The 72,089-nt window shown below is 35.2% G+C and overlaps 5 protein-coding genes across 6 annotated transcripts in view; 4 read left to right on the forward strand and 1 right to left on the reverse strand.

Moving 5' to 3' along the window:
• Positions 1-10,098: 10,098 nt before the first annotated feature.
• LOC18436222 (L-type lectin-domain containing receptor kinase SIT2) lies at positions 10,099-13,150 on the forward strand. Its single transcript, XM_006846244.4, has 2 exons — positions 10,099-11,784; positions 12,268-13,150. Exons 1-2 carry the CDS (start codon positions 10,379-10,381, stop codon positions 12,935-12,937), a joined length of 2,076 nt encoding a protein of 691 aa, XP_006846307.2. The 5' UTR covers positions 10,099-10,378; the 3' UTR covers positions 12,938-13,150.
• A 2,182-nt stretch (positions 13,151-15,332) lies between these two features.
• LOC18436221 (L-type lectin-domain containing receptor kinase S.4) lies at positions 15,333-17,958 on the forward strand. The gene is made up of 2 exons (XM_088845624.1): positions 15,333-17,627; positions 17,744-17,958. The coding sequence occupies exons 1-2, from the start codon at positions 15,769-15,771 to the stop codon at positions 17,826-17,828; spliced, it is 1,944 nt and encodes a 647-aa protein (XP_088701750.1). The 5' UTR covers positions 15,333-15,768; the 3' UTR covers positions 17,829-17,958.
• Positions 17,959-31,516: 13,558 nt separating this feature from the next.
• Positions 31,517-42,135, forward strand: LOC18436219 (glucose-induced degradation-like protein). Of its 2 annotated transcripts, none has more exons than XR_016039745.1 (8): positions 31,517-31,761; positions 34,603-34,655; positions 34,830-34,973; positions 36,118-36,191; positions 36,502-36,564; positions 36,878-36,940; positions 37,033-37,160; positions 41,917-42,135. XR_016039745.1 is itself a non-coding variant. In XM_020668488.2 (8 exons), the coding sequence occupies exons 1-8, from the start codon at positions 31,716-31,718 to the stop codon at positions 41,993-41,995; spliced, it is 642 nt and encodes a 213-aa protein (XP_020524147.1). In that variant the 5' UTR covers positions 31,517-31,715; the 3' UTR covers positions 41,996-42,135. The 2 variants fall into 2 exon arrangements, 1 of the variants encoding a protein (XP_020524147.1); XM_020668488.2 differs by having other exon boundaries at positions 36,502-36,556.
• Positions 42,136-64,172: 22,037 nt separating this feature from the next.
• Positions 64,173-69,056, forward strand: CYCD7;1 (CYCLIN D7;1). The gene is made up of 7 exons (XM_020668454.2): positions 64,173-64,508; positions 65,047-65,367; positions 65,567-65,653; positions 65,741-65,839; positions 67,811-68,018; positions 68,138-68,271; positions 68,409-69,056. Exons 2-7 carry the CDS (start codon positions 65,104-65,106, stop codon positions 68,778-68,780), a joined length of 1,164 nt encoding a protein of 387 aa, XP_020524113.1. The 5' UTR covers positions 64,173-64,508; positions 65,047-65,103; the 3' UTR covers positions 68,781-69,056.
• A 9-nt stretch (positions 69,057-69,065) lies between these two features.
• The window catches only part of LOC18436216 (low-temperature-induced protein), a 7,865-nt gene continuing 4,841 nt past the window's right edge, over positions 69,066-72,089 (reverse strand). Inside the window, exon 4 of the mRNA XM_020668317.2 lies at positions 69,066-69,400. Within this exon, the coding sequence (XP_020523976.1) occupies positions 69,288-69,400 (113 nt within the window). The 3' untranslated portion in view covers positions 69,066-69,287. The remainder of the gene's footprint in view (positions 69,401-72,089) is intronic.

A 72,089-nucleotide genomic window follows, 5' to 3' on the forward strand; every position in this document is an offset into this window, starting at 1 on the left:
TGCAGATCAAACTTCTCTTTGTCTGGTTGGTCTCAAATTCACATGCATACAGGCATACGAAATACTAGTTATCCCATGGTGTTGGAAGGATATAGTTATATAAGTTGGAGTACTGAACTCAAAGAGTCACTATCTACGTCCGAATGGAAATTTACCTTAGGTGGTGGAGCAGTATCATGGGGTGAAAGAAACAAACATGCATTTCTCGATCCACTATGGAGTTGGAGTTCATTGCACTAGCTTTTGCTTGTGAAGAAGTTGAATGGTTAAGGAATTTACTGCATAGAATTCTATATTAGCCCAAACTGATACGGCATCGCAATTAATTGTGATAACTATGCAACAACTACTCGAGTGAACAATGATGTGTATAATGTCAAATATGGACATATTGGGTGCAGACATGGCTCCATCCAAATTCTAATTAATATGGAGTGGTAGTTTAGAATTTCTAAGGTCAAAAGACAATTTGCGAGATCCCTTGACAAAAAGACTTACATGGGATGACTGTCAGTCGGATCTCAAGTAGAATGGGGCTAGACTCCATAGAGAAACCATCAATAATAGGAACCCAATCTAGGCTTTTTGTTACCTCAAGAGGTCGAGCTTCAATTTTAGTAAAACAAGTCATTTACATGGTTAGTTGGATCACTACATAATGAATAATTTATCTATAAACACCCATTCTCAAAGGATCCATATGGCAAATGAGTCTAGTGATGACCTGCGTGCTAAGGAAGGTTGAGTTATACTCTTAACGATGTCTATATGACTGGTATCAATTGGGGTGTCTTATATGCAGGAGCACCCGTGATAGACTCACGTATAAGAGTGTGGAAGTGAGGCCGATTCCTATGGGATCAAACTTGTACCTAGAGTACTCATTCAATCGGGATATAAGCTTAAGGCTCATGACGAGCCAGTAGTATAAAGAGTCATCAGAGAGCGTATATCATTTGTATGTTGTGCTACTAGTATGTTGGATAAGATCATTGGTTCAAAACTACATACTATCATGGAGCTTGATGTACATTTTAATGCATACATTAAGTGGAAATCCAAAGCAAAAGATATCTTCATGGTATGTAAATAATGTATGTTTCCTAATGTTTTTATATTAGTTTGAAATAGATTGTATTTAGCTGTGAAAACTACGATACGGTATTTCAAAATAATAACCATCTTGTTCCATAGTATTTTGGAAAAGGAATATATTGGAAAAGCTATTTTTGAAAGAAGTGATGGGTGATTTATCCCATATTGAAGATGTGGATGAGGGAAGCTTGCTAAAATATATGGATATCATCTTTATTTGTATTCTAAGGACCAAAGAAAGATAAGGCCTATGCAAAATACACATAATATGTAAATGCAATTGTGTATGTGCATGTGTGTGCGCGGGCGAGGGTGCAAGGGTGCTTGATGCACCACTTTGCACTTTGTTCACATTGATGTATGAGGTAACCTTTGCACGTGTGTTGGACGAGCTCTTGGTTTGTCTATCTTTTTGCCGTTATACACAATGCTTCTGGTAGAATGAACCTCTAGTGGATTATTCCTTCCGGTGTTTGACTAGTCTCCGATGGACTATCATAGAGACCATCCAGTGATTTGTGCCCTACCTGTACATGGGGCTCCAACGGACGGTGCACTTCAATGAACTGTGGCTCATCTCACGTTTCCGGTGGATGGAGCATTTCGATGATTGTGCCCCTCTGGTAATGATGTGTGGCTCTGGTGGATCGAAGCACTCCAATACTTGTGTTCCACCAATGAAGACGCATATATAACACGTGGTGATTGGTCTTCTAGAATTCGAAGAGGCACAATGCGGCAGTTACTTTTGCAGTTCACATGTACTCAGTGCAACAGTTACTTTTTGGAATTTGATTGCGCTGCAATGACGATGGAGATTTCAAGAGATGCCACTATAGTCGTGAAAGCGGAAGGCACTATTTCTCTATAAATAGGTATTCATTTTCTCCTGTTTTGATATATAGAAGCAATATAAGTATTCTCTACGAGAACTTTCTATCTCTTGAAAGAAGGCAACTCTAAACACTCTATATCTGATAATACTTGTGTATTTGTATTAACAAGCTAGTTTCCCCAATCCTCTACTCCTATATATCCCGAGGACAAAATGGACTAGATGCACACTGATTCATAACCAATAAGGGACAAATATTGTTCTTAAGAAAATGTACATCGTGCCAAAACCAAAGAGATTGAAACACTCCTTATTTTTCTACATTCCTTATTTTGCCACTTTTCACCCCCCCTACTTTTGTGCCTACTTGTTTGCAACGACGGAATAAGGCCCCACTCACTTTCAGCATAACTCTCCTTAGATGCTGAGTTTTTAGTCGGGTAATGGGAATGGGCGGGCCCTACCGGTACTTGAGATATGGGTCAGTTGGGTTGCACACAGGCATTGTCTTGCATTTCTTTTCTCACTTAACCAATTTTAACAATATCACTAAACTATTTAATCATAAAGGTGCAAGATGGCTTATCCATAGGTGACATGAGAGTGTTGAACTTCTAGTTAAATTATCTTGGGGTAAAACTAGCTTTCTTGGCTCTCATTTGTCTAAAAAATTTAAGATTTATTTTCTCATTTCACATCAAGTAAAGCTTATATCTATAGGAATTGTATACAATGAGACCATTTAGATCACAATTACTTACAATCATCCGATGTGAAATCGGATAGCTTAGGTGTGTCACAAAGTTCGAGAAAATATCTTTTGAAGTTTGAGCTTGATCGATGGAATAAATGCAACCATCTAATTTTACATACATGATCAAAATTAATTGTGATCACCTTGTATCAAAGATAAATAGTCTCATTTTATATTTTTCCATCTCGAAATTATAAAAAATCTCTAAATAAGACTTCAAGATACTCGAAAAGAACGGCGGAACTTGGAGTTCCATATGGGTAAGATGAAACTGTCACGCGCAAAATATATTTTATGGAGGAGGTTTTCTTGTGTCAGCTTCCACGCTTTTTTTAAATGAAAACTCCATCATAGTGATAGATTTGGACACAAAATTTTTATAAGTTGACACAGTCGACCATCACTATTATGAATCTGAAAATAAAATGATTTTGAACCTTAATAATAAAATTTAAATATTTTTTATCTGATTTATTTTAATTCTACGCAGCGTCATTCAGCACTATTTTTTTTAGATGCAAAATTATAGTTTAAAGCAGAACTAAGACATGCTCCATATTATCCTAAATCCATGTCTTCGATGAACCTTTAGAAAAGAAATATATCGGTAAAAGATCTTATTAAAACATTTTCCCTTCTTATATTTTTATCCCTGTGATGGTGAAATGGCATCATACATGTGACGTTTTAACTATGATGTTCTCCATGAAATTCTCTCTCTAAGTGATTGAAGGAATATCCTTCTCTCACTAACATTATTCAGACGTGCACTTTGGAGTCAGTGTTATCCTTATCTTTTTAAGTTTTGGCCCCACACTAAGCCATTTTCACTAAAAAAAACTGAATAAGTTTTATAAAGTTGTATATTATGAAAAAATAATAATTAAAAGGACCCTCTTTTCAATCGCGAAAGTTTAGTGGGGTTCTTGCACAAAAAAATAAAAAAAAATTATAACTTTTTTAAAAAAGAAGATGTTTAGTGGACTCTTCCTCCCATGAGTAAATATTATTTGATTCCAATTGTGTTTGAATGAATTTCCTCAATCGCCACTATTCACGAACAGTAGTTTCTTTACACAGAGGGGTGTAAGAGGTATGGACAGGGTCTCGGAAGACCAAGGCCGGGTCGGTCAGCTGACTGGCCTTTCGGGCATGGCCAGCCCTTCCCAGCTCTATGAAGGGGCTGACCTTGGCCATGTCTGGCTGGCCTTCGGGAACCACTGGATAGGCTCAGCCATTTGCACCCTATTCAACTGAAAAGTTAGATTAAATATGACCCCTTCGGGCCTCAAATATTTAGGTCCAAGCCCAGCCCATTAATTAATGAGCCCAAAATTTAGGTCCAGCACGGTGAGATAGGCCAAAGAAAGGGCTCAAACCAGCACATCGAGTTTGTATTGTCTCTTGATAATAAAATAAGGAAAAAGTTTGTATAAGGATGCTACCTTATAATGTAGAACTACGGATGCCTCTCAAAAATCCATCGGAAAAGGTAGTTTTAATGTTGAAAAACCATTTGATTGATCATCTCGACATCGAGATGTATGACTATCAAAAAAAAAAAAGATTTTAAGTCTCAGAAATAGTGCATTTTACAACATATTATCTACGCCGTCTATTTTCAAAATTTTCATATGGTTATAGATCTACTTGATTTTAACCATTTTTTAAATTTAAAATTTTATAATTAGATATAAAAATAGATTTTGAGATAATCCTAAGAATATTTTCCATCAAAATTATATACCATGATAAAATTCGAAGTTGCACCTTAACTCTACACCTACAGATGTATCTGTATGTACACAGTAGTATCTTGAAAAATCATCAATAAAAGTGACAAAATATTTATGTTTATCACGAATCTGTGCGGCTTTTAAATCACAAACATATATACTAATTCTCGTAATATAAAACCTATTTCAGCTATAGGAAATGGTTTTCCTTTCTTTTTCAAAAAAATAGTTTAAAAAATATTATATTCGTGATCTTGGATTATACACACACCACACAAAGTATTTTCAAAATTTTCACACTTGGGGCTAAGGTCCAAATTATTTATTTTTCTCAAAGCATAAAACTTCATGTGACGTAATCTACTATGTCACAAAGAAAAGGCGTCCAACATATAGATAGAAGAAGACACAGACCTGTCTCAATATCTATATTTACCTTGTTAATTTATTAACTGAAAATGTCAACCCTAACAAATCCATTATTTCCAAGTTGATCCTAGTGATCAGAATCGCAGATCTTTTTGTGCGTCTTTCTCCTTTCCCATTGGCCCAGCCCCGGCGTGTCAGAGAGACTACGACTCTCAATACTCTCAACCAATGTTTAAAAAAATGCCGACTCGTCCGGTTCGACTCAAGAATTGCCATAGACGGATCGAATAGGCGAAAAAAACGAGAATCGTCCGGTTCTAGAGACAACCAGACGATTCTGAACAGTGACTCGCCGATTCACTGTACGGAATCGGCGAGTCCCGTACAGTGAATCGGCGAGATCCCGTACCGAATTTATTTATTTATTTTATTTTATTTTATTTTATTTTATTTTATTTATTTATTTATTTATTTTTTTGGTAATCCATGATAGATTTTTTTATAATACTTGATCGGTTTTTTTGTAATCCATGATCGAATTTTTTTTTTTTTTTTTTTGTAATCCATGATCGAATTTTTTGTTTTTTTTTTTTTTTTGTAACCCATGATAGAAATTTTTGTAATCCATGATCGAATTTTTTGTAATCCATGATCGAAATGTTTGTTTTTTTTTCTTGTAATCCATGATCGAATTTTTTGTTTTGTTTTTTTTTTTTGTAACCCATGATAGAATTTTTTGTAATCCATGATCGAATGTTTTGTAATCCATGATCGAAATGTTTGTTTTTTTTTTGTAATCCATGATCGAAATGTTTGTTTTTTTTTTTTGTAATCCATGATCGATTTTTTTTTTTTTTGCAACCCATGATAGAGTTTTTTGTAATCCATGATTGAATTTTTTTTTAATCCATGATCGAATTGTTTTTTTCTTTTTTTGTAATCCACGATCGAATTTTTTGTTTTTTTTTGTTTGTTTTTTTTTGTAATCCATGATCGAATTTTATGTAATCCATGATCGAATTTTATGTAATCCATGATCGAATTTTTTGTAATCCATGATAGAATTTTTTGTAATCCATGATCGAATTTTTTGTAATCCATGATCGAAATGTTTGTTTTTTTTTCTTGTAATCCATGATCGAATTTTTTGTTTTTTTTTTTTTTTGTAACCCATGATAGAATTTTTTGTAATCCATGATTGAATTTTTTGTAATCCATGATCGAATTGTTTTTTTCTTTTTTTGTAATCCACGATGGAATTTTTTGTTTTTTTATGTTTTTTTTTTTTTGTAAGCCATGATCGAATTTTATGTAATCCATGATCGAATTTTATGTAATCCATGATCTAATTTTTTGTAATCCATAATCGAATTTTATGTAATCCATGATCGAATTTTTTGTAATCCATGATCGAATTTTTTGTAATCCATGATCGAATTTTTTGTAATCCATGATTGAATTTTTTGAAAATTTGTGATTTTTTTTTTTTAATCCATGATCGAATTTTTTTTTGTAATCCATGATAGAATTTTTTGAAAATTTGTGATTTTTTTGTTTTAATCCATGATCGAATTTTTTTTTGTAATCCATGATAGAATTTTTTGAAAATTTGTGATTTTTTTTTTTTAATCCATGAACGATTTTTTTGAAAATTTGTTAATTTTTATTTTTAATCCATATTATTCAAAGAGAAAATGAGATAGATGATGATTCTGAGGCCACCCTATCCCAGCCATATTATTCACATATCGAGTCCCAACAGCAACAGTGTAGGGATGAGCACGACAGTGCAGGTGAGCATGAAGGATGGACAAGCTTCGGGGATTTTAGATTGGGAACACAACAAAACACTAACACTCAGGGATTTGGGAATAGTCAGACGCCTGCTAATATCGATGATTCGTTTTTAGATCGAATCAATGAATTGTTAAACGAATTCAATCAATGGCACCAGCGTGACCAAAAAGAACAATAACGTCGTATATCATTTTATTTTTAGATCATATATTACTAATTTTATGCTTTATTGTAGTCCATGTATATTGATATACTTATTCCATGATAATTCTATGTTTATCCTTTTGTGTGGTGTAAATTAAATGCTGAATGGCGATTCATGCAGGGAAAGAACATATCAATATTCACATATTTATTCAAAAACATGAAAATTCTTAATGGAGTACCCTCATTTCTTATTGAATTCCTAAAAAACAATATTTATAATGAATTTTAATAATTTTTTCGGATTTTTTTTAAGCTTTATTCTGACAGATTCACCCTATTCCCGATCCGGATCGCCGATTTGTCGATCCGGATCGGTTTTTTGGGTGCCCGATCCTGGTCACCGATCCATTTTTTAAACCATTGCTTTCAACCATAATATGGGTAGACCAAAATATCGGTAATAAATCGGTTTTATTTCAAATAATCTGAGGAAAATATTCGTTCATCAAAAAATAAGATAAGTTTATAACAATATGAATATTTTAGTTTTGGTTCAAAAAAACAAAGTAAAAAAATTGAATATGTAAATATAACATAATATAGGATTATGATTTGTATTTATTGTATAGATATATTATCCATTAAACATTAATTTTATAGTGTCATTAGATTAATACTATACAATTTTTTGTTGAAACTTTTAATAAATCCAGCAACAATGCTTACTTTATTATCACAATACAAAACATATTGTAATTTATTGGCAGTATAAAATGAAACAACAACAACAATGCTAAACACAAGAACTAATTAGCAAATAACAAGAACTGTGAACCAAGGTATAGGATTGTATATCAAAGAAAAAAAAAAAACACCCTTAATATAGGATAATAGTTAATTAAAAGAAAAAGCAAAGACCTAAATATGTAAAATAGTAATCCATCTAACATGTTATGTTGTATACGCCAATGAAATAAAAAATAAAAAATAAAATTAATCAAACTTATCTATGCATAAAATAAAATAAAATAAAAAAGCTTAAGCAAAATGGAATCCCGCATTGAATTCCTAGCTACCTAAATATTTAGTACCACTGAATCTCCCTCTTGCTCTTTATAAGGACATTATGGGTTTCAAGGAAAAAAAAAAAAAATTTCATTGGATTACTCTTCTTCTAATTCAACCTATTATTTTGACATATATGATTGTTTTGATTACTTTTTTTAGGGAATGTATTGCTTGTATTTTTTTCGTACATTTTTTTAAAGAAAACTCATTGGTAAAAAATTTATAGAATTTTTTGTTAAATCAAGATTCTTGATTTAATCTCATTGTTAATGTACTTATCTTTAAACCAAAATTCAATACTATTAAGTTAATAAAGAAATAAAGTCAGGGGGAAGAAGGTTTTTTTAAAAGTTTTTATTAAAAATATAAGTTTTGAAGATCTTTTGATGAACTCCGAGTTCTTATCGGATTTCAAAAAATCGAAAAGTCATATTAAATATAGAAACTACTAACTATGATCACAACAACATTGAAAAGTCATATTAAATATGGAAACTGCTAACTATGATCACAACAATATTATATGGCATGATTTACTACATATTATAGTAAATCATGCCATGATTTACTACATATTTAAAAGTCATATTTTAAATCGAAAAGTCATATTTTAAATGAAAATCTTCTTTAACTGCTGCATGGTAGGGCAAAACGAAAACAATTTGGGGGGATCCATTTTTAATTCAAATGATATTTTTCATGATGTTGGCAAGTTTTTGGAAAAACCAAGAGAGACATTTTGATAATGTAGACACAAGAAGGTGAAAACAAGAATATTTTCGCAAAAGAATCTCTTGATTCTCTCCCAATTGGTTGGATCATAGTTGTAATGATTTGTTTAATGGGTGAGTTCTTTGGCTCAAGTCCAATATGGGTTATTAGAACCATGGAATACTGAAGCATCTAATTCGTTCTTGAATGCTCCATTAGCCGGAGAGATATAAGCTCAATTGGTAGAGCTCCGCTCTTGTAATTTTGTCGTTGTGATTACATGTTGGATGTCTAATTGTTCAAGTGGCAGTGATAGTATTTTGTACATAAAATGGAGAATCATTTTTTTTAAAAGGATGTGGTTTCTATAAAGTTACAACCTTAAACAATTGCAACCTTAAAAAATGGCTAAAATCCAGTAGATCTATAAACATATGAAAATCTTGAAAATGAACTGTCTAAATAACGTATCGTAAGATGTACTATTTCTTAGACTCAAAATCTCTTTTTGTTTTCATATTCATGCATTTCGAAGTCGAGATGATCAATTAAAAGGTTTTTCAATATTAAAACAATTTTTTTCTAAAAGATTTTTGAGATGCACCTTTAATTCTACATTTTAAAGTTTCAATCTTATATAAACATTTTTTTTTTTTTTACATAATAATGGGAAAGAGGGCCAAAAACATGTGGATCTCAAGAACATAGAGGAAGTATTCGTACCCGATAATTTTTCGTTTCAAACGTTTTAACTCATCTTGAAAGCAACGGAGAAATTACGTCATACGACGCTCAAGGGAACAAGAGTGATGTTGAATCTGTAAACCACCAGGAAGAAAAGCTGTGCGCTGACTCATACTTAACCATTGCCTTAACTTCCATGCACCTATTCTTAGAACCTTTGAATAAGTGTGGGCTGTGATGCAAGGCGTATCCCAAAATTGTAGGTTTCCTCTCTCACCATAAAAAAAAGTCTGAAAAAGTTTTAATATTATAAAAATAAAAAATAATTTAAAGGGCTTCCCTTTGGGCTGGGCGGCGCCACTCAGCCCGACTTAAAAAAGTAGGACTTTGGCCGCAAACTATAGCTTGAGAGCTAGGCTAGGGCCAAGCCTGGTTCGGCGAGGCCATCTTTTTCCTTGTTTTACGGTTTATTTTTTTTTTCAATTTTTATTGGCCCCTACTAGCCCAGCCCTACGGGGATAAGGCAGACCGGGGCCACGGCTGGCCTGGTCCATTGGCAGCTGCCCCGGTCCATGACCACCCTCACATAGGGCGCAATGGGCCAACGACCTAACTTCTGTGGCCTGAGAGCCAGTGCAGGCCAGCCTGGCCCTACCATAACAGAGCTAGGGCTGGCTTAGAGACAGGACGGTCTAAGGCCGGGCTGGCCCAGCCGAAGGCCGGCCACTTGCCTCCTATACTATTACCGTTTTCGTCCCAAATTTGCTTTTATATTAAAAAATCAATATTAAGAAAGAGAGTCAATGGACCGCAGATCAAAGTCCAAGAAAATGGGCCTTCACATGGGGTACGATTCCTCCAAACAATCACGGCATTACACAATAGTTGATTTCTTTTAGTTACGCAGGTTAGGGTATGGGGTTTTTTTAAATTTAATAATTTGAAAGTTTGCTCCTTTCTGGTTTTCTTTTTCCCTCTATTCATCACCTCCTTCTTTTCACCCAAGTATCCATGGAAGCTTCTCTTCCACTCTTTGCTTCCTTCTCTCTCTAAGAACAAAAAGAACCTTGAAAAGTTTTGGCAACCTTTTATTATTTCAGGAGTCTTAGCTTCCTTCTCTCTCTAAGACGGGGGGAAAAAAAAAAAAAACAGAGAGAAAGAACCTGTTGTCCACCAGGACTAATGCTGTCTTCTGTCGCTCTAAAAACTAAAAACACCAGGAATAACCTCTGTAACTGTGACCCCATGAAACCATCCATGTCACTGCAAGCCTTGTTTCTCTCTCTTCTTGTAATCGACCTCAATTTCTCTGTCTCCAATGCTTTCAATTACTCAAACTTCAATGGAGCCAACATGACTCTATCAGGCTCTGAGATCACCTCAAGTGGAGCCCTGCAACTAACCAACAACTCTCTGAGAGTAATTGGCCATGCCTTCCATCCCATTCCTTTACAATTCAAAAACTCCTCAGAAGGCTCTGTATTCTCTTTCTCCACATCCTTTGTTTTCGCAATAAGCCTACCGAACCCCGAACCAGCTAGTGGATTTGCCTTCGTAATCTCTCGTTCAACCCAACTTCAAGGAGCTATGTTTGCCCAATTTCTTGGTTTGTTCAATGCAACGAGCAATGGAGACCCCAATAACCATATATTTGCAGTGGAATTCGACACCATCCAAAACATCGAGTTCCTGGACATCAACAATAACCATGTCGGTATCGATCTCAATAGCTTGCGGTCTAATGCATCGGCCCCTGCCGGTTATTACACACCAGATGGCCAAAACACCAACAGGCAAAATTTAAGCCTCAAGAGTGGAGACCCAATTCAAGTGTGGATAGATTACAATGGTACAGAGCAGCTGCTCAATGTGACTCTCTCTCCTCTTGGAGTATCAGGACGAAACAGCCGGCCTTTGCTCTCTTACAGGGTCGATCTTTCCTCTATTTTTCAGGAGTTTATGTACGTGGGATTTTCAGGGAGTACGGGCATGCTCGCAAGTTGCCATTTCATTCTGGGTTGGAGCTTTGAAGTGAACAACAGAGCTCAAGATTTAGATCTCTCTCGTCTTCCTTGGTATCCAAGAGTTATATCTTCATCAAGTAGTCGATTATCCATGGGTGCTAAGATTGGTATATCCCTGGCAGCCGTGTTCCTTGCACTATCTGCCATTGCATTCACTGTATACATTGTTCGATATCGAACAGAGAAGAAGAAGGTGGAAGAGTGGGAGTTGGAGTATGGGCCCCAAAAATTCACTTACAAAGAGCTCTATACAGCAACCAAAGGCTTCAAGGCCGAAAGACTAATTGGCTGTGGAGGATTTGGAGAGGTTTACAGAGGAGTTTTGCCCAACTCAGATTTGGAAGTTGCAGTGAAAAGAGTACAACATGAATCAGAGCAAAGGCTAAGAGAGTTTTTATCAGAGATACAAAGCATAGGGAGACTCAGGCACAGGAACCTGGTCCAGCTCTATGGTTGGTGTAGGAAAAACTGTCAGCTCCTCTTGGTCTACGATTACATGCGCAATGGTAGCCTCGACAAGTATCTGTTTGATAAGAAAGCGCCAGTTTTGAGCTGGGAGCAAAGGTATTGTAAGCATTAGATCTTCAACTTAGCGAAAACCACCTAATTTGTTAGCAAAAACCACCTAATTTATCTTACTGCCATCAATTGCGAAATAGAGTATATAAACATAAGCTCCTATAAATTTAGAGATAGATTTAAAGATGGAACAGAGCTTTAGTTTCTTGATACAAACACTGAAAAATTACAGAATATACTGATAATACAAGAGAATTTGACCCAGCCGTTTTCTCTTAGGTTGCACTTATATGAAATGTGAAATAATTTTAGCTAATAATCGTATACTCTCTCTCCCTCCCTCCCTCCCTCTCTCTCTCTCTCTCTCTCTCTCTCTCTCTCTCTCTCTCTCTCTCTCTCTCTCTCTCTCTCTCTCTCTCTCTCTCTCTCTCTCTCTCTCTCTCTCTCTCTCTCTCTCTCTCTCTCTCTCTCTCTCTCTCTCTCTCTCTCTCTGTATGTGTGTACAAATCACTAAATCTCAACTAACAGGTTCAACATCGTAAGGGGCGTGGCTTCTGGCCTCCTATACTTGCATGAGGAGTGGGATCAAGTGGTCATACACAGAGACGTGAAAGCAAGCAACGTATTGTTAGATGCTGATATGAATGGTCGATTAGGTGACTTTGGCCTGGCAAGGCTATACGAGCATGGTTCCGACCCATACACAAGCCATGTGGTTGGCACACTAGGCTACCTAGCACCTGAGCTAGCTCGAACCGGCAAGCCCACCACTGAGTCAGATATCTTCTCATATGGGGCAGTTTTACTCGAAGTGGTTTGTGGTCGTAGGCCTATCGAGCCTCAAGGATCACCAGGAGAAGCTGTACTGGTCGACTGGGTTTGGAAACTGTTCATAGATGGTAGGATTTTAGAAGTTATCGATCTGAGACTCGGGGATTGCTACATTGAAAATGAGGTGCTGATGGTGTTAAAGTTGGGATTGCTATGCTCACACCCAATACCTGGCTCGAGGCCAACCATGAGGCAAATTGTCCAGTATTTGGATGGGGGGGTTGAGTTCCCTGATCTTTCAGTTGATGATATGTTGGTTAGCAATACGGAAATTGAAGAATATGTTCGAACATATATGTCTTTGAACGATGGATATGGAACGACCTCATCTATAATGCCTATCTCGGGGCTCTCGGGAGGTCGCTGATAATCTCAATTTTCTTTTTTGGTTATGGAGTCTGTAATAAAATAATGCATCAATTTTCAGATACTGATAGTATGAAATTTTGTGGTGTAGTGGCATTATATCTTAAATTAAGGTGATTATAAGCTTTTATTAAAAGTTGAAAACCAGAGGAACTGGCCTCAAGCCATACCAGAATATGGTGAAGGAAAAATAAAATAAAGGTAATTTAATGACTGTGCGAGTAGTTTTTATGATGCTCATTTCTGGATTGTCTCACCATGTCTGATTATATGAAGTCATTGATTTATCTCCACCTTTTGGCATTAATGTTTAATTCCTCTGCATTCAACAATGGTAACAGCAATCATTAGAAGTTTGGAAACTACATATAGAGCATCTACTAGAGAGAGAGAGAGAGAGAGTTCTTCCAATTCATGCCGATGAGACTAATAACCTATGTTGGAATCCAGAGAATCCAAAGAGAGAGTGTGTGTGAAAATATACATCCAGATAGAAAAGAGAGAGAGACTCAAAATGGTTTTCTCAGTGTCTAAATAACCAGTGATCCGAATTGGGGATTGATCTAGACCATAGTTATTGGGAGCGGGAGAGGGAATGGCTCCGGTTCCGGGAGCAGGAGTGTCGGAGTGACATCTGCCCAAAGCTCCGGAGCTCAGGGAGCGAGTTCCGGTGAGGATAAAAGTAGCGGCTCGAGATCCCGTATGAACAGGGAGCGCGTTCCCAAAACATCGGGATCGAGATCCCTATTTAACGAGAATGTTTTCCATGTCAAATTGGATCGTGTTCCCATATTCATTAGGATCGTACTCCCATTGACAACAGGATTGCGCCCCCATCTAAGAATGATTGTGTTCCTATTTGGAAAGAATCGAGCTTCATTCAAGGAAGGATCGCGTTCTGTGCATGATTAGCCCACGCTCCTATCGCAGAACTCTATTTTTATGAAAATTTAGCTTAAAATATAATTATTTTATTTTAAAAATTAATTTTATTTAAGAAGTTCCTTTTAGGATGTTTCAGGAAAATAGGGATGGAGTTCTGGAAATGTAGGGATCGCGCTCCTAAAACTCTGGGAGAGGGGATCTAATTTATTCAAGAACGAGATCCTAAACTTAAGGAACGCGTTCCGTGCAGTATCGGGAGCGAGTTCCGTTGTGAACGGGATCGAGAACCCTAAAAATAGGAGTGAGCTCCCAAAAAGTAAGGAACGAGTTCTGATCGAGATCCCAACTGCAGAGCGCCGAATGGATTCCGAAGCGGGAGCGCCACCCTAGTTGGGCTCTCCAGATAACTATGATCTGGACTGGCCAAATCTCCCGGTTCCCACATGATAGATTTTCTATTATTTTTCTTTTCTTATTCGTTTGAACTTTTTGTTTTTAGGCTGATTCTCACACTGAAGAACCAGTCCAATTCGTTGATCCCAATTGAATTTCCAAATGGCCGGTTCACCTCATTGATACGAATTTTAAGTCACTCTCTTATTCCTATTCAGGGGTACCATTGATCAATCCAAGATTGAAATGAAGGTGATTTTTCTTTTTGTTTGGGGGGGGGGGGGGGGGGGTGTTGGGGGTGGAGAGAGAGAGTTGACCGTGGAAGTCTTTGTAATAAGTTTGCAGCTGAGTGGTTGGAGCTTAATGGGAATATGTTGTTTTCTTATTCCAAAACTTTTGACTATGCTATTCATGAATTATCAACCAAACTTTGAAATACACAAATCATCAAGCCAAGTAGGAAAATACAGAGAGCTACAATTGAAAGGTACTCTCATGGGACCAGAATAACTGGGGCCATTTATTACTATTGGCGCATAAAGGACTGGGTCTATCATCTTGATGCCAGCTTTCTGGTTTTATTAATTGGCCGACAATTTTAGTCATTTTCTTCCACAAAATCCTTCATGCATATCTCAATGGATCCACAATAAATAGAATAAACCACAAGAGCACTAGAAAAGCTTCTCTATAGTTGACCTAGAAACTCATTATCACCATGAATCAGAAGAACTTTTTTAAATAGAACAAAGGAAGAAGAAAAGGAAGTCTTTAGGATTGGTGGGCTAAAATTGATTGGAATTAAGCCACACTTTGGCCTTCCAAACCCTGAAATTCATCAACAGTGAGCCTGAAGTTTGGCCATTTTCCATCTGTTTTTTTTAAAAAATAGAAAAGTAGACTTATTTTTGTGTTAGTGGGGGTGGGTGGCTTCTGTAACTGAAAAACTTGAAGACAAGAACCTCAAAAAGTTGATCAAATTTGAATTTCTTCCACGAAATATTTTATTCCTAAAATTTGCAGCACACAACATAAGTAAGACATAGAACAAATTTCAGCCATGTTCTGTGTAAAATTGTTAATTATAGTATGAACAAGATGTTCTAGAAATTATAAAAATGTTATACATCATGGTTATTTTATTAATCTTGGTATGAAAGCAACTTCGGCGAAAGCCTGTCTCCATTCAAAGTGCCCATTTTATGTCCCTTTCCAGATTTAGACATAAAATGCAATAGATCTTGCCCTAGAGGACATTGCACCAATACAAAACAATCTAGACTGCATTGAATTAATGTCTATCTCTCTGTTTTTCTTTTGTGGATTCTTTTATGTTTCTTTTTTTGACTTTAATGGTTGATAAGTTTTAGCTGGAATCTTGTTAATGCTATTGAGTGATCCACATGCATTCATGTCTTCATTTCTTCCAAATCCATCCACCTCGTATGGCACAAGTCAATCAGCCATGGAAGACCCTGTTTCGATAAGTTCAACCAGCCATGGAAGTTACTGAGTCAATTGCTGCCTCCTCCTCTCTCTAAGAACCAAATCAAAATGAAGGTTTCCTGCATCTATGACCCCATGAGAAAACTAATCTCACCTTTGCTTCTTTCTTTTCTTGTAATCAACCTCACTTTCTCAGGCACCGATGCCTTCACCTTCTTGGGCTTCCGTGGAGCAAACGTGAGCTTATCCGGTGGCTCGGAGATCACGTCAGGTGGTGCCCTGCAACTAACCAACAACTCTCTCAATATCATAGGCCATGCTTTCTATGCCACCCCATTTCAATTCAAGAACTCGTCAGAAGGGGACACCTTCTCTTTCTCTGCATCTTTTGTCTTTGCCATCGACCGTCCGAACCCTTTTGCAGCGAGTGGCTTCGCCTTTGTGATTTCTCCGACTTCCACCCAGTTTGAAGGAGCCACCGGAGACCAATACCTTGGCCTCTTCAACTCCACGAGCAATGGAGATCCTCGAAACCATGTTTTAGCAGTGGAATTTGACACTGTCTTGAACGAACAATTCAATGATATTAATGCAAACCATGTGGGTATCGACCTCAATAGCTTAACGTCAAATATATCGGCCTCTGCTGCTTATTTCATAACAGAGGGTCAGAACACAAGCAGAAACGATCTCAACCTCACAAGCGGAGACATGATTCAGGTATGGATCGATTACAATAGCTCTGAGAAGCTACTCAATGTGACTCTCTCCCCTAATGGAATATCAGGAAGAAACAGCCAGCCTCTGCTATCTCTAAAGGTCAATCTCTCCTCCATCTTTGAAGACTTTATGTATGCGGGTTTCTCTGCATCCACAAGCAGCACGTTTGCGAGTGTTCATTACATTTTGGGATGGAGCTTCGAGGTGAATGGGAAAGCTCAGGATTTAGATTTCTCTCAGCTTCCCTCATACAAAACTGGCAAATCGTCAGGTGGGCTTTCCTTGGGTTTCAAACTTGGGATATCCTTACCACTCGTAGTCCTCTTTGTAACCATGCTTCTCATCTTATACCTCATCCAAAACCAAAAAGACAATGAGAACGTGGAAGATTGGGAATCAGGATATGGTCCTCGAAAGTTCTCGTACAAGGAGCTTTCCCGGGCCACAAAAGGTTTCAAAGATGAAGAGCTTCTAGGATATGGAGGCTTTGGGAAAGTTTACAAAGGGGTACTTCTAAGTTCAGGAGTTCATATTGCAGTGAAGCGATTCACTAGTGAATCAAAGCAAGGTATAAAGGAATTTGCAGCAGAGGTCTCGAGCATCGGCAGGCTACGCCATAGGAACCTGGTCCAACTTCATGGGTGGTGTAGGCAAAATGGTGAGCTTCTTTTAGTCTATGACTACATGCCAAATGGAAGCCTAGACAAGCTCTTATTTAAGGAGGATGGCCCAATTTTAAGTTGGGGGCAAAGGTATAACATCCTTAGGGGAGTGGCTTCAGCACTTTTGTATCTGCACGAGGAATGGGAACAAGTGGTGATACATAGAGATGTGAAGTCCAGCAATGTTCTATTGGATGCTGACATGAATGGGCAGTTAGGGGACTTTGGGCTTGCGAGGCTTCACGACCATGGTGAAAAGATGCACACAACCCGTGTGGTGGGTACATTAGGCTACCTTGCACCTGAACTGGCTCGAACTGGCAGAGCCACCACCCAAACTGATGTCTTCTCCTACGGCATCGTATTACTAGAGGTGGCCTCAGGAAGAAGGCCTACCAGGCCACAAGGATTACCAGAAGAAGGTGCCCTAGTAGATTGGATATGGAAGTGCTTTAAGGAAAGGAAGCTCTTAGATATGGCTGATCCAAAGCTTAGAGATCATTATGTGAAGGATGAAATAGAGATGGTGTTAAAGCTAGGGTTGCTATGTTCACACCCAGTGCCTGAGGCTAGGCCAAGCATGAGGCAAGTATTCCAGTTTTTGGATAGAGATATTCCATTTCCGGATCCATTTCTTGAGGGTATGGTAGCTAGCAACAAGGAAATTAAGGACTATTTTCACTCCTCTCTGTCTTCTACAGGAATTTCTATAGGTACCATATCTGCACTTTCAGGAGGTCGCTAGAAGCCTCAATAAATTTTGTCTTAACCACAATCTTTGCTTAAGGTATTGCTTGATCATTTTCCTTTTTTCTTTAGTTGAGATGGAATTCCTTTTGTTGGGATTTGTAACCACAAATAAGTTATAAAGTGTAATAAATTTATCAAATGAATATTACATGGGATCAATTTGTGTGACATTCGAACACATTTCCGTATGCTAGGAGTAGAGAAGATTCCTGTAACCCTTAGTAGTAATAGTAACTGGTCCGTGTGATGCTTAATTGTTCCTCTGATCTATTAATCTATTGGTGCTAGTAAAGGCCGACAACAATGGTTTATCAAATTGTTAGAGAATCCTCTGTAAAGAGTGGATTTTCCTTCTGAAGACCTCTGTTAAAAGCCAAGTTGGTTCTCTGACCCTTAGTAGTAATAGTAACCGGTCCATGTGATGCTTAATTGCTCCTCTGATCTATTAATCTATTGGTGCTAGTAAAGGCCGACAACAATGGTTTATCGAATCTGTTAGAGAATCCTCTGCACAGAGTGGATTTTCCTTCTGAAGACCTCTGTTAAAAGCCAAGTTGGTTCTCTGTGAAATAATGGAAGCATTCAAAAAAATTTATTCACCAGTTAAAATATTAACAGATGGCATGGTTTTAATGGGTTGATCTTAACAGTCACCCGGGAGTGAACCACATATGGCAAGAAATATATGACTAGTTTCAAAAGCACAAAAAATCAGTCACTCTGAAATTAACAGACGACATGATGGAAGTCTTAACAACCTAAATTTGGAAAATTCTTGACAAATATGGTCACAAAACTGATCTAGAATCACAAGGACAAGCATCGACAACGTTGCCTTCTTGTTCGATTGATGCTCAAATGCTTTAAATCCAAGTCATAAAAGATCATATGAAGCATGACTCCAAATTTCTTTTCGGTTTTAGATCATTTTATGAGGTTTCAATGTGCTGTTTATAGCTCATTCCAATTCATGTATCTTTATCAACATACGTCTACATTTTCCTACCATTTGGCACTTTAAGGTGTTCTTTAGAAATAGATATGAGAGTTTTGGGCATTAAGAACCAGATAGTTACTATGGAACAGATCGAACAAGTCCACAATACTTCTGTGCCAATTTGTGAAATTCGATCCATGTCTTGTGCATTTAGAAGTCCATTCCAATGCTCATTTTTAATCCTAGTCTGAAAAGTAGGGCTACTCAGTTCTCCACTTATGCTCTCTCTATGGGTGTAGACCTTGGATGTTACGCTGCAATTGTTAATCCCCAGCAAGCTTTGGTCACCCCCCATTGAAGTCTCACATGAAATTTCTACCATGGATGAAGCATGATACACTTCATAAATTTAGCCCTCTTTCATTAGTCACAAAAGGGATAGTATAATATACATCCCAATGCTAGGGTAGTTCTTCATCCTAAGGGGTACACTGTCTGTTCCTGATGATGAACGGTGAATATGGTGTAACCAAATGAATTTCCACCATACATAATTCACAATAGATTGTGGACACCTCCCGTAATGCACTATATACAGTAGACACACTCACACCCACACACACATAAGATTTCTCTATGCAATACACTACTGTTTTTTTTTTTTCCTTTTTTGGCTGGGGGTAGTTAATATACAACTGTTTTAAGGTACACAGCACACATTTGATTTTTTTCGTCTGTCCAGCTCAATGCAATACCACAAAGACAATCAGACAGAGATTTGGGTTTAATCGTTTGATTAATTTGTAGAAAACCATGGAGAAGGAGATAGATAAAGAACCATGGAGAATCAACTTAGGACATAAACAGTGCTTCATGTAAATAACTGTATCGTGCCATATCACTCTTTAATATGCTTAATACAAAGGGTATATAGAGACATAGTGATCTAGCCAAGCGCTGGGGTTTTCACAACGATGCCTGTGGCATCTACATAAAGGCGTACGCGACGAAGGTCGTAATCCATGGTAACGAAATAATCTGGTTTAACAACTTGCAACTGAACCATCGGCATGTCAGCTTTGATCTTCTTCTCAGCTTCTTCGACTGAAAGTCCTACCACTTCTGGCCATCCCTTCGCCCTTGGAGCCCCATGCCCTCGGGGGAAAAACCTTTGTGGTTCTCCTTGAACAACCGCATCCAAAACCGGACCTATTTAAGATTTTCATGAACTCCCTTAGACTGTATTCATGGACTGTGATAGTATTTTATTGAAAGAATTAAAAGGAGTAAAGAATCACTATTCCACATTGTCATGCGGTTTTTCTTGTTGAGAATTATGTTGGGAGGAAGAGAGATAAGATAAATGATGGGAAAAACTTACGAGTTTGATCGGTAGGCTCGCTTGGAGTAAGCTCTGTTTGTTGGTTCTCTTCTGCCATGACCAAGACAAGTAGTAGGCAACAAAGAAGGCGGACTGCTGGGGAGTGATTCATTTCATCAAGCTTTAATAGAACTGAGAGAGACAGAGAGATGCTAAAGTTATGGATTAAAAAATCTGCCGGCCTAGGGGCGTTGCAGCATTATTCTCGTAGAGGAGAGAGAGAGAGAGAGAGAGAGAGAGGGACGTGGATTAATAAACCGCCAGTTCGTGGCACTTTGCCGGCAGAAGTGGTGAAAGTGTTTAAAAAATGCAACCGTTGGAGCCATTCAAATATTTATAGGAAAAATCGATGTACTCGTCCATAATGAGGAAAAAATGTCCCTTCCCTGTGTCAGCTTTGGAGGAAAAAATGTCCCTTCCCTGTGTCAGCTTTGGAGGATAACATCATCATTCCTTACAAAAAAAAAAAAAAAAAAAAAAGACCGGTGAACGTCAAAGATCATCATGTCATTATCACATTTTTAATTTTCAACTAATCGCGGGGTCATCTGCATGGATATTGGTTTGTTATTATGCTTTATCAATAACATATTCTCCGTAAAGTCATAAGTTTTTTTTTATTTTTTTTACTAATTTCAAACATGTCTATATGAGTCTACCTCTTGCCTTTTTAAAGCCTGAAGTCCCTTATCCCAATTGAGCACTGTACAATGTACAATGACGAGAAGGCCCGAATAAGCCCTCTTACCACCAATTGCCTTCCCATTTTTGTCGTAGTCTTGCACCAGTTTTGCCACAGTCCTCTCAGGTCCTAGTTGAATCGGATAATTGGCCGACTCCAACGTTTTAAAAAACATCGAGTCGAATTGGACTCGTCCGGTTCGATTCGGAAATCGTGAAAAGGGGACCGGATCGCCCAAAAATCAAAAATCGTCCGGTTCTAGAGAGAACCGGACGATTCTGTACAGTGAATCGCCGATTCACTGTACGGAATCGGAGAGTCCGAACAGTGAATCGGCGAGTCCCGTAAGGAATTTTTATTTTTTTTTATTTTATTTATTATTATTATTTTTATTTTTTTTAATCCATGATAGATTTTTTTGTAATACTTGATCGATTTTTTTGTAATCCATGATCGAATTGTTTTTATTTTTTTGTAATCCATGATCGAATTTTTTGGTTTTTTGTAACCCATAATAGAATTTTTTGTAATCCATGATCGAAATGTTTGTTTTCTTTTCTTGTAATCCATGATCGATTTTTTTGTTTTTTTTTTTTTTTTTTGTAACCCATGATAGAATTTTTTGTAATACATGATCGAATGTTTTGTAATACATGATTGAAATGTTTAGTTTTTTTTTGTAATCCATGATCGAAATGTTTGTTTTTTTTTTTGTAATCCATGATTGAATTTTTTGTTTTTTGCTTTTTTTGTAACCCATGATAGAGTTTTTTGTAATCCATGATTGAATTTTTTGTAATCCATGATCGAACTATTTTTTTCTTTTTTTGTAATCCACGATTGAATTTTTTGTTTTTTTTTGTTTGTTTTTTTTTGTAATCCATGATCGAATTTTATGTAATCCATGATCGAATTTTATGTAATCCATGATTGAATTTTTTGAAAATTTGTGATTTTTTTTGTTTAATCCATGATCGAATTTTTTTTTGTAATCCATGATAGAATTTTTTGAAAATTTGTGATTTTTTTTTTAATCCATGATCGATTTTTTTGAAAATTTGTTTTTTTTTTTTTTAATCCATATTATTCAAAGAGAAAACGAGAGAGATGATGATTCTGAGGCCACCCTATCCGAGCCATATTATTCACATATCGAGTCCCAACAGCAACAGTGTAGGGATGAGCACGAAATACTGTAAATTAAATGCTGAATGGCGGTTCATGCAGGGAAAGAACATATCAATATTCGCATATTCATTCAAAAACATGAAAATTCTTAATGGAGTACCCTCATTTTTTTATTGAATTCTTAAAAACCAATATTTATAATGAATTTTAATAATTTTTTCGAATTTTTTTTAAGCTTTATTCTGATCGATTCACCCGATTTCCGATCCGGATCACCGATTCGCCGATCCAGATCGGTTTTTTGGAAGCCCGATCCGGATCACCGATCTATTTTTTAAACCATTGGCCGACTCAATAGAATTGTTTACTAGTTAGAAATATTATAAAATCCAAATTTAATTGATTTATAAAAAATTGATATATAATATAAATTTCGATAGAACGGTTGAATAGGTGTGAATATCGAGATTTTGGTCCTCGTCTGAGTGCCTGTCATATTACAATAAAAAGAATGCATTAACATTCAATAAGTACATTCGTACTATTGAATAAAAGTCAATATTACATATAGATAAGCCAATATATACGGTATAAAACCAAACGAAAAGATGACTCCGGGTCGACTCAACCACCGCAACCAACGACTTAACGTAGATTGAGGAACAAAATCTAACATAAAATTTATCAATTTGCAATAAAATAAGATGTATTAAAGATTTGAAGCATTTTATAGAAAAATTAGATAACAAATGAACAAAAGCAACCTTACCTCTACAGCTACGGATGTTCCTCAAAACTCCATCGAAAAAGATAGTTTTAATGTTGAAAAACCCTTTGATTGATCATCTCAACATCGAGATGTATGATCATGAAAAACAAAAGTATTTTAAGTATAAAAAATAATGCATTTTACAACATATTATCTATACTGTCCATTTTCAAAAATTTCATATGTTTATAGATCTACTTGATTTTAACCATTTTTAAAAATTAAAATTTTATAATTAGATATAAAAATAGATTTTGAGATAATCCTAAGAACATTTGACATCAGAATTATATACCATGATAAATTTTGAAGGTGCACTTTACCTCTACAGTTAACGACGCATCCGTATGCCACCTGCACCCTTTTAAAAAAGGATGGTCTACAAAGAGATTATTTATCTTTTGTACATAGAGGTCACAATCATTATTGTCCCTTAAATATCAAATTGGGGATTGTACGAGTGTCACACACAAGTTCCAAAAAAAATTGCAGACCTTCACACTCCAAACTATTCAATTTGATATTTAATAAGTGATAATAATTGTGACTTCCATATACAAAAGATAAATGGTCTCCTTATAAATTGAAATACAAACAATTTAAAATAAATTTGTAAATTATTTGATTGTCATTCCAAAGAGAAAATGAAAACGTCATATGCATTTTTTAAGGTTTAAAGAACATAAGGCTTCAATGCAAAAACCTCGCCCCTTCTTTACGATTTACAATGGTTCTTGGAAGGCCTTTTTTTGGATTTACAACGGATCGATTCATGTTTAAATCGATCGATTGGGAGGGCCTTTATAGCATAGGATCAACAATCAATCGAAAAACACCTAAAATGAAGACATAAAAGTTGTTCTTTTCAAGGTTTCTTCAAATATTCCATGTTTTGATTATTATATCGACAATGTTATTTGCAAAAGTGTTCAGTGCATTAGGGCCTGCATATTTATTGTACAACAAAGGCATTGCATCTAAAAATCCTGTGCCGATTTTTTTTGGTGCAATCTACATCGTATGATTACATTAAAATGGGGCAAATTGTGGGGCTCACAATATTTTTAGTACGTAAAAATCCACACCAAAACTTTGATTTTTTTTATTTCCTAGCAAAGTCTCTCCTCACTCTCTTTCGCGCTACTAAGTTTTGAATTTTTGGACTTTTTGTAATTTTAAAAAAAGCTAATTACGCTTGTCATCCGAATCTTTTTCTAGCTATTTGGGGTGGGCTACAAGAATCATGATCCACTATTTTGCTTTATCAATAATCATTACTTTCAGTTAAATTATAAGTCACCATATCATTTTTGAAAAAAATCATCTAATAATTCTTCCGTAGTTCCCAAGTTTTGAGATTTAAAAAAATCCTCCATAGTTTTTCTTCTAACCGGAGTGGAAGCAAAAACTATGCTCCCAAACAAGCATTGCATACGTGGTCATATCTAAAATCGGCATTGCATACGTGGTCATATCTAAAATCCCAATCACTGTTTCAGTGCGCAACCCCTCTCTTTTTATGGCTACAATACTCTGACGGGTGAATATTAGGAAATGGGTTTTCTTTGTCTGTTTTTTATTTTAAACACTTGGCAAGCATGCAAAATATGTTATAATAAGGTTAGGGTATTTTGGTCATTAAAATAACTATTAAGAAATGGAAAAATTACATATATATCCGATATATTTTACGTTATTACATATGTATCAAATAGTTTCCATTATTACATGTATGTCTGTTTTTTATTTTTTATAATGTAATTTTTTAAAAAAGACATCTTTACTCTTTTTCGGATGTTGAACATCCGAAAAACACATACATACCCTTTTTCGGACGTTAAACATTCAAAAATTACATACATACCTTTTTTTTATTTTTTCTGATGTTGAACATCCGAAAATAGGCCAAAAGTTCATATTCCCATTTTTGGGTGTTGAACTTTTCAGATGTTTAACATCCAAAAATGATTTCGGATGTTGAACATCTGCAAATATCACATTTTCGGATGTACTGCGAAATGTGAAAAATGGGAATATGAGCGTTTAACTTTCGAGCTATTTTCGGATGTTGAACATCCGAAAAACCCTTCAATTCGGATGTTCAATACCCGAAAATGGGAATGTAAACACTATACTTTCGGCCCATTTTCGGATGTTCAACATCTGAAAAATGGTAACGTCGTCTTTTTTAAAAAAATTACGTTATAATGATAAAAAACGAATATACATGTAATAACGGAAACTATTTAATACATCCGTAATAACGCAAAATATAATAGATATGTATGTAATTTTCCCTTAAAAAAAATATGAGTAAAAAACTTAGGCCAACAATGCGACTTTTCTTTAGCGAAATTCAACTAGGTTACATCGGAGTTATGGCAATATAAGGATTAGGGTTTTTCGGTTTCTTATATATTTGGATACTTGAGATTTGTATTAAGTTCTTGTTGAAATAGTTTGAGAGGTCACTGAGCCCTAGTACAGAGGACTTACAACTCTCATTTGCTTCTTTTGTGAATCTCCTCTTATTTTGTCTCTTACTTGCTCGCATATCAACAATATAAAATTGGAGTGAGTCCATCCCCTCGGGTGAAACCAAGTCGATCTTAAACGCTTGCATTGTAATTTTGCCTAACTTGAGGTTTTCCCATGGGACCACCATTTACGCTTCATTGTATTCCTCTAACTTAAATAGCGCTAGCATAGTCCGGAAACGTTGGACATGGACCTATATAAGAAAATCCGATAATATGTGGGATTGGGATTAATATTGATAACTTTTCTAAAAGAAATAAAAATACAAAAAATTAGGACTCTGAAATATATCTGTTGATTCTTGAGATAAATGTAATAGCTATAGGAAGTTTTCTATTTGGTACTCTTAACCTTATGTACATGGGATAAAAGTGCAAAGAATTTGTATGTCCTATTTGGGTCGCCGTATAGGAAAGGTAGCTTCCTCTAAAGAGAGAGGTAGGGCTTCCTCAGCATCGACAATGTCTCCCTTAGAGATAAGAGAGGTTATTATGGAGAGAAACACCACGGATATCCTCTTGTAGATTGAGATGCTGGTTTCTAAGTGATTCCCTTGAAAATTTTGAGTGGTTTCCCCTTTTAGTGAGAAAATGTCTCGGTTGCTCTCAAGGTTATCTTCCTGGACAATGGTTTAACTGTGGAATGGAGATTGTCTAGAAAAAATGAAGATGGTCTCTTTCTAGACAGTGGTTTGGTTATGAAATAGAGATGAGAGATCGACAATGGTGTCGGTCGGACAATGGTGCCGGTCGGACAATGGAATGAAAGTGTAGAGAATTTGTATGCCATATTTGGGTCATATTTGGGTTTCTTTTAAAGAGAGAAGCAGGGTTTCTTTTAAAGAGAGAGGCAGGGCTTCCTCCCTTAGAGTGAAGAGAGTTTCATATGGAGAGAAATACCATGGATGTCCTCATGTAGATTGAGAGGCTGGTTTCTTGTAGCGAAGTAATTTCTATAAAGATTTTGGGTGATTTCCCCCTCTTTAGTAAGAGAGAGTCTCGGTTGCTCTCAAGGTTCTCTTCTTGGACAGTGGTTTAGCTGTGGAATGGAGATGGTCTAATCCTGGATAGTGGTTCAGTTATGGAATAGATATGAGATATCGATGATGATGTCGGTCGGGATAGTAAGTCTAAAAGGATTTCTCAACTGTGTTTTGTCGAGGATTAGAGAGCTAATTCTCTATCCCAAAATCTGTGATGTAACTTTCATTGGTATAGTGGATTTTGTTTGTCGTTCTTGTGGATATAGCCCTTCTGGGGTAAACCATGTAAGTCTTTGTGCTCTTATGGTATATGTGTTTTATGATTTATTTCTTGTATTATGACTCGTACTTTTGCCTATTTTGTTTCTAATTGGATAAGTACACGATCTTGGTGGGATCCAATTTTTGGAATTCCTATTTCCGCATCTAAAAGGTTTCTTAAATCCTAACACCAAATACACACCAAAATGCATGTAAGTTTGAGTCTAAAGGGCAAAATAACATGTTTAGAATTTCAACACAATTAACTGAGATATCATTGAGTGAATGAAACAAGAGCAAAATCGGGCTCAAACCACCTAATAAAAGAAAAAAGGAAAAGGAAAAGTTCCAATAACTGTCCACTTCTAGGGAACAGACGGGAGTCTAAACACCATTTAAGAGCATTACGGGAATTCCCTTCAATAACTAAGTGTAGACACTATTGTCAACTATAAGCACACAATGTTTAAGGCCCAAAAAGTATGCTTCAATCGCCTAACAAATTGGGAAATGCCCTTTCAATGACCACAAGATTGGACTATTTTCATCTCGTAAAGGCCCCCCCTCCCCAAAACCCGCCTTCACCATATTATGCTTTGCACTTCCATAAAAATTAAGTTTGTATGAACCTATTGGCGGGGCTAACCATAACCATAAGGCTAACTTAGTCAGCTTGCGCCTATTCATCCTCAGGAGGTGGCTGAAATTATTAAGAAAATATGCATTCGAAGCATTTCAAAAAGTCTCAGTAGCTCTTGCCCAATCTGATATTGTTATGGAATTGACATTTTTAAGGTGATCCACATCTCATTTTATTTTCAAAGATTCTAAAATTTCTCTGCTTTCAAATACGCCATAATACTGCTACAGCAATGATCTTTCAAAGCACCCTACCTTCTTTTAGTAGAAGACAAGGACGCCATTTGAAGCATAAGATGTGAGATAGTTTGTGGTATCAAAGTTTAGATAAGACCCATCTCCATATCAATGAAGAAAGATTACAATGTAAGAACATGTGGTCATTTGTCTTTGCTTCTTCTTTGCACATGATACACCCATTAACCGAAATCCTACCCCTCTTTTACAGGTGCTGCACAAAAAGGGTTCTATTCCTACAAGCCAGCTATAAAAAGGCCTGTACCCTTTAGGGAACTTTAAAGGTCCAGACTTTAGGTACACCAAGGGTTTCTAAAAGTATCTATCCAAGCAATTTTATACATATAGAAATTTAACGTGGAAAGAACCCCCGGGGAGTAAAGCACCCTGAGCAAATCTGCATATAGGGCGATATCCTAACCTACTCTTCTATACAAGAGATGAATACTCCAAACCACATTATAGCCTAACAATATCCTTATTAGCAGACCACCTACAAAGATTAGGGTAAGCATACTTCAAAAGTTGACTCCAAATCCATTTGGTAGAGTAGAACTTTGCGCGATCCCCATCACCAACCAATGTTCTAATATAGGACAAACAGAAATCGAACTCGCTCTACCCTTTCAAAACCACAGAGGCATTAACAGGATATGGTTTCGTCTGGAGGCCCGAAATCGAGTGCCATATTTGTGAAATTGGACATTTTTCCGCAAGTGCTAACCCCTTATGGCTAACCTCCACCACCATTTAGTCAAGAGTGCCTCATTAAAATGTTAAAAGTCTTCTAATCTGAAGGCCACCCATCGTCTTAGGCAAGCACAGATCCTCCCATTTGACAAGATGATATTCCTTTGTTCTATCCTCCACTCCATAAGAAATTCCACATTAAGCGTTCAAACTTTTGAATTACAGCTTTAGGTGCCTTACAGAGGGGAAAGTAATAAACTTGGAGATTTGACAATGTTTTTTGAGTTATGAAAATCCTAGATCTGACTATCTATGGGAGGAAGGTTTAAAAAGAAAATTTTGAGCTCCAAAAGTTTTTCTTTCTCGAAATGATTGCCTAACTTCAGAAAACTAGTAATTTCAAGATAGAATAACTCCAAGTTCTTGAAATGTGACATCCAAAAAAATGGATGGTTTGTGTTTAATGCTAAGGTGTGAATTTCCTACATAGTTTTAAAGCATATATCCAATTCTTTCATAGTTGGTCAATGGATTGAGTAGATTACATTCTCAAAATTTGAAGCCATCAAAATGCTCACGAGCTAGTGTTTTTTTTTTGTTTGTTTGGGTAATTCAATGGGGAAGACAGGCCCCTAACCGTTATTTAATTAGTTAATGGTTAATGAAACTGTCAATAAGAATGAAAGCCACAACATGCAATTGCGGTATAGGGTGTGCTACCACCATGACCTCAGCTCTTGTTCCGACTAGCTAGTGTTTTGCTTGAGGCACATACCATCTTCCTCCACAAAATTCAAGGCTCAGATGTGTGCTCGGAGCACATAAAATCTTATTCTTTCTATGAAAAGGAAAACTAAATGCAGCATACAATGAACAATGCAAGGTTTGACTTTTCAGCTATTCGAATTATAATCACCCGATATGGATCATGAATCGTTGATAGCGATCAAGATTCTTCAATATATCGGGATCCGAATGACTCCCACGTAAAACAAGCTGGGTTGGACCAGCTCTATCAGAAAAAACTGAACATGCCACCAATTCACAACTTCCAATATAAATTTATGTTTTTCGATTTTTAGTCTGCAGCTTTATAAATTAAAAAAAAAATTATCCCTACTTGTCGCACAACATTTTACTTTGCATTTAAGAAATTTTTGAGTTCAAACTTATGGGCTCCTCATTGCAAGCCCACTTTCCCAAAAGCTGCACAAGCTATATCGTGTGACGTTCTCGCCCCTTGCCCCCTCTCTCTCTTCTTGGCATCCATCTGCCTCTCTCTTTATATTTCTCTACAAATCAATTTCACGATTATTTATTCCATATAGCTCCTTTTTACTAAAGTCCACTATTAATACAAACATAATTGTTATTTATAGAGAGAAAGAAAAATTTAAATTCCACGAAATGAAAGCTGATTTCCATAAATTTAGTCCATATTACTTCTTTCGAAACTAAAACTCTTAAATTAATACCAAAATATAAAAATAAATTGAGTTAGAGAAATTTATTTGTTATGAGTTACATTTTAAAATTTTTTTTGGCAATAAAATGAATTTAATAGATAACAAACACTCAACAAGGTTCTTTTTGACACTAATGTAAAACTATAATGTATTTGCCACTATTTTTTTTAGAAACCTAAAAAATTAGATTTTTGACAAATTATAGTGAGTTTCTGAAATTTTTTTGAGGTTGAGATATGTCGATCTCCGATCTGGATCGCTGCTGATCCGGCCGATTCTTCGATCCGACTGATCTGGCCGATTCTTCGATCTGACACGGTTTTTGGGGTGGTCGATCCGAGTCACCAATTTGTTTATTTAAACCTTGGCATTATGTGTAATATGGACTGCACATATATTCCATACACCGTCCATTTTCATCAACCGAGAGATATGATCTACTACTTTGCTTGAAAGTTAGTTAGATAAACAAAAAAAATGTGAATAAAACCAGACTTAGGGACGGAAATCAGCCCATGGCCAAGACCAGTAACTCGGGCCGAGTCCAAGTTACTCGGGCCTAGTTGGCAGAGTTCGGCCAAGCAAAAAAGTATTAAAAGTAAAAAAGTACGAAATAACTCCAAAAAAAAAAAAAAAAAAAAGTTAAAGTAAAATTAAATAAAAAACATGTAAATGAGGTTAAAAAAGGCATAAAAACATAGATTTTGAAAAAATAATTTGAAATGGGGTATTTTAGAAATAAATAAAAAATACTAAATACAAATATAAATATTAATAGCCAAAACATTCTCCAATCTTTAAGAAATAAAAAAAAAAATTTACAAATACTTGCAAATAAATTTTTAACTTTTAAATTTGAGTTATCTTAGGGTGTTCACACTGTGAAGTAATTTATTATTAGACTCAATAAATTTGGATGTATATATACCCATTTTTTGTACATGGAACTTTATTTTAGCAAAGTTATTTTTTATCATTAAGAAGGGTGTGACGTCTACATGGACGTGATATCACCTATACATGTAATGTGGTCCATGTGGATGATCATACACCCGATCATGGGGATGCTGTTACACTCTCTTAATGACAAAAATATCCTTACTAAAATATGCTCCATATACTACAAAATAAGGGTATAGAAGAGAGAATGAGAATTGAGTAAATTGATTTGTGAGAAAAAATTGTTTTTTAGTGGATTCCTATTCAAATCTTATTCTTTTCTTTTTTCATTATTATAGTCCTCTCAACTTTTTTTTTTTAGAAAATATTTTCATACCCTCTATTTATATATTTCATTTCACAATAGACCCAAGGCTTTAAAAGATATCTTAGAGTATAAAAGTTGTAGACTTTATTTTTTCTAGCCCCTGAGCTAATTTAAATGTGTTTTTTTAGGTCAAACAAATCTAAAACGACATGTTTTTCCTAAAAGCCATAATCTCTTATAGAGAGAAAAAAAGGCTTCATGGAGGTGAGGTGTTATCGAGAGGAGAGAGAGAGATGTTTGGAGAAACACACAACGAGATAATAAGTGAGAAACAAAAGAAGGGAAAAAAAGATAGACATTGGGATTATATAAATGATAGTGAAATGATTGAGTTCAAAAGAGTACTTCTTTTAGAATTCGTTCAGGTTAAAAAATAGGTTTAAAGTATCTCGGTTAGAAGATATCTTTTGAACCCTTAGTTTATCTAAGGGTGTGTGGTTTGTATAGAGCCTAGGCTTTAAACAATCAAATTAGAGCCTACCTTCAAATAGTGTCAAGAAATGTGATTTGAATATTGGAAATCTTTGTGATAGCCTTAAAATATATTTTTCTATTTATTTATAAAGTTTAAAACTTCAAAAATAGTGTGGATTGACATATATATGAAAACTTGAAAATCGACAATCAAAAAATGCATTACAAAATATATTATTTCTAAAATTTGAAATCTATTTTTTTCTCATGTCCATACATATTGACATCGAGATGATTAATTTGAGGGTATTTGAGCATCAAAATAAGCGAAATTTTTGAGGTAGGCTCCAATTTGATGGTTTAGAGCCTCGGCTCTATATCAGCTTTTCCTTGTATCTAAACACTAGATATGGAGATTTTTTTTTTTTTGCCTTTTTACTTTTACTATTAAAGTTACTTTTTCTCCCAGCGTCAGAAGCCCAAAACTAGGGAGAGAGGGACCGGGAGAGAGGGACAGAGAAATATTGCAGAGATGCCTGTGAGAGTGGTGGACAACACACAAATTCCGCAAGTTTCAGGTACACCAAAACTAAATTTCTCTTCTTTACATCCTTATTTTCAAGCTCATTTACCATGATCTCTCAGTCTACAATTCCAGCTATCCGGAATTCACGTTATGTTTCACTGTGTTAATTCGTTGCATATTTCTTTCTGGAATTTTCGTAGAGCTTCATACCATGGAGTTTACGATCATGCATATATTGTCTGTCATAGAAATTCTACTGTGCTTTTTTTGGTAATGCCTCGCGATTAGTTATATTCCGTCTTTCTCCCAATTTTCAAATAATATGGGACGCTGAGGTGCTGAATTATGCACCTTTCTTTTCAGTGCTAAAGTCGTTTCCTTTTGATTTTGACTTTTGAGATTCAATTGTTTTTCTTTTACGGGTTTTTCTGTGATTGAAGCAACTATTACCAATGTAATTCTGAAGAAATTGGCGTCTGATACGGTTTGCAAGTCTTTATGATATATCAAACACATATTTGCAGAACATTCGAGGGCATTATTATGAAAATTTTCATGTCAATCTCCATCTTTTTAGAGCGACTGGTATCTCCCCACTTTTATAGGGAGGGAGGTATCCACGAGATGAAATCCTTTGCAGAAACGACTTTTGACGAGACTTCCACACTAAAAAAAGTTCACAAATTTGGATGTTTTGTGTTTGGATCACCAAATGTTTTAGGAATGTGTTTGAGCCATTAGAATTTGGTTATTTCTTCTATGGTGATTGGGGTTTATGTGGGCTTTCCTGATACCATACCTCCTTTTCCCCAAGTCCTTGAGTATGGGTGTTGCGGTCTTTAATCTTTTTGCCTGTTGTTTCTTGCCTATGGAAGAAAAGTTTTTATGCTCACTGGTTACATTTCGGGGGTTTGGATATGGAAGGAGAGTAAAATATGATTTTTAATGGTTACCGTTGATATCTTGTGATTTGTAATGGATTAGTAATTTTTACATAGTTGGCAGAAGTAAGGATTGATGAGTGGTAGCGGAACCAGTATTGGGTCATTCAATGTTATATCCTCCCAATGTGCTTGTGTAAGAAAATTTAATTTTAGCTCAAATGTTAACTTGATAGTTAGAAGTTATGCACTTATGCTTGTGGCTAGATGCATATGCGAGCAATGGTTTGTTCTTGAACTGAACTTCTCAGATAGTTCGGTTGGATCGGGGGTGACTTTCACATAATGTGTACTTAATATTAAGGGTGATATTCGATCTTGGCGAGGCTTTACAAATAATTATTTCACATGTCCATATAGAAGCTAATGCGGTGGTTGCAAAGTTTGGTAGGCAAAGGCTTCCCTTGAGTATTAAGCTTCTTTCCTCGATGACCTTGGGGCTTTGATCACTCTATGTGCCTGTGTTGTTGTGCCCGTTCATGCATTTCCTGCAAAAGAGAAATTAAGAGCCCTATGTTAAGTTTGTTGTAACCGGTGTTACATTGACGCTTGTATGGGTGTCAGCGTCTAGTATGTTTACCGAGTGTCTGGCATGTTGGCCCAGAAACCCAGTATGGCCCAACAATTCCATACAATTCTCTATAAAAACTTATGTATATATAAATTATATAAAAATTCCTTATAAAAAGTTGTATAAAAATATTGAAAGGAAATTATGGAAAATTAAAGCAATAAAAACATAAAAATAAATACTAGTTGATGGAAACTAATTCTATAAAGGTTTGAATTTTTATTCATTCAACTTTAGAATGGTGAATATTCAGTTTTCACCTTTACAAATAACAAAGTTTTCCTTTCTTTATAAGTCACAAATCTACAGGGGACTGCAGTGGTATATCACTCTTCTATCAACCAAGAGGTTCTGTGTTTAAGTGTCATGAGAGACATTAAATTTTCAACTAACACTTCACAGGTCTGTTGTTTAAGCTGACAACTCTGACTAGGAGTGTTGACACTGCCTGTCAGTCCTCCAAGGGGCAGATATGGACGATGTGTCTACCCTGTGTCATATTGACGCCATGGCAAAACCCAGATGTTGGGGTAACATGGTTGCAACTTCCTGTGACCCTAATTGGGAAGCTTACTGAAATAGGTCATTGCCATTTTCACTGAAGTTCATGAAAGACTCAGGGGTTAACAATTTAGGATAAATACAATTCTCAACTATAATTATGTTCCCTATCCTATGCAATACCAAAGAGATGATCAAATCTCACAGTAAAAATGTCAAACAAGATTTAGTAGATTCATAATCTTTTTCTGAATTAACAGAGAATTAAGCATGTGTTTGGATGCTTATGTGGCTGAGTTTGGTATTTGACCTCTTGTGAAGTCGCATATTATATAGTGTCAAGCCTTATGTGGCTTTAGCAATTGGTAGGCATGTATAAATTAATAGTCAGTTCATCTTTTAATATCATTATTCCAGTTGGGGTTTGTATCATCTCATCTGCCTTCTCATTTCATTTATTATCTGCATTTAATTTTGATGCTATTTATGATCCATATTATTTTTAGGTCGCTAAGAGGAATGCACCTTTAAGAGTTGTATACCGTACTTACCTAGGAGCCTTTTTAGTTGCATTTATCTCATCTAAGTGCCAATTTCTATGAATGAATTTCAAATACATTCCATTCAATCATCATATTGGACTTTGATTGAAGTAAAGGACTGTTATGTAGCCTTCACTAGGAACTGTATTGAAGTTAAGGACCATAATTTTACCTTCATTAGGAACTGTCAGAAACCTGGTTTCAATTCCTTTTTTCTTTAACCATTTTATTGATTATAATGCCTTTGAACCATATTACCTTTATTATTTATTTTATGGTTGATATTTCCACTCACCATTGAATTCCATTCTGACATTAATGCTCTCTAACTTGTCAAGGTGTGAATTCTGGATATACACTCTCTCCTTGTACACTTCTGAGTGTGGGACAAGTAAGTTTTTGCATTCATTACACCATGACAAGCTTTGATATTCCATCTCGGAAGACATACTCTTCATTCTGGTAGAACTGTTTATTGCCTTGCCTAACCTTTTAAGATCATTTGAAATTTAGGTTTGAAACGGTTATGAAACCTAGTTGCACTAATGTTTATCCCTTGCTTCAGGCTTTTGCTGGTACTCAAAATGTTTCGAGCATTCAAAAAGAGGAGGCATGGAGGGTGAATGTGCGAATCCAGGGTTGTGATCTAGATCATGGCTACCTATGTGGCACTATGGAAGCACTTAATGTTCCATTGGCTGAAACGCCAGTAAGATCCTTTTTTTAAAATTATAATAACACCAGAAAAAACCTGCCTTTTTAGTGGCATTTCCCCAAAAAACAAGTGGTTTTTTTTTTCATTTGGTTGGTAAATATTGCGTCTGAGAAAAAGGGTAGGTTAGCTTGGTTTGTTTTCGTGGCGAACTTCTACAATCAGACCCTTGGCCTCGATCTTACAAACTAGGGGTGTCTACCACTGGGCAAAAGCCTAAGAGACTGTTCCATTTGTTTTCAAGGATGTTATGAGTACTTCTTTTCAACATAGTAGTCTGTTATCTCAACTAATACCATGCTATTGAATAGTAGGCCTTCTAATAAACAGTAATAGAAATAACATTAGCATATAGGAAGTTATGAGGGAGCCTGTCTCCGTTTCTGGGTATTTCATATCTCTTCTCTTAAATGCTGGGCAAAGTATACTAATCCCACTGGATTTGAAGGAGTCCCAAAATACCACATGTTTAAGAATACTCACAAAACAATCATTTTTGGAACATAACCAGTGTATTCCAGACTGAAATGAAAGGGACAAGAATAACCTCACCTTTATAAAATCTCAGCAAACAGCAAGTTCTAAGTTCTCTCTTTATTTATCCATCACAAACCTCGCTGTCTCACACAGCATCGCTAGGCAGCCAGCAGGTGGCACTAAAAGATGTCTTACCTGTTTCTCCTATGTCTTCACTGTGATCTCTCTCTCTCTCTCTCTCAGTTTAGTCAAGTTGGTCTCTCCCTCTATGTTTTCTAACTATGTTATCGACTGGGCACTTCTATCAACTTTGAAAAAGTCATGGAGTAGTCTGGTTAAAGAACCAAACCCATTAGCAGTTTGAGAACTTTTATAGTGGGTTAGTACATTATTGAAACAGTTTTGTTACAGAAGAAAATGAAAAACTGTTCCCACCATGGTATCTCAGGTGGTCCAGCATGGGACTCCAATTAGAAACGCTGTTTTCTATATATCTTAGGATGAGCATTCATAAAGGAGTATTTATTTACTCTTCAATTGTTATGTAACATGCTTAAGCATGCTAATTTTAATTTTTGGAAGTCTCAATGCCCAGGTTCTTAAACAGTTCAATTCCTCTGGAATCTAACCTTTAACCATGGGTGTTTCTTATTGCTTTTTGCAGGTGGTGACTTTTTGGGAGGGAGAGATTGTTGATAACAAGAATTACACCTTTTTTACTGGAAAATGGGACGCGAAGTATGTTTTTCTTGCTCCCTTCGAGCCTCATCAATGCCTTGATTGAATCCTTATAGAGATTATAGATGGGATTTTACTTAAAAGAACATATACTAAGGGACAGGAGACTTTGTACCATTTCACTTTAATGAAAACTAGTAGAACTGAAAACGATCTAAGTTTCTTTAGTGTCGGGCAAGTTAAAGGCACAGAACTAAAGAGCATTAGAATTTTCTCTTTGTTTACTTTAATTTCCTTTAGTTCCATTATATAAATTACTATTTTTCTTTGATGCCATGCATTTTATTTGCGTTTATATTTCCTTTGACAGGCCAGACAATGATGTGAGACACTGGTCCAAGTTTCAATCCTTCTCTCCCCTTCAGGTGAAAATGTAACATCTTTGTCACTGAACAAAGCTGTTTTTAGTTCTGGGAAAGAATACTCCAGTGGACTGTGTGATACTTCATAGGTTCATCATCATCCTATGAATTGGTGGACAGTGATGGAGAGTGTGGATCCACGAGTTTAAGACATGGCCTAATTGTGTATACCACTTTCTCCTTCTCTACCGGCCGTCATCAATTTATTGGATGGTGATGAACTTAATGAACTATGGTCATCCATGGTCCATTGGTTTATAGGATACTTTAGCTTGGTTTTGTGGCTTTTCTTGTCTCTCATCTTCTCTATCTGTATGCATCTAGAACCAAGTCGAGGCTGATGGTGGGAAATCATTGGACCTGAGTAATTATCCTTACATATTTATGGTAATTTGATTTAGTTTGGCGTGCTACATCAGAAACTCCCTTTTCATTAAAACAACAAATGAATTGAGCTTGAGATCATATTTCTTTTGCAGAGATGGAAGGAGCTGTATTTTGTGAATGTTGGGAAGGATTGTGGGTTAACCATTGCAGGCTTCTACTATGTCTGCTTCTCATGTAGCGATGGTTCAATTAACGGATTCTATTATGATCCTAATAGCAGGTATATATTTCCATTTTTTATTGAATACTAGTTACATGGGTGTTCTTGATCTGTAAGTATATTATGTATTGTTGCTTTAAAGTAGGTTATATAGGTAACTTGTTGCTTTGTTATTTCTGCATTTGCTTTTGAGTGTTTTGGTGTCATCTTTTTGTTAAAAAAAAATTCTTTTTTATCCTTATCATTTAGAACTATTGTCTTTGTCTGGGAATAGCTCTCTTAAGCTGCTGGATGGAAACATGATTCAAAAAACCATGAAAATGGTGGGTGTAATGGCTGTTATAGCTAAACAAAAAGTTGGCTCTTTCAATAGAACAGTGTCTCCCTGGTACATTTCCTGAAAGCACGTGGTAAAAGATGGATATATCGTGCAAGATACCCACTATGAATAATGAGGGATATGTTTTATATGATAAGATATACAATACTTGTTACAAGTATTGTTTCGGATGCCCAGACTGGCCATCTGCTGTCCAATCTCATCAATCAACGTTGGTGATGACCCATATTCCTGTGAGGGAACTACGTCCTCTCATGGAACAGCACAGAGCTCCACCTGCTGTTGAAGGTACAGATGATGGATGGTGGGTTAGAGGATCCCTTTCATTACTCATTGGGAATGTAATATCTCTTCCCTTTTTATGTATAGTGGTTGGCATGTAATGGTGGAATGGCTTCATAAAGTATTCAATAGTTGATAAAAAACAGTTGATGGCTTTTATAATGCCTGTTGTATCCCTCAGGCTTCAGCTTAGTGGGTAGAAATACCATTATGGTTGAGAGGTCAAGAATTTCAACCATTGAAGTTTGTTCCAGTTTCCAAAAAACTCAAACAACCTGATCTATCCTTCTTTCTTACCCCAAAGAAAACCCAATCAGAAAGAGTGTGACATCCCCTCTTCTCTCTTAAATTCTCACATCCTATTCACTGATCTTTTTGTTTCAATTGAACGTTATAAGGTTCCATAGTTTGAAATTTAAATAAACCAAGTAAATTCCAATAAAATATATGCCTTTGTAGCTTCCTACTTTAACGCACCTAAGTTACTTAAAAAAAACCCAAACTATCATGGGCAGTTATCTCCTTCCATTCTGACTTGATAAGCATTTCTAACGTACCTAAGAATAGATATTTTGATATCTAAAATTCAAAGAAAAATATGCCCTCCATCATTCTGTTGAGCAACCCATTTCATAAAAATCAAGTTTTTAAACTTAATATTGTCAATTTGATATTTTAACTTACATAATAACAATAAATTTTCATTTAATGGTAATTTATGTTTTACCACACTTGAGTAAAAAACTGTTTCTGCGATACCAACAATATTGATAATGATGTTTGATGCACGTTATCTTTTAAATTTTAAAAAGTCATACTTCTCTTTATTTTTACTTTCATGACCTTATTAAGATGGATTTTCTTTCAACCATTGTTTAAAGATCTTAACAATTCCAAGATCCTTATTTCAAGCTATCTTTATTTTATAATTTCTATATTTTCAATCCAAAGTTTGTAATTTATAGTAGATGCTTAATGCACTTAAATACATGTGCAAAGCACAAAAAGGCCATGGATTATGATTTGCAGCTAAAAAGAGAAGAATGCATCCTGGTCTCATTCTCTGCGAGGGTTTTCGGCACCAAGGCTTTCTTCTTCAAGTAAGGTGGTTGTATAATGCAGATAATGGACAAATTATGGAAAGTAGTGGGTGTCATCTCATTTCGAACAATTAATCATGATGGATGTGTGTGTGTGTGTGTGTGTGAGAGAGAGAGAGAGAGAGAGAGAGAGAGAGAGAGAGAGAGTGGATGAAACTGAGGTTGGCAATGAGGTATGTTTTCCATTTCTATGTATAGGAAAAAGTTTGTATAAGGTGTCAACCTTATACTGTAGAAGTAAGCCGGACCTGAAAAACCCACCAAAACAGAATGTTTTGACACTGCAAAACCTTCCAATTGATTATCTTGACCTCGAGACGTATGAATATAAAAAAAATTGATTTCAAGTCCTGAAAATAGTGCATTTTGTAGCACATATCTGTACTGTCCATTTTCAAGATTTTCAAGTGTTTATAGATCTACTTGATTTTACATCATTTTTAGAGCTTTAAATTTCACGACTAGGAACAAAAACAATTGTTTAAGCCATCACAAAATTTTCTGGCACCAGAACTATAGCTTTTAGCATAATTTAGCGGTGCGCCTTACTTGGATTTTTTAAAGTTGTAGCCTTATACAAACTACACTCCTTTGTAAACTATGTCATATATGTTTTTCGTTTCTTGAATGTTTTTAGTCATTTATTCATTTTATCTTATTATTTCTTCTATTTCATATGAAGATTAGTATACCTTAATTGTTTGGTTATCAATCAATACTTTTCTACGGCCAATGGACATATATCTACTAATCTATTATCATATCATTGTTTTTTGAAAATTTGATGAACATTTTGAAAATAAAAAAAGTATACTCCAACTGAGTCCATCATAATGCCATTATGCACCAATTATTTTTAGAATAACATCACTGTTGTTTTCAAAAATTGAATTTAAACGTTGTTAAATGTTTTATGTCATATCCATTTTTTATGGCCATAATCATTATATAATTTTAGTGCCTCCTGATATCGTCCATTAGAAGTGAGTTTTGGGTCTTGATGTGATCTACCTTGTTCATTAGGATGACATTCTGCATTTGTAAGGTATTTGTTTTCGATTATCATGTTTCATGTCTTTATTTTTCTTTGGGCTATTTATTCTATGCTATTGTAGGAAAGGACTTTATAGACGGGTTTATTGAACCTTAGTCCATTGATAGGTGGTGGTGTCAGTGATTGAAAACAAAAGCTTACTAGTACTATGATGTCATCTTATTGCTATTTCTTTCATAGATTTCCTGGATATATTTCGGTCTGGAGTGGTGGGTGAATTTATGTTAGCCATATTGGTTGCTAGTCATAGGATGACCTGAATTTAGAGAAGCATTGAGTCCCATGGCAAAGATGGTGAGAGCAAGGCTTTGTATTTCATTAGCAACAAGCAACATTTTCATGGGGTTTGTGGCAATTGTTACTTAAAAGCGACTTTTTGTTTCTATGGAGAATTAGATGAAAGAAACCTTGTAGAGTCTTCAAATTGGTTTTCTTGCATCTGGCACTAATTTACAAGCTTATTAAAGTGCTGTATGGCCAAACAAATGCAACAAAGAACAAATGGGGTAAGATTGCTGAGTTTCTTTCCTTTAGTGGATATATGCATGGCTTCTTTTATAGATATCAGCTTGTATTTTATGCAACACTCATTGTAATGGGAGACAATGTTTTCCTGTAATTTTTTATAGGGCTTGAGATGAACATATGAGATTCAAAGTACTTTGGAACATAACCCCATAGGATTTGAGATGAAGGTGCTCAGGGTGCTCAAATTTAATGTGGAACAAGGTGGTATTACATTGTTTCTGTAGGTGTATTTTTACAAAAATTTTGGGCATGTATGGGATGTAGGATTTCTAACCCACGTCTCTGAATATGGGACGAAATTCAAAGTTTCAAACTGATGTTTGAGGTCTGGAACCGAATGGGAATAGCATATATTTGGGCATTTAGCATGTAACCTATATACATATTGATATAAATATATCAAAAAGTGCATACTGATATATACATCTGGGTTCTTCCATTACTTAGGCTCTATGTTTGCACCAGTGACAGGGCTATCGAATGTTGAATTTCAGGATAAGATGCCATTTTGTGATATCCACCAATATTTGTAGAAAAGTGGTGTATTATCGTCCCCTAAGGATGGTACACTGAAGCTGCATTTTGATAGAACTGTATTATCGTCCCCTAAGGATGGTACACTGAAGCTGCATTTTGATAGAACTTCAACTTCAGGCCCGTTGGTTATTGGAGATGTATATAGAGATATAAATTTGGTTACAATTATAATATTTTTGTGTTTGTTGGATCATTGTGCAAGGATGAGATACGTTTCCTGTTGGTAGGATTGAGAGTATGTCCTCATGTGGCATTGCCATTGGAGTTGGAAGAGGATTGCCTCAATGTTCTGAAATGGCCTAGGAAAGAGGGACCACTTCCTTGGTGTTTGTTGTTCTTTATGGAGATTTTTTATATTTCTAATGGTAAAGAGGTATCATTGCACATATCCCCTTGGAAGCTCAGGCAAATGTGGAAGCAGATACCCTAGCTATTGTAAGGGGTGGACAAGGAGGAGCTACTAATGTTTAGATGTTTGGTTTTGGAACGAAGTAAAGAGTTGGGATGCCGTCATATCTTCTCCTTCTTTTTATGTATTTTATTTATTTATTTATTTAATAATTTTATTCTCTTTCATTTTCTTCTCCTTTCAAATTGTGATAAACTTGTAACCTATGTTTTATATAAAATTGTGTTAACCATCGAACATAGGAAAAAAAAAGAAAAGCGTATATACACTCAATACAATCACTAGTCTGTCCTCTTAACATATGCATATGATGTATTACGTAAGATACTAAATACAGTAGTGCTCTTGCGTCCTATTATAATGATTCCTTTGTGACATGGTTTGGAAAAGTTTATATTCTTCAAGTTCTGTCTCTGGAGTATCTCATACTGATTACGAGTTCACCTGTGAGAGTGTAGCATTTCGTGAAACAGTTGTGTTTGGATCTCTCTCTCGTACATTTCCATAATTCTTCACTTTTGTTCCAAACTTTTCGAAGTATCACTCACGTATTCCCTGTTATTCAGCCCGTTTCAGAAGCTGGAGCTGAAGGCCACAAGCGAGGGGAAATCAGGTTTCAGCTTTTCCTCTTATGAGTTTCAGTAAAATAATGAAATGAAACCGCCATGTTCTCTTACACTTCAATTATTTGTTTGGGAAAGTTATAAACATTATCTGTGGAGCTGTATTTTATGTATATGTATTAGAATGCACTGCTCTAATGGTGAAATTAGAATTTTCTACTATGGAATATTGACCATAAATTGCACTTGAAGTTTAAAGGGAAATTATAAAAAATATACATTAATTTTTGAATATTAGAAAAAAAAACCTTAACTTTCATAAATCTCATCCACACTTTTTTTTCTTAGTTTTGGCATTTAAAATAGTTCAAGTAATCACAATATTTAAAATTCCGTATAAAATGGGATAGTCATTACGGTGCTTAAGGTATTTTAATATTAGGGCTTCACAATAATACGACTACTGTGGAGGCTATTTTGGTCAAACAAAATGCTAACAAAAGGTGTGGATGCGGTTTATAAAAGTTGAGTGTTTTTTTTTCCTATTAAGCAAAAATAAAAGTATATTTCTAATAATTTCCCAAGTTTAGAAAGGACTTTTAACTATAAATTGTTAATATATTTGAAGAAGCGTATTTTGCTCATTTAAAAGTAAGCCCTCTCATCGCAGTGGAGTTTTTGGGAGTGGGAGGGACTCTCCACGGAGTATGGAAAAATGTTCTTATTTTTTATGGAAGGGAAGTCTTTAAAAAATGAGCCCATTTTAACACAAAAAAAAGCTACTTAGAAGGCTTCCATTTTACAGCTTCCAAGTAATATCAAACTTCAACACAAAAAAAGCTACTTAGAAGGCTTCCATTTTATAGCTTCCAAGTAATATCAAACTTGGAAGTAGGTCACTTAACTCCCACCCACTTATCAAACATGCCCTAAAAATTAACTTTAATTCAGAAAAGATTCGGACTTTTTGAAACATATTCGACTTTTTGAGGCAATTTCTACATAGCAAGGGCAGATATTATATGATCCATAGGGTCATAATAACAGTAAGGAGCATGTGGTTTACCGGCATCCGATCAATGCTATAGATGGAGATGCAGGGACGGTGGGAACGTAGCACATTTTTAGTGGACTCCTCCCATCACTGTACAACCCATTGACGAGACGGTGATAATCTCATAATTTGGGAACGGGGATCGATCCGGAGTGGGTATCTTGCTTGAAGTCAAAATTAATCTGGACGGATTATTGACATTAACAGAGGTGATTAGAGTTCTGGGGTTAAACAAATGGGGAAATATTTGTAAAGGGTATGAAATCAGATTTTTTCTAGCAACATTTGAGGGTATAGTTTTTTCTTTTTTCATTTTAATTAGATACTTCTTTAATAAAAGTGTTGAGAAGTACCAAAATTGCTTTTATTTGGTATTTGGAACGTGAAACAATCATGTGCATTTGTGTAATTTGACTTTTAGGATGCTTCAATTGAATGACAAAAATACCCATTATTGTTCTACATTTCAAGTAAGGAACACATGATTCGGTATTAGTAATGCGGAACAGTTAGGGGTTTTTTTTATTATTTTGCACTTAAATACTTTGCATGTATCAAATTACAAAAATACCTTATTTGTCCCGCATTCTTAATATTGAACGACGTTTTAGTTATTTGAAATGCAGAAGAAGGGTGTTTTTGTTATTCAATAGAGGCTTCTTAGAGGTCAAATTATGATATTTCTGCCATTCCAAATACCAAATAAAAGTATTTTAGATATTTTTAAATTTTTTATTGAGGAGGTATCTAACTGAAATAATAAAAAAACAACATATACCTCAAATGTTAACAAAAAAATAAAAATAAAAATTGATCCTTGATATTGTATGGGGTTTCATTCCTTAGTGATATTTTCCCGTAAAAGAATCTTCCCATCTACAGCTTAAAAAAAAGATAAAAGAGTCTCCCTATATAGGTTTATAGCTCTTGGCTTATTTTTACAGGTTTATGGCTCTTAGCAAATTTTTACTTGATGTGTTCCTTATGCATTCCAAATAGTGATGTAGACCACTATAATCTCGATCACCGCTATATCACTTGTACACCAAACTGTCCGTTTATAGAGGAATTGGACAATGTAATTAGGGGTGGTAATGGACCCGGATCTGACTTGGGCCCGCTGGGCATTCCCGACTTGGGTCGCGTATGGATCTAGCATTTGGACCTGAACATTATGCGAGTCTGAATCCGGTTCCGGGTCCGGGTCCGGGTCCAGGTGGACTTGACCCGTCCCTGTAAACTGTTAGAGATAAAATATTTTACTTTAATCCCGTTTGAAATCTAATCCCGTTTTAAACTTTGTTGCCAATAATACGGGTATATGATAGTAAAAAAAAAGTAAAAAATAAAAGAAAAAAATAAGCTCATAGTGAGAGTGACAATAGACCCGAGACCCGACGGGTTGGGTCCAGGTCCGAAACCTGCAACCAAATCTATTTAGGTTTGGGTCTAGGTCCAGTCAGACCGTCCCGTTGCCACTCCTAAATGTAATCCTTCCTCCTAACATGAAGTCCCCAATGTGGCTCCACCCCCTGTGCCCCCTCCCACACATTTAAGGCTAACGCTCCCCTATGTCAGCGCATGCATTTAGCTAGGACTGGTTGGCCTCCAAATTAACATCCCCTCCCCCATCTCCTTACTCATATCTTGCCCCGATTCCCTCTATAGTGTGTTCCCATATTTTCATTTGAAACCTAATCTTGGCCGCCTCCTCCGTAGTTGGTCTTCTCCGTTGCCGGTCCGGTCAACTTCGGTCTTCTCCCTTGCCGGTCAACTTCCACTGCACTGATTGCTCGTAAATATATCAAGCATTGCTTCCTCTTCTTTCATCGCCTACTCTTTAGAAGAAGCCTGCATAGTTATGAATTGAGGCTGGTCGAGTTATAGTTCTTCGCTTCCCTCCTAAATTAATTGTAGCTCTCAGATTCAAATTATAGCATGCAAAGCAACGTCAAAAGCCAGTTTGAAGTCAATTTGTTCATCTAAGGACTGTGCAACTACTAGAATGAACTTCAGTTTTGCTCATACCTCGTAGTAGAATAAATCTGATTCAGTACTTTGAGCGTGAGTTGGTCAATGCTGTGTAGCTTCCATCGTTCAGCTGAGAAAGATAACAATCTTATAATAAATGCCCCAACAAGTAAAAAACAAACAAAAAAGGCTAGAAAAATGCATAAGAAAGGGCTTGAGAGCTAAGCTGGATCCATCTTAATTCGAGATAACTTAGCAATATTTCTTGCAAATGTTCCTTGTGCATATCCCTAGACAAAGGATGATGAGAAAAAAAAAAAGAGAGGGTATAGTGGTGTAGATTTCACAAAAATGCACCAAGTAGAACAGTTTCTTAATATAAGTTCTCTTAACTGTCTCATTGCTACAATATGGTTCCTCTTGCTTTTCTCAAATCTGTCTATTCAGAATATTGACCTATCGATGACCTTAGATGGAGTATTTGGTTTCATGTAGTAATACTTAGGGTTGATGAAGAAACCTAGATAGCACAAATATTAAGAAAATATACAAGGGTTAATTACATGGGCTATCATCAGTGGACTATAAAATATAAAACCATAATCAAATATTTAAATATTAAATCTCTAAATGTCTAAGGACCATTAACCTGCATTCTGAATGGGCTTGCCCAACTGCCTCCTGCATGTGTACTCAATGATCACAGCCACCAACCGTGAAAATAAACAATATTCGCATACGACTCGACACCATTCCCATAGGAGTTGCGGCTCTATTACTATTCACAAAGTATTTTCCTGGTTCAATTTGGTACGAGAGACCGTGATCTATACAAAAGGTACTTTAGCAATGTATTGAAGTACTATAGCATTGTAAAGAAGTTACTGTAGTATTGCACAGATAGTACTGTAGCATTAAATTTTGGTGCGTGAGAAAAACATCAAAGTAAGAAATTTACAATGGGGACTAGGATTTGTTGATTTTGATCAAAGTTTAGCAAAAATAACCTAGATCTTGCTGATTTCAGCAGTATTTTTGTTCATTATGTGCCTAAAATTTGTGATTTTCGTGATCCCATGGTGCCTAAAAATGAGAGAATTGAGGAACTTGAAAGGCAAATTCAGTGGCTGACACAACAATTTGCGAGCCTCAATAATGGGCAAGATGCTAATCTTTTAGCCCAAGAGGATCTCGAGTTTAAGTCTTTTTTACTTTTGTACTCTGCGTGTGGAGTCAGGTGATGAGGATAGTGAAAAAAGACCTAGACTCTAGCATTTTTTATTTAAAGAATGACATTATTGATTTTGATACAAATTGCATAAAAAATCAACTAGTTTTAGATTGAGATTCACCATCAATCTTTGACGCATACTTAAATGAATAACAAGATTTTGTAAGATCCAATTTACGATGATGATCAAGATTTCATGGTTGAATTGGTATTTGATGAGGAAACAAGGAAGGATTCCAAGGAGAATTGATAGGTGAAGTTGTTGGTTTAGTCGCTGATCTCAAAGGTGCACCCATGTATGTTCTCGAGTTGAGCTTGGGCAAATTTAGTGGGGTTAAATTGCTGAAGCGTTGCAACTTCAACAAGTTTATATGATTAAAAATATTCTATCGATCTATCGTAATCCTTTCCTTGAAGGTTCTCATTTCCAATGCATAACCATTGTGTGTTGATTACTGCAATAACCTATAAGTCTGATGATCATGATTACAATATTTGAGTCGAAGAATGTTTCCAAACTAGTTCTAATTTCATCTTAGCACATTTCAAAATTCGAGGATGAGTTTTCTCCAATTAGGGGAGAATAATAGAGGGCAAAATTATTCTTATTTTTAGTTTTTAGTCAATTTCAAAGGATGCATATTATAGTTTTAGTTTTAAGGTTTATTTCTAGGTTTTTTTAGTTTTTTTTAGAAATTTTAGAGTTTTTATATTTTTTATTTATTTCATGAATACTATTATCAAGTACCATTCAATTATTTACACGGACAAAACTACTATTACAATTTTTTGTTTAAGTTAAGTTTTTTTGTGGTCATTTAATTATTTTATGGACATTTAATGTCTTTGAACATTAAATTATAATCTTTGAACATTAAATTATAATATATAAGAGGTGTGTGGGGCCTTGAGAGTCATTCCACATAATTTTTAGAAATTGAAAGAGATAAAAGCTTAGGCTTTTGAAACTCTAGTTTGGGATATGGAGAAGAAACTCTAAGTTTCTTTGAATTATGCTTATGTTTGGATTTTTTTCTTATTGATTTTACTGTTCCCGCAAATTTTTCTTGCATCAAGAGGTTGCTATTAAAACTTGATGAATTTCGTAGATACATAAGGTAGGGGTGGCAATGGAGCTAAACCTGACCCGAGATCCCGCGAGTCTGGTCTGGGTCCTAGACCTGGCTTGAATAGTGTTATTATTTAAATGATATCTAATATATAATATTTTACTAATAGTTAATTAATAATAAGTAAGAAAAAAGTTTATACAAAGTGTTGACCTTATACCGTACGATTAAGGTACATCCAAAAAACCCATTAGAAAAGGTTGTTCTTATGCTAAGAAACCCTCAAATCCATCATTTCGACCTCGAGATTAATGGATATGAAAAAATGGGATTTCTAGTGCTAAAAATAGTTTATCTTCTTACACATTATCTGGACCGTTCATTTTCAAGTGTTTATAGATTTGCTTGATCGTCGCTATTTTTGAAACTTTGAGTTTCATAATTGGGGGCAACAATAGATTTTCATATCATCGCAGGGCTTTGCGGCATGAAAACTACATTTTCAACATAATATTGAGGTACACCTTTCTTCAATAGTATAAGGTTGACACCTTATACAAACTTCACTAGAAGATGTTGCTTTGGTGCTCAAAATTTTTGTAATCCATCATTTTGGTCTCAAGATGTATATATATATATATATATATATATATATATATATATATATATATATATATATATATATATATATATATATATATATACATCAAAATGCCTATAGGCGAAAATGAATTGTGATTTCGCCTACCGTTATTACTATCTAAATTTCTTTGCACGGTCACGATTGTCCAGTAGTATTTCATTTTTCTACAAATTGGAATGACTTGAAATTTGAAGTGTATGTTCATAAAAAATAGGCGAATCTACAAAAATATTTTACATGAAAAATATTGACCGAAATACCCTCAAAAAGTTTTAGGGTTATTTGTTCAATTTGTTTCATGCAATGGTTTAAAAAACGGATCAGTGACCCGGATTGGACACCTCAAAAACCGATCCGGATCGGCGAATCGGCGATCCGGATAGGGAATCGGCTGAATCGATCGGATTAAAGCTTCAAAAAAATCCGAAAAAATTATTAAAATTCATTATAAATGTTGTTATTTAGGAATCCAATAAAAAATGAGGGTATTACATTATTAACTTTCATTTTTTTTATCAATTTGTGAATTTTGAGATGTTCTTGCCCTGTATAAATTTATTTTAACTATTAAATTTGCATCATATAAAAGAAAAATCATAGAATTATCATGGATAAAATATATAATTATATATGGACTATTATAAAGAGTAGACTAATCAATGAAAGAATGGCCATTAAAATCTCGTTTTGGCAAAAAACCCTAACCCGCTAAAAAAACCCAAACTATTACAACCTAACTAACTATAATCCAAAATTATTACAACCTCACTAATTATAATATTATATATTGAAATTATAATTATTAGTTTATATTTTATAATTATTTTATTAGACAAATAATAACAAATTTAAAATATTTTATAATATTATCTAATTTAAAATGTATTATTGACAACTGTAAGAAAAATAGTATATTACATGATTTATAATGTAAAAATTTATAAATAAAATAAAAGATTTGGTTATCAATGTAAAACTTAATAAAATGCGTACAAATTTTGGAAATAACACTTCAATTTTTCAAAAATTTATTCTTTCAGGTTTCTATAATAAATTTAGTAAAAGAGATTGTTAGTAGAAAGATGGAGATTTCAAATAGAATAAACTTTTTATTTTTATTTTTTTTATACCTTTCATATTATTTACAAAAATAATTATACCACTATATACAACAAAAATTAACGGTTATATAAAAATTAATTTTTTTATTTTTCATTTTTTTTGTCTTTTATATTATTTACAAAAATATTTATATTTATATCAACCACTATATACACAACAAAAATATTTATATTTATACCAACCACTATATACACAACAAAAATATTTATATTTATACCAACTACTATATATACAACAAAAATGCAACACATGCCCAAGGGGATTCGAAAACAACAAAAATATTTATACCAACCACTATATACACAACAAAAATGCAACACATGCCCAAGGGGATTCAAATACAACACATGTCCAAGGGGGTGCCCAATTACATTTCATTTTCATTTAATGATGTTTGGGAATTATGCCACATCGAAAGATGAGTATTCAAATTTGGTATATAAATACCTATGTAATATGAATTATAAAATGTGTATAAAAATATTAGGGCAACCTCGCATGTGCGTTTGGACACACGTGTGCGCGTGTGAGTATGCGTGGGGCACGCTCGCACGTGCGCTCGGACACACGTGTGCGCGTGTGAGTGTGCGTGGGGCACGCTCTCACGTGTGCATGTGTAAGTGTGCGTGGGGCACGCTTGCACGTGTGCTCGGACACACGTGTGCGCGTGTGAGTGTGTGTGGGGCACGCTCGCACGTGTGCTCGGACACACGTGTGCACGTGTGAGTGTGCGTGGGGCACGTTCGCACGTGCGTGTCATGTGTTACGTGTGTGAACCGGGTTGAATCGGATGGGAACCGGCGGTTCCACTCTAGAACCAGGCTGAACCGGATGGGAACCGGCGGTTCCACTCTAGAACCTGGCTGAACCGGATGGGAACCGGCGGTTCCACTCTAGAACCGGGCTGAAACGGATGGGAACCGGCAGTTCCACTCTAGAACCGGGCTGAAACGGATGGGAACCAGTGGTTCCACTCTAGAACCGGGCGGTTCCCAGTTTTCGGTTGGAACCGGCATGGGCACGCGTGTTTCCGAGTCGAACCAGGCGAGTCCGGTTCGACTCGCCGTGTTTTAAAACATTGGTTTCATGAATTTTTTATTTTTTATTTTTATTAGGTGTGTCTCACTAAGATGTACACACTTTTCAAATTCAGATTATTCCAATTTGTAGAAAAAAAATGAAAAACAAAACACTACCGAATAATAGTGATCGTACGATGAACTTTGGATGGTGATGAGGGTAAACAAAATCACGGTTCATTTTCACCTCTTGACGTTTGGCAGACTTTTTCATATATATATTGTTTTTTATTTTGTGGTTGGATCCAATTGGGTCCAGATCTAGGTCCGATAACTTTGGGTCGAGTTGGGTCCGGGTTCCATAATTAACGTAAGGCGCCCAAACAAATCGAAGGCAACATACCATTTATGACTCGTGGAGAACTTCGTTTATACGGACTAGGCTCGCTACAAACTTTAAGGAGGCGTGATATTGACCACCAATCAAGGTAAAATTTTGTGGGTTCATGGATCAAGGTATTTGAACATTAAAGTGAAAATTCTTGAGTTTTAAACATCTATACAAGTGGTCAATCGAATCGGTCTTTATCCATTAAACACTCTCTCCATTAAGCTTAAGACTGATGAAATTAGGGCAAAATGAGAGAACTCTCTCAAACTCCAAATCAAAGATTCTTCCGATAGAGAGAAACATTTTGCATGGAGTGATTCAAAAATCAAGGAAAGTGATTGGATATGCTTTCCTAAAATTTAATTCTTTTTTTAAGAAATTAACTCAAGATTTGGCTCAAAATTTTCAAGTTTTTTTGAAAGAAAAATAATATTTAAAGATATTTTAATAAAAGGAAAAGTTTATATAAAGGCGAGGCCATAAACACTCAAATTAAGGCACATCTCAAAAATTTACTAGAAGAGGTTATTTCAATGCTATAAAACCCTCAAAATTTAATAATCTCAATCTCAAGATGTATGGACATGAGGAAAAATAGATTTCAAGTCGTCAAAATAGTGCAACTTATAATGTATTATCTAGATTGTCAATTTTCAAGTATTCATATATCTACTTGATTTACACTATTTCTTAATAATTAAATTTTATGGTTCAAAATGCAAATAAATTTTTAGGCCATTTATAAGGATTGATGATACTGGAACAAAATAATTTCGGACTATTTGAAGGTGCGCCTTAATTTGATTGTTTAGGGCCTCGGCCCTTGACAAACCACACCCTTAATAAAATTAGTGACATTTGATTAATTTTTTGATGACCAGTCTATTTGAGGAGTTGATGTAATTTGAAAAGCTTCCAAATAGGAGCAATTCAAAGAAGAATTTTGGTAATTTTCAGGCCTTCTCGACCATTGTGGTAAACTTTGATCCTCAAATCATGTAATTATGTTATCAATAAGGCATGTAATCTCCAAACTTTATTCCTCTTATGCATCTAGACGATAACAGACTCTAGAAGTAGAAGACTTCAAGAGAATAACCTTCCAAAATCTGAAGTTTTTTTCCTTCTTCATCAAGCTTCAACGTTCTATAAAAAGGAGTCGCTTCGAATATGATTGGGTTTTATAGAGAGAGAGGTCTAACATGAATGTCAAGCCCTAATCTTGTTGATTTAGAGCCAAGACTTTGATAAAGCTGCACATATACAGATATTTGCTTGACTTGCAAACGATTGAGAGACTAGAATCAAACTTTGAAATAAAAAGGGATTTTGGAGAACAAAATAAATCAAATACTATATCAGTTCTAGTGACTGATGGTTGTAATCTTCTTCTTTCTTAAGTCTCTGATGTCTTTGTAATCATGGATTACAGCTTTCTCCTTCTCTTTGTAAAGATTGAACTTAAACGAAAAAAGTATGCTTGCAAGTGCTCAAAACTCTTCTCGAGCTCATTTTTAAAAGCTCTTGATTTTTTTTACTAATCATCGTGCATTTGTTCTCCAATTTTATGCTTCTCTGGTTTTATTTGATTGCAGACATATTTTCCTTCAGAATCTCTTTAGTAGGCTAAACAAAGATACTTACAGTCCAAAGAAGGGGTAGTCATAACCTTTTCATAATCTGCCAACTCTTATAGAGTTGACATCAAGGTTAGATGCACTGTTACCCGTGTACACCATGCTGGTGGAGCCATGTGAAGTAAGATATCCAATGTTTTCCATGAAACCCTAGAGGTCTTCCTAAGCTCTTTAGATTCTATAGTTGATAATTTTGAAGTCAAATTACCCTGGAACCTTGAGACTCTGATTTCTTTCTTTTTGGTTTGAGTTTAATCTGCATAAGAACAGGCAGTTCAAACTAAAATTGGAGTTGTTCAAAGGTTACCTAATTCTAGAAATTTGAAAGTGATTAGCTAGGAAGCAGTCTCTGGATTTGCATTGCCATCAAAATACATGATAGGGAAGGATAGGCCAATTATTGGGTTAATTTGCATCCAAAAGCCTTGAAATAAAGCATAATTAGTATTAGAAATGACTTAGAAAACCATTTTCAGAGTTGCATTCAATACGCTCCATTTGGGCTTGTCTACATGTATCATGTTGACGGCTATGAGCTGTAGAGACCATTGAAGATCTGGTATTATATTAGATATAGAAAGTGTATATTTCGTAGGTATATTACTTATTGTAACTTATCTTGCTGTGCAATAATAGTCAATAGAGGTAGATCTTTCCTATGCCTTTTTGTGTGTTTGACATTAGCATCGTGTTTGCAGACTCTCCGGCAGCTCAAAATGGCCGTTTGTTGGAGTCATAGATAATTGCTTAGGCTTATCAATGTGAAAACCTAGAATTTTTCCCTTAAATTCCTCTTTTCTCCCATTCTATTCATTTCAAAGAAAAGAGTAAGAGAAAGTCAGAGAGAGTCACAAAAAGAACCTAAGAGAAACCCTAGCCTAGACCTAATGTTAGAGAGTCCTATATACTAGACTCTAGTCAGGGTAAGAAACCCTATAAAACCTTAAATCAAGCCTATGAACCCAAGATCTGATACGTAGGTTTCAACCAATATCACCTTCCAACTTTCAGTCGAAACCTTTACTTTAAATCAATTGTTCAATACAAATTCAATTCGTCAAGCAAATTTTCAAGATTGTGGACTATACAAATTCAATAGTTCAATCAAGGCGCCAACTCTAGGTGTTTGGTCAACGGGCTAGGTTTGGTAAGTTTTCACCCTTTTAATTTTCTTATATACTTCTTCTTTACATCCTTTTATTTGATTGTTTGCCTTGTTCTTTACTTTATTTAGAGTATCATTAAATTTTAGTGGCTCTAAGGAGATTTAGCCATCACTTCAATGAAAAGATGTTGTAAAATCTCTAAACTACAAACCAAGATTTGGCTAGATCCTTCAAATGTCATCTAAATACCTGTTGTTTTACTTATTACCTTGCTCTAAGCTTCATCTTGTGGATCACTGTTCACTGAAATAAGTTCAATTCATTCATTTCACTATTCATTCTTTTCATTTGGGTTTCATGCTAATAGCCTCCACCAGGTATGCTAATAGCCTCCACCAGGTACACTTTCTTTCTTTTCCTTAGTTTAATATAGTTTTAAATCTATATTTAAATTCTTTCTTTTTATTTCCTTCAAGTATTAGTTTTCGTTGTCCTAAGTTATTTTACTTATTCTTTTGGGTCCCATATTTATGGTTACTGTCTAGGCACTTAACAAATGAAGTGGTATATCTATAAACTGTTGGTTGAGCCATCTCTTTCCCTTGGTTTATATATCAAGTTTTACAATTTTTTCAAGTCCCATGGTTTCAGTTGTGAACAATGCGCTATAAAGGGCCAAAGTTGATTGGCAATGGTTCATAAGCTAGCTAAGTCATCCCTCTCATTTAGATTTAAAACTGAAAAGAGAAATAAAAAATGCCCTCTTAATCATTTGAATGGTAAAGAGGTAAAGAAATTCGGCCTCAAATAAAGCAAATAATTTTGAGTTCCACATAATACGGTTGTTGCAGTTTTGTCTTTTGACAATAAGCAAGACATCCAATGTTCCGTCATTGGCATATTTAGAAAATTAAAAATAAAGATCTTTTATTAGACTTTGTTAGTCCTTTTATATGCATAATAATGAGTAGAAAGCGTAATTCCTAAAAAAGAGGCATTCGAATTACAAATGAACATCAACTACTTAAGAGTAAGAGCTGAAGCGCATTCTGAACCAATTGTAAGTTGGCTGAATCATACTTCTCATTCAAAGTGGAAATTGAAAAGATAAGTCCAGAATGTACTTCCAATCATAAGAAAAATAAATGTCATTAATTTACACTCCTCTGATAAAGAAAAGAATACGAGACACTGCGGCCTAGCATGGCGAATATGATGTCAACAACACATCCCAAGTTCATTTACCATTGCTAACTTACCCACAAGGAAACCGACACTCACACCATAAAAATTAATACCTATGAGTTCAACTATAAATGGAAAAAATTGATGTGGGGGCATCTTTTTGGAGATTAAGTTCTTTATTAACCAGTTGGGAATATATAGTAAATCACTACTCATGATTATGAGCCTATGTCGGTGCCCGATTGGTCGGAGGCGGGCTGAATCATGCAAGTCATCAAAGAAGTAAAACTTTAATGCGAATTCCAAAGCATACTCCTATAATGTGAATAATTAAAGATGAATTAACCCAAGGATCTCAAATAGAAGAAAGTGCTTTGGGATCTACAAACTAGTTTGGTGTTTATGGTGTTGACAACTAGAGCACAACATCCTAGGTTCAGTGACCATGAAAGACTATCCCCCAGAAAACAAACCCTACTATCATCAAATTGAACACCGATCATTTACCCCAAACATAAAATGCGGTTGCTGGGTAATATCTAATGGGTGGGAAATGAATAGGATTCTATTTTCTGCATGTCCTTCGACTTCATCAATGATGAAACAAAAAATTGATCCTTACAAAAAGAGGCATTTAACTTGCTTAAGATTATGCAGTGAACCTGATTTCTATGTTGCCATAGGTTGATCATGTTTTGCTTATCCAAGAGAGAAATTTAAAAAAAATGTCAAGTACATAATCCTTATTAAAGGAATAATAATGATTACTCAATTCATGTTCCTTGTGCAAAGGAAGTACTGTTGGATTTTGTCACTAGAACTGATGGTTGCAATGTTGACTCTACAAGGCAGTGTAGCTCAAATCTTGTTTTTAACTTGACAAAAAAAAGCAAGCACCTTGAATTATGAACTCAGTATTATCACTCAAAAATGAAAATGGTTGATGTTACAACGTATTAGAAAATAAATAAGGAATATTATTTTTTAGTATTTGCAGGTAGATTTAGGCGCCAATAACGACAAAGATACTTGATGACTGTAGAATATGCATTGCAAACCAAAGAAAAATCTACTTACAATTATGATGCAAGCTCATATTCATTCGATCATAGTCTAACTAAATCATCTTGCTTATTCAAGGTGAAATCCAAAAGAAAAGTCTGAAAGATGCTCCTAATCAGAATTAAAATAAAGTTACACAAATTTATTTCTTTTTAGATAAAAAGGAAATCGATACGGGAATCAGGCATCTGACTTGGTAATTGTATTGATAATTGCAGTACAACATCCTAAGTTTGCATCCCAATCACGATGAAATTCAAAAGAGAAGTCTAAGAAGTACCCCTAATCCCGAGTAAAAGAAAGAACATAGCTATTTTGTGCTTCTCAGACAGAAAGAAGTAGTATGACATCTAGGCAACTGACACATTTAGGCAACATCCCAAGGCTACATTTTATAATGCGTAAAGTTCAAAAGAGAAGTCTAAAATGTACTTCTGATCATCAGTGTAATAAAAATGCATCCAAGCTTTTGGCACTAGACTTGTAAAAAGTGCTGACAACTACAAGACCATGTACCAAGTTTGCTTCTCAGTATTGATTTACTGAAGAAAGGATACAATAATACAACATAATCAAGCACAAAATGGTTCCTAAATAAATGAGAACAGTGAATGTTGGGGCCTATTTGGGAACTAGAAAATAGATAAATCTTATTAATATTATTAGCCTTTGAATTTCCATGGCGGGAGTACAACATTGTTTATGCAAACCTTGAGGCCTTAAGAAGAAACATTCAGCTTGTGAAACACAATCATCACTTGAGATTATAGGCTAATTCTGAATCCCAACTAAAACCCCAAGAAAGTTTCCTATAGTGGAAAGTAAAGAAGAAAAATTTGTATATCATGCAAGAGTGTCAACCTTAAACAATCAAAGTAAAACACACTTCAAATATTCCTAAAAGATATAGTTCTAGTGCCGGAAACCCATACAATGATCTAAACATCTATCTTCAGACATATGAAATTTAAAGCTTAAAAATGATGTTGATAGAACTGATTAAAAAAAAGGACAGTCTAAATAATATGTTACAAGATGCGCTTATTTTATAACTTAAAAGTTTTTTATTTTTTATTTTTTATTTTTTATTTTTTATTTTTTATTTTTTATTTTTTATTTTTTATTGGTTGAGGTTTGTATTAGGTTCCCACCTTATATTATACAAGTTAGGCGCACCTTTAGATTTTGCTGGAAGATATAGTTGTGCTGATCAAAGCCTTACAATGGCTTGAAAATCCATGTTTAACCCATTATAAAATTAAAAATTCTTAAAATAATGCTAAATGACCAGATTTGTAAACACTCTTAAAATCTTTAAAATAGATAGTCTAGATGACTTGTTACAAGATGAACTATTTTTAGGACTTTAAATTCTTTTTTTTTCTTTATACCATACATCTCAAAGTCAAGATTTTAAATTCTTTTTTTTTTCTTTATACCATACATCTCAAAGTCAAGATTTTAAGTTTTTTTTTTTTCTTTATACCATACATCTCAAAGTCAAGATGATCAATAAGATGTCTAAAGGATTTTTGAGGTGTACGTTACTTCTATAGTATGAGGTGGCAACCTTATATTAACTTTTTTTTCTTCTTTTTTCCATATACATACATCTCGAGTTCGAGATGATCAATTGGATGATTTTTCGACGTCATAATAGCTTTAAAAGGTGAATTTTTGAGGTGCACCATATTTCTACAGTATAAGGTTGAAACCTTATGTAATATTTTTCTTGATTATTAAAGTGTCGATAATTGTGACATAAGATCTTTGGTTCAAATCCCATTTCACTATAGAACTAATCACAGATCAGTTCCCCTAAAAATTTTAAAGACAGATATCATGGCATATTAGAAAATAGGAAATGCATATATTTATATTACCACATGTTTGTACTTGCCATTATGTGCATCCCTACCCCATGTACAATGAATTCTAATTCCAAGTTGAATCGTATAGAATAAGATTCAAGGTCAGTTCAATGGCCAATCATCGAAGAGACGCAAGACATCTACGTGGGGAGCAAGGATAACCATAGATAACCAAGATTGGCACCAAATAACCCTAGATAACCAAGATTGGCACCAAATTGTCATATAAGGAATGGGAAAAGGTGGTCGAGTTCTTGAGTGAACATCACCTAGTCTTTCCAGATGAGACAGAATCCAAAAACCACATCTCCAGCACAAGATTAGGGAAGAAAAAGGAAAGCTTTAAAAATCAAAATCCATTGGACCGTTACCCAGATTTACTAGCTAACATAGTGGTGGTGCCAAAGAAAGATGGGAGAATTAGGTTCCATGTCGATTATAAAGATCTAAATATGGCATGTCCTCAATATTGTTTATCATTGATCAACATAGATAACTTAGTTGACAACACTGCTAGACATGAGATGTTGTCCTTTATGGATGGCTTCTCTAATTAAAACCAAAATCGCAAAGAAAAAGAAAACCAAAGAAAATATCTTCCATAATGCATAGGAAAACTTATTGACCAAGTCATGCCTTTTGGCCTAAAAAATACTTGGGTCACTTATCAACGAGCAATGACCCCATTTTCCATGACTATGTGGACAACATCCTATTCAAATCAAAACATAGGGTGACCACTTGACCAACTTTAAAATTGGTTATTGACAGACTCTGAAAACATTAACTTGCATTCCACACAAATTCACCTTTGAGGTTGAATCAAAAAACTTGTTTGACTTTATAGTCGGCCAAAGGGTCTTTGGCCATTGAAGTGGGCTCCTCAAAGATTAGATCTTTTGGAGATGCTGCCAACCTAAACATTAGAGAGATTAAAGGCTTACAAGGAAGAATATAAGCTATAAGGCGATTTATATCACAACTAGCAAATAAATATGCATTGTTTAATCACCGTACTAGAAGTCTTTGAGCAAATCAAGGATTACCTGTCGAACCTGTTAATTTGTAGCCTCAACGTTTGATATTCTACTACAAATTAATATTTAACCATTCTACATAAGGCGTAAACATGATCCCTCCGCTCTGAAGATGGAAGAACTTCGGAAAGAAGAGGAAGAGGAAGAAGAAGCGTTGGAAATAAACTCAAACCAATTGATAGAAGTAAATCCATGGTTCTACGATGTAGACATGAGATACCCTAATGAGACCACAAGCAAAGAAAGGGAAGCCCTAAAAAAGTTCTCAATGAACTTTGTTGTAGTAATGAATGGAGTCCTCCTAAGGTCCATAACTCGTCAGAATTTATGAAGTTCTAAAAACAAATGCACGACGGAGGAGGACGCGAGGGTTGCTACCCTCTTGCAGAAAATCAGTCGTCAAGGGTATTTCTAAACCACCATGGTGGAAGATTGTTGAAAGCATGTCAAAAGGTGCCCTAAATACCAGATTTACAAGGGTCTTATCCATGGTGCTAAACTATACCCAAACTGCATGGCCATTTACCATGTCAGCACTGATGTGACTCGAATGATTTCACCTTGGGCCTCAAATAGGCATAGGTTGGCCGTAGAGTTCACCACATGCGGTGAAGCTACCTCATTCACTAAAATTGAGGCGCAACATGTTGTCCCTTCGTAAAGTCATTATCCCTTCATCCTATTATTTTATTGAAAAAGTATATAATGAGACTATTTATTTTTGGTACAAGGTGGTCACAATTAATTTTGACCATTGGATGTGAAATTGGATGGTTGCATTTATTCTATTGACCATGTATAAACTTCAAAAAAAATTATTTCAAACACACCTAAGCTATCAAATTTTACATCGGATGACTATATAATTGTGACCTCTTTGTATCAAAGGTAAATAGTTACCATCCCTATTTTATTTATCCTTTATCTACTTCTTCCTTTATTTTTACCTCAGCTATTTTGTTAGTGACGGTTTGGTGTGAGATCAATGGGTGTTGCTGACGATCTACAAGGGTTGATCTCTATCTATAGATTCATCTAACTATAGGATGTAGCTCGATGGAATTCCTATCTCCATCTTTATTCTTAACTTGTTTGGAGTCCAAATGAAGGAGAGATCTGCATTTGGTCTGTCCCACATCTCAATCATATTAAACACTAATTTGACTATATTCTCTAGAACAATCACCTCTTAAACTAGGAAATATTTGGTAAAACTTTATCAATATTGTCATTTGTAAAAGGGAGAAGTTTATATAAAGCCAAGGCTCTAAACAATTAAATTTGAGTTTACCTCAAAATGTTTACTAAAGATGTTGTTTTGATGCCCAAATATTCTAAAATTGATCATCTGAACAGCAAGATGAATGGACATGAGAAAAAAAAGGATTTCAAGTTTTGAAAATAGTGTATTTTGTAACGCATTTTTAGACCGTCAATTTTCAAGATTTTCAAGTTTTCATAGAGCTATCGATCTACACTATTTTTTAAGCTTTAAACTTTATAAATAAATATGAAAATATATTTTAAGGCTATCACAAATATTTTCAGTATTTGAAACCACATTTCTTGACACTATTTGAAGGTAGGCTCTAATTTGATTGTTTAGAGCCAAGGCTCTATACAAACTGCACCCTTTGTAAAAAATATTTATCATATTTATTTTGTGATGTATATAATTCAAATTATTATTTAGTAATCTCAATAATATAAATTCCACACTATATTGCATATTATTTTAATATATTTAAGTCTAGGTAAATAAATAATGGGTGTGGTTTCCATAAGGTTGCAACATTAAACAATCCATTTAAAGCGCACCTTCAAATTTTACCGTAGCATATAATTTTGATGTAAAATACTCATAAGATTATCTCAAAATCTATTTTCAAATCTAATATAAAATTTTAAACTCCAAAAATAATTAAAATCAAGTAGATCTATAAACACATGAAAATCTTGAAAATGAATGGTTTAGATAATTATGCACCATTTTCGAGGCTCAAAATCAATTTTTTCTTTCATAATGATACATATTGATGTCGAGATGATCAATGAGATGGTTTTTTAACATTCAAGCAACCTTTACCAATGGATTTTTAAGGTGCATATGTAGTTCTACATTTTAAGGTTGCAACCTTATATAAACTTTTCCCATAAATAATAAACTCCGCTTTAAAACCAGAAATGTGGTAAGGACATGTTTTCATGGAGATTGCAGGAATTTACATATGATAATATCTTGTCAAAAATCTGGTACGGTAATATAACGATGACTATCACCAAGCAAAAGAACTAACTGCATTCAGACATTCTGTTACGTTGTTTTTTTACCCATGTAGTACTTCTTCTTTGTAAAAGGTTCCTACTAACAAGTAAATGGCATCTCATCTATTCATTAAGGTTGAGAATTTACCAAGTACGGATTCAAAACCCGAATATTGGATCGGGGTATGGATTGAAGATTTGAATTCAAAATTTAGGTCTGAAATATTATTCAGATCAAATATGGTATAGGTGGATCTGATGCGGATCTATATGGTATAGGTGGATCTGATGCGGATCTTTTATATATATATATATATATATATATTTGGGAAAAGTTTATATAGAGCTAAGGTTCTAAACAATCAAATTTGAGTCTATCTCAAAATTTTTAGTAGAAGAGGTTCTTTTGGTGCCCAAATATCTTGAAATTGATCATCTCGATATCAAGATACATGGACATGAGAAAAAAATGAATTCAAGTTTTAAAAATAGTGTATTTTGTAATGCATTTTTTTATCGTCAATTTTCATACATCTATTGATCTACACTATATTTGAAGCTTTAAACTTTATAAATAAATATGAAAATAAATTTTAAGACTATCACAGTGATTTCCAGTACTGAAACCACATTTCTTGATAATATTTGAAGGTAGGTTCTAATTTGATTGTTTAGAGCATAGGCTCTATACAAACCGCACCTTTTATATATATATATATACTTTTTAGATACATATGGAGACTAAATAATTCTCAGCCCTATCCAGGAACCTGTTTTCTGGTTAATTGATTCATAGCCTGTTATTACACAAAAACACACACAGCGCGTAAATATAGCCTGAATAATTGGCATGCGTGTGGCTTGTTATAGGTGTGCATATAATTCATGATTGGGTACAAATCTCTATGAGATTGTGTATCATAGTTTCCACCTTTTACTTTATAACATGGAAATCACATAACTGGTTTGTGTTATTTTTGGTAATGCTGCTCACAAAAACCAAGAAAAAGATCGGTTTTTCGGCAAAATCCGATAGCCTCATGTTGCATCGGTGGCGCCACAAAAGCGTATCATCTCTGTATAACTTGAGATGTAATCTCTCTCTCTCTCTCTCTTTCGAGCTGCATTTATTTCAAACGATTTATTTTGGTGGTGATCTCCCTATCTATGAGATGATCTCTCTCTAGGATCTTCTCTTGTGACTCGTCTTTGAGACGCTCTCTCATCTCCCTCTACAGATGTAAAAGGGCGGTTTATAGATCAAAATTACGTGAATATTTATTAAAAAATTATTTGGGTATGAGGATGGCATCTTCTGATCGAATTAAATTTTTTTTTAAGTTTTTTTTCAATATAGAATCTTTGGATCGATAGTATTTTTTTTTTAAAAAAAATAACGGCCCTAGGTTGGCATCCTCGGACCTCCTTGTGAACTTTATTTTCGGTCCGAGGATGCCAACCTCGAACCACTTCCTAGTGTAACATGAATGAGGTTTGCATCCTCAAACAGCTTTGGAACTTCATTTGCAATTTGAGATTAACACCCTAGGACTGCCTTGTGCACTTCAGTTTCGGTATGAGAATACCATTTTTGGACCACCTTATGTTCTTTTGATGTGTGGAATTCCAAGCAATCCGAAGATGTTAACTTCGAACCGCCTCTATCAAAGAAAAAAAAAAAAATCGATCTACAAATGTTTTTTTTGGATCGAGGGATAATTTTGAAAAAAACAAGCCGTGCTTGATCGACTTTTTTTGTAATTTTAAGATATAAACATAATATTTTGTATTTTCCCTATTGTTTTTTAGAGGCCGTATGTAAATAACTCTATATTATTTGAGATGCTCTCTCTCTCTCCTCTCGTCATGTCTAAGACGCACCCTCTCTCTCTAGGGCAGCGTGGATTTCAAAAGTCTTAGTTTGGTACACATCTTAATTTCTTACTCAATTGAAGTTTGAAGGATTTCTTTTACTTTTACTTATCTCGGTGACGTCATAAGCCTTGTACAAGACTCGGTTCATGAACATTAAGATATACACAAGCTAATGACTTAATGCTTTCTTTTTATGTCCGAATCACATATAAATTCAGAAAATCGGCCATCTCCCTAAGTGTACGGTTGTAATCTTTGAGCAATTAAATTTGAGAGTTTGATGCATGTTATTAAATTTAATAATTGGAATTTCAGAGTATTAAGCAGGGATAGTTACGCGAACGCCGCCACTCTTTTGAACCGCCCCAAATTTTTGGGGAAATAACGACTCAACCATTTGCAACCCTTTCTTCTTTTCAATGACGAATAAGTCCCCCAATTTTTTGTCGCGAACGTTGTAGAACATCCAGGTTCTATCCCTGGTGGGCCTTTAGCCTGGCCATCCTTGGCCCTAACCCAGCCCCTAGCTTAACTGGTTTGGTGGGGCCACAAACAAATGAAAATAAATAATAAAAAAACAATGGAATAAAAGGAGCCATGCTAAGACTGGCTGGGTTAGGGCTAGCACTGGCCCTAGCTTGGGCTCTGAGCCACAATTTGTGGCCTAAGCCCTATTTTTTGAGGGCTAGGCCCATTATGTGCCCTGTAATAAGTTCTCGTTTTTTTTGTGTTTAAGAGAGAGGGGCGAAATACATTTGTTTACCCATAAAAAATAATACACCAATCAAAAAAATAATGGATTTGAAGAAGGGAAGTGATGGAGCGTTAATATTATGAGAGATCACGTGAGTGTCTATGTCCACCTACAAAATATCTCCTCCCTCTCTCTCACTCACTTACTCTTCAAACTGAACCGTAAATGATTTCACGCAAGGAAAGCATAAACACCAAATTGGATAATATGGAGCCCTAGCATATTCATAACAACCAACAAAATAAGGGCGTGGGCGTGCCCCAGCATATTCATAACAAGGAAATAATCCCGTAGTATTGTTGCAGTCAAAAAGTTTGTATCCAATACGTATTGTATACAAGCTAAAAATGCACGCGAGTGAAACTCGCTCACTAAGTTTATCCGTTTATTTTCACTAATGCATTCGAACAATTACTAATCATTTTTGAGATGCTTATGTAATCTTGTATTTTTGCTTGAACTTATTGTATTTTTACTTTTGAATTAATGATAAATAATACGTCACCGTTTAAATAATAATAATAATAATAATAATTTAAGATGCATAGACCTGTTTTTTCTACTCATCTATCAAAAATAATAAAAAAAAAAAATAGAAAATAATATCTTAGACCCCATAGTCGAGGGATGTTTCCGTCATTACTAATCATATATGGGGTGTTTTTATCTTAATGATATGGTTTAACTAAAATTTATCCTATAAATCAGGCAGCATGCATGGTGACGTGGTCATTAAAATAAGGGCCCACACGCAAAGCCACATCCTCGTGTTTTCATTGGTTTCACCCATCGGTCAAAAAACACACGCCCCTTCGCATTTACTATTTTACCCTCACTCTCATGAGGCAGACCCCTCCTCTCTCTCTCTCTCTCTCTCGCTTAACCTAACTTGACCTTGTACCCCTACTTAACCATGGTTAAGGCACACGTCCTTTCATCCAGGCATAAATACCAATCCCCTTCAACGCTTGGTCAAGACAAAAAAAAAAACACTGAAGAAATTCAGTCTCGTTCTCTCTCTACAAAACAACGAAAACCCTAGAATCCTCTTTCTCTCTCTACAAAACGACGAAACCCTAGAATCTCTTCCTTTTCTCTCTGTAGGAAAAAGGTCGCAGACCAAAACCCTAAAAAGTAGCTCTCTCTCTCGTGTGTCTTTCTCTCTCTTCTGGCTTGAGGTTGCAGAGACACTGGTTGTACTCCTGCGATCTCAGAGTCATATATTGTACCTCAGTATCTCCGTGTCAGAATTCATCTGAGAGGGATTTTCTTCTCCATTTTGAAGCGCCGCTATTACTACAGGTTTAGCACTGTTGTTTTCGGGACTTTGATAGTGTTAATCGAACCTCGAACTTTGAACCTCACTCTATGGCGTCAACATTTGTCTCTGGTTTCTGAAATGTCATGATTTTTTGCTTTTCATGTGTCATTTCGTTTTCTCTCTCTAATTATCGAGTGCTTTTTCTTCCCATTTTTTCTTGTTCAATGAGTTTCTTGTGTTTGTTCAGAATTCGCAGATCGAAGATTGAAAACTCAGTTTCAATTATTGTTGATTTCGTCAAAATGGCTTTTCATCATTTAAGATATTTTTGCTTTCTTTAGAAGCAAAACATTACTGTGTATGATTTCATATTCAATTTTTGGTCATTGGATTGAATTGAAACCATTTTATGATTGAGCTGGTTTTAGTCATTTTATTTTCTGCGGAAATGTGATGAAGATACTTAATAGTTTTGGTCTTAAAAGATTTGAGTAAGCAAGACCAGGTTTTAACAGGCCATTAGAACATTTTTCACTGGTTTTATATGCCATTTTAAGCATATTTTCACTGGTTTTACAGGCAAAAGCTTGAGTGAGGAAAAGAGATTGTTAAGGATTCAAAAGGTTTGAAGGCATAATGGAAAATCTACTGTGCAAAGAAGAGCTTCTGAGGACTCCATCAAGGGAGTCGAACTCCATGTATAGCGATCCGCAAAAGTTGGGCCATTTCGCTGTCCAAAATGTTGAATCGTTTTTCAAGAGCATAGAAGACTGCGAATTTGCAATTAAGGTTAGCTTAGAGAAAGAAGCATTTTACATGCCTGATCGTGGTTACGCTGAACGCCTCAGGGCCATCAATATGGTGGACTCAAGAATCAGGGCGGTTAAATGGATCCTCCAGGTTCAAAACTGAAATGTTTCTCATCTGACTGTATATTTTACTGCAATTATGTTACAAAAAATGTGTGCTTGAAATTGAAAACTGCTAAATATTGGTAAATTTCTCAAAATTTAGGGTTCCGCCGAAAATCAAAGTTTGGTTTCTGCATAGTTTTGCAAGTTAACTCTGAATTGCTTATTCTAATTTTCTCTTGGTGCAGTCTGCCGCTCGTCTCAGTCTCTCTTTTAGTACAATGTTTGCGGCAACCAATTATCTGGACCGCTTCATATCCAAGTACTCCAGCACGGTAAGGAATAAGAGAGAAAACGCTTGTTTTATTTTGAGAGAGAGAGATAGAGATGGAGATGATGATTTTATTGATGAATCTATACAGGAATGGAGGCTCTGGATGATGGAGCTCCTTCAAGTTGTGTGCTTATCCATCGCTGCAAAGTTCGATGAAGTCTGTATTCCATCGCTATTTAAAATCCAGGTATCCTTCTATTCCCTGCTCTTTTCCTCTTCTAAAAGTCACAAATTGACATTCCTCTTCTCTTTCTCCTGTCACGGGATTTCATGGGCTCGTAAAAGTCGAAAGCTGAGGCACCTACGTACTTATCAACATCTCTTATAACACAATTTCGATTAGATAAGAGATGATGATAAGTAAAACTATCCATATATTTCGATTAAAGAAGTCCCAATTGTTTCCCAAATTTTTAATCACAGATTACCATTTGATTACTGTTTTTTAGCTCTTCTTTTCACGTCCCTTATTCTGAAATTTGTTCAAATTTCAGTCCCAATAAAAAGATAACGAAAATTGTTCCGTGCGTTGGTCCCCCGAGGTTTAGAGCCTTCCATCTTAGAGATGGGCGAAATTGGTGGTCCATCTAAAAACAGTTAAATTAACGTCCAAATGTTTTCTTCATAAAATTATTATTATTATTATTATTTTTATTATTATTTTTCATATTCACGATCTCTATGTTAAAAATTATATGTCCTTAAAAAATTAGGTCCAAAACTCCATCACAATTTTCTTTGTTTATGAGGGGACTCGTTTCTACTTGTTGGACTCATAAATTAAAATTGTAGCTGCAGTCTATGCAAACACCATGCGGATTTTGTTTAAAATTTCACATCTGATTCCATTATTTTTAATGAATTGAGCTCTAGACCCCAATTTTCTCTCTTCATATTTTTGGGGTTGAAACCTTATAAGATGACGTTTGTGTGGCATTCATTTTGGTCGCTCGTGAACATTGTTACTGCTATTCGAAGACCTACGTATGATTTAATCCCTAAGCTTTAGCCTTTCTTAATTGCTAACGTCAAAGCTTTGACTTTATCAAATTATAGTCACTAATTTTGAGACCGTTACTGGTTAAGGATGACGTGAGGCTTTCCCACGTTCAGCAAAATTCGGGAGTTTTCATTCTTCAATGGTCAGCTTAGATGTCGTAAAACTAGATATTTTCTTTATTTAAATAACTAAAACTTGATTGTGAAGAAAGAGAAAGAGGGGAGACAGTAATTTGTCAAAAGTTTTGGGACAAGACACTAACGGTTTTTTTGAAGTTTCTATATCTTGGCATCTCAGCTGTTTAGATATTCGATAAGTGCCTTGGTACATTTTGAGCTTTATTCCTATTACGGGCACCTTTCCCACTTATTTATCAAAAAAAAAAATAAAAAAAATGGAAGTGGTTAAGCTATTTATCAAGACGTTTTTCAAAAACTCTAAACCTGTGAGAAAAATTAGATTAGGGTTCAAAAAACCTTGCCATAGCTTCATGTGCACTTCTGTGAATTTGAAGCTCTAAAAGGTCGCACTTTTGTAAGTTTTTTTTTTTGGCACTATTACTAGATGAAATCTGAAATCCAGTTGCGTAAAAGTTTGGATTTTATAAAAGAAAAAAGTTTATACAAGGTTGTAATCTTATATTGTAGAAGTTGTACCTCAAAAAGGCAATAGCATTGAGTGTTTAGAAGTTTGAAAACCTTGTAGTCACTCATCTCTACTTCAAGTTATATGGATATAAAGAAAATAAGAAAGAATTTCAGGTAAAAAAAATAGTGCATTTTATAATGTTATCTATTACATCTTAAAATAAGCTATCAATACTATTTATTTTCAAGATTTTCAAATAGATGTGCTCAGTGTGTACCATTTTTTTGAATTTTCAACTTTATAACCAGTGCACAACAAAAATTCAGGCCTTCATAAGGTTTCTGACACGACAACTGCACGATAAAATTTAAAAGTGCATCTTACTTGTAGAGTATAAAAAGCATTGTTATGTAAATGGCACCCTATATAATATACTTATAAAAAGCATTGTTATGTAATATATAATATACTTTCTGGCCAGTCTTAAATGGAGAGAGTGACCAATTTATCTTTAATTTTTGTCGACTGCGTAAGTTACAATAAAAATTTGATTGTGGTGGGCATTTGAAGATGATGGATGGGCTGGAAAATTTATTCGATCAACGCGTGCTTCAAAAAATGGAATTAACGGTATTAAAGACATTGGACTGGCGCCTCAATGCCGTTACCACTTACTCCTTCGTGGACACGTTTATTGGGCGCATGGGGCCTCTCCACTACGTCCTCCATGATTCATTAACGGCGCGTGTCACGGAGTTCGTACTCAATACTCTGCTAGGTATAGTTCGTACTCAATACTCAAGTCTTGGGGTTTGCCCTTTCAATATTCTCAACTTCTCTCTCTGTGAGTTTGAGGTGAACTTTACCTGAAAATTTGGCCTGAATTGAACGTTTCAGACTTGGATTTCCTGCAATTTCGGGCGTCTTCTTTGGCAGCTTGTGCTTTACGATGCGCCTTAGAAGAACTGCTTCCATTGATGGACGGTTACCATGTTTCTGGTCTATCTTCTATCATCCCACAGCAACAAAAGGTAAATTCTATTTTTAAGCTATCCTTTCAAATTTTCTGACCTATATTACAAATGCAATATATAGAACACAAACTGTTTTTATTATTTAAGGATGATAGTTTTGAACCAGTTTTTATTTTTATTGTTTTGGGGAATAGGATGAAATTGAAAGATGCCATGAGTGCATGGAGCTTCGTTTGGTGGATCCTCTTTGCAGTCTAACGACCTCATACTGCCGCTTCTCTCCTCCAAGCCCAGTCACAGTCATGACGACCGAGCACCTCGGGGCCCTTGGTTTCTCTCAATATCAATCTCGACCGAATGCTTTCTCTCTCTTCCAAGCAAAATCGTCGGTCATGGACCCTAAGGGGTGTCCTCTCTTCGAAGTTCAGCCAATCTCGCTCATGGTTCCAAACGATTTCTCGCTCTACCAAACCCAACCCAATTCTGTCATCAACACTAAGAAGAGGCAGAGAGAATCTATAACTTGTGAACATGTGGAACGCCCATCTCTTAAAATGAAGGTTTGAGCTTTGAAGTTTCTTCGTCTCCAAACCCTTACCCATCTCTCATATAAACCCAAGGAAGAGGGAAAAAAGAGAGCATCTCTCTGAATTTTGACCTAAGTCTCCACCTCTCCTTTTTCTCAAGCAGAAGACTAGCCTGCCTGTCGATACAGCACTTAAATAATGGGCCCAAGTCCTTTGGTTCTAAGGATGCGAGTGCATGAGTGTTGTTACTTGTTATATGTTGTTACATTTACAAATTCAATGAAAAATTAATACATTTACAAATTCAATGAAAAATTAATATACTTTCTTTGTGGAATGCAATTTCTCTCTCTAAATGAGAGTATTTTTTATTTATGTTTGAATTCTCTTTACAAGAAAATTGCACATGAAAGTCTAGAAATCTAGATATACAGTAGAGGGAAAATTCAAGGGTGAATAATCATTTTATCACCCATAATAAATAAAGATAGCGCACACAAAGCCTGAAAATATAAAAAAAGAGAAGGTTGTCTGGTCTCCAAATGCTCAGTTGGTGTATGCTTGGAGCCTCCTTCCTTGAGTAGAGAAGGTTGTCTGGTCTCCAAATGCGCAGTTGGTGTATGCTTGGAGCCTCCTTCCTTGAGTTTGGGTTTCTTCATCTGTTTAAAAGACACAGATCATTCTTTTACGACCCTCGTATATTGACTCTGGACTATGAATAAGTATTCCAAATATGGAAACTAGATTGTAATCCTCTTGGCATCAAGAAAATGTGGTCATGAGTACAAGATAAAATAAGGCAAACTAGATTGTAATCCTCTTAGTATCAAGAAACTGTGGTCATGAGTATAAGATAAAATGAGGCCCACCATACAAGTCGTTCATGCTCGGCCATCACCATCCAGCCCAGTATTCGAAAAATCGAAGCGGCCTCAGAAGCCAGTCAAGGGCTGGGTGCAAGTAACCAGTTCAACCGGCCTAACCAAACAGGTAGCAGTCCAAAAAGCATTCAAAAAGATAAAAATAATACAAACAAATCCCAAAAATATTCTAAAAAGTATATTTAAAGTATGGTTAAACAAAACGTATCTAAATGAAACCGTAAAATACTAAAAAATAGATTTTAAGAAATTGATTTTTAAAATAAATATTTATTGTCAAAATGCTTTCCAATCGGTCAAAATGATAAAAACAATTAAAAAATAAATAAATTTGCAAGCGAATTTTTTATTTTTATGTTTTTTTTAATTTTCGTTTTAAATATTCGGCTGAACCCTAAAACCACTAATGCCCAATCCTGATTTGACCGGCTGGTTACGTTGGACCGGTCGAGTTTTGGTAACACTGATCCAGCCCATTGATTCGGACTCACGCATCACATGATTTGGTTTTATTTTGTTGAATAGAATAGACACATGAACGTGTAGACAAACACCACCTGCACATATGGTTTGTGCCCGAATATGCGCTCATACGCATTGACCGGGCTAGGGTTATAAGACTGACCACTGATTTGTGTTAATGGGGATGGAATTCTCTCCGGTGTGATATTGTTGGCTTTGTTCTTCAAAAAAAAAAACAAACAAAAAAAAAAGAGTTTATGTAAGGTTGCAACTTCAACTATATATGCACCTCAAAAATCTATCGGAAAAGGTAGTTTTAATGTTGAAAATTCTTTTGATTGATTATCTCGACCTCGAGAATCTCGACATCGAGATGTATGACCCTGAAAAATAAAAAGATTTTAAGTCTCAGAAAGAGTACATTTTACAACATATTATCTACACCGTCCATTTTCAAGATTTTCATATGCTTACAGATCTACTTGATTGTAACTATTTTTGAAATTTAAAAATTTATAATTAGATAAAAAATAGATTTTGAGATAATCCTAAAAACATTTTACATAAAAATTATATACCATGATAAAATTTGAAGGTGCACCTTACCTCTACAGCTACGGATGCATCCGTATGCTAACTAAACCCCAAAAAATAAAATTACTAGGCCTGTTTTTAAGGACAAGCTTTCTATGCTTCCTCTACAGCATAAAACTTGTATACACCCCTTTATCCAACCGTCCATTCTGAATGGAGGGCTAAGATTGCCCCAATCACAATGTCATGTATTTACACCATTTTATTTTTAATTTTTTTCTATAAAATATTTTGACACCAAATTTTGGATGTCCATTGCTCTATTAAACTTTCACTAGCGAAAAATATATAAAAAAAAATATTTTCAATGAAATAAAATGACCAAAATACCTTTGAAAGTTTCAAAAGTATTTTGATCATTATATTTTATCGAAAAAATATTTTCAATATTTTTTTATAAGTGCGTCCCAATGAAAAGATGGCACATACCAAATTTTATATTCATATAATTTGTATAAAAAATTAAAAATAAAATACTTTGAAACGTTAGATCTAAGATCAAACGGTGAGTGGCTCTCTTAATCAAAATTGAAAGGCCAGATGGTAGGGGAAAATAGAACTTCTACGTTGTAAGAGAAACATAGAGACCATTCCCTTGTTTTAAAATAGGATGCGTAAGCATAGAGACCTTTCCCTTGTTTTAAAATAGGATGCAGTTTCTATGGCGCTGCGGCCGTGTGCTCCGTTCATCTATATGGACGGTGTAGATTCTTTATTGTACCCGACAAAATAAACTTAAAGGACTAGGTTACAGTTTCTATGGGGCTGCGGCTGTGTGCTCCGTTCATATGGACGGTGCAGATTCTTTATTGTACCCGACAAAATAAACTTAAAAGGACCTGGAGCCCCGGTATCCTTTGTCCTTTTCTAAGCTTGTTTTTTTTTTTCTTTTTTTTTTTTTACCATATCTTTCTCTCTCTAGTTTCTTTCTAACTCTCAAGTTATTTCTCCAGATTTGTATCACCTTCTCACTCCCGTAACCCATTGCCCTAGACCCTCTGTCTCTTTTCAGTATACAATTCTCTTCTCTCTTCCTAATTTACGCTTCCCTCTTAAGAGAACGTCCCATTTCCTTTCAGCCAAATCACCTCTCTCTCTAAATTTTTTATTGGGAAAGAGCTTAAAAGGCATTCTAATCACGTCTCTTTTTATCTCTCTCTAAATTTTTCATCTGGAAAGAGTTTAAAAGGCCTTCTAATCGCCTCTCTAGCTCTCTCTAAATTTTTCATTGAGAAGAGCTTAAAAGGCCTTCGACAAAAGCCAGAGACCCAAGCAAATGTCCCAGTCCAGAGAAAACACCAGCACCAATACTCCTTATAATGGTCGACCATCCTATAATTCGAATTCCAATCAAAGAGCCCCCAATCCTTATAGAAGTTCCAAAACAACTTCAAATTTCGAGAGAGGAATG

This window comes from Amborella trichopoda, chromosome 8, assembly GCF_054954075.1.
Source record: "Amborella trichopoda isolate Santa Cruz 75 chromosome 8, AtrichopodaSantaCruz75HAP2 v2.0, whole genome shotgun sequence".
Lineage (NCBI taxonomy): Eukaryota > Viridiplantae > Streptophyta > Magnoliopsida > Amborellales > Amborellaceae > Amborella > Amborella trichopoda.

Coding starts and splice junctions, on each gene's coding strand:
- LOC18436222 (XM_006846244.4), top strand. CDS start 10,379: ATGCTGTCTTCTGTCGCTCTAAAAACTAAAAACACCAGGAATAACCTC. Junction 11,785..12,267: donor GTTTTGAGCTGGGAGCAAAG/GTATTGTAAGCA, acceptor CTCAACTAACAG/GTTCAACATCGTAAGGGGCG.
- LOC18436221 (XM_088845624.1), top strand. CDS start 15,769: ATGAAGGTTTCCTGCATCTATGACCCCATGAGAAAACTAATCTCACCT. Junction 17,628..17,743: donor GAGGCTAGGCCAAGCATGAG/GCAAGTATTCCA, acceptor TGTCTTCTACAG/GAATTTCTATAGGTACCATA.
- LOC18436219 (XM_020668488.2), top strand. CDS start 31,716: ATGCCTGTGAGAGTGGTGGACAACACACAAATTCCGCAAGTTTCAG. Junction 34,656..34,829: donor CACTTCTGAGTGTGGGACAA/GTAAGTTTTTGC, acceptor CCCTTGCTTCAG/GCTTTTGCTGGTACTCAAAA. Junction 34,974..36,117: donor TTCCATTGGCTGAAACGCCA/GTAAGATCCTTT, acceptor TGCTTTTTGCAG/GTGGTGACTTTTTGGGAGGG.